Below are 72089 nucleotides of genomic sequence, written 5' to 3'. Positions count from 1 at the left end.
GTTTTCAGGGCGATTCTTAAAGCAAGTCCTTGCAAATAGTTTGATAGAAATTTGCCTTTTTTGTAGTAATTTTCAACAGTATGAGTATTTTTTCCTTAGCTAGCCTGATAAAGATTCTTAGTTAAGAATGCTGGATAGATCCCTGCCCACCTATGATTAGTAAACCTCTGACCTGAATGTGTATGAGGTAGTGACCACTACATGTAAACGATAAAGCGACAACTTGGTGACCTTTTGTTAGATGTCAAGTGTCACAAACATGCCTGTATCCGGATATGACTCCATCTTGAATGTCCAACATTCCACATGGGTTCACCCATATCGTATTTCCAATATTTGAAAACAGTGATAGTAAATATGCTGCTATAGGGGTTATATTGTTAAAGTTACTGCCTGAACACTGTTGAAGCAGAGATGGTAAATATTGTAAATTTTGATAACCAGTGTTTAATAACTTCATTTTGTAAATATCCTTCCCAGCCACACTCCTATGAATAGCAATTTAATATGAACACTTTGTAAAGTTCAAATGATAGGAGACTCATGAAGGTCCTTGTTAGAATATTTGCCTTCAATAATCCATGCTTGTCATAATGGTGGTGATTAATGAAATCAGGTGGTCAGACTCATTGACTTGGTTGACCCATGTCATCAGTTCCCAATTGTGCAGATCAATGCTCATGTTGTTGACCACTAGATTGTCTGGTGTGGACTCAATTTTTTACGGACTGCCACCATATAGCTGGAATATTGCTGAGTTCAGCAACTCAACTCACTCACTCACTCATTCTCTGTAATCTGAGCAAGAAATGTTATTCTGAAAGTCATGAAGCTGGCATCTGTGAAAAATGTTTTTAGATCCTTATATTCATCCTTACTGTAAATTGTTATTGTGATCATAGGAGATCATCTGTGGCTCATGGAAAGTAAGCTCACTCAAAATTTAGTCAAATGATAACCAGTGTATGAAAAAGTGTCTGCCCGGTGGCCTGCAGCTTGCCAGTTACATGGCGGGCTTACAACTTTATTATAGCCGGCCCTGTGCGTATTACATTTTCCAAGGGTATATGTTTGACCGTGTCATTGACTACGGGAAATATGTCCAAAATAATTTACAGTTGTGGTAACTAGATGATGTCTGTATAGTTCATGATCAATCAAACTTCCACAGATCAACCTACCCATTTATCTAATACTAAATGTGACTAGTCTAAAGAATGCTCTCAGCCATTGAATAATGTCATTCTTTTCTGATTGCAGTGACACTAAGTGAAATAACAGTGACCACCATGTCATGGTTTTATTAAATTTGCTTTTGCACATGTTTAAGTTTACCTCACTACACGTAATTCATTCATTACGTTCTTTTAACACCATGTCTCAATTTCCTTTATTTAATTCAGGGCTGGTTAAATGTTAACAGAGCCGGCAACATTTTTCAGTTATCAGCCCTGTGCACTTTCTGTCTTTTTGTAGGAGTTTCATACGCTGTGAGATGAATGAACATGCTTGCCGATTTAGTTGAATGAATCCTATTGCCTTGATTGATACCATGAAGATGTCAATAGCTGCAGTGCCCAGGTGTCACTGTTTACTTGTTGAGTATCTTCAGTATTCAAGGACCACAGCATAAAATTAAAAAGCCTAGTTTTCTTGCATGCAAATCTGTATTATCAAGGGACAAGCTTTTATTAGACAGATTTTTACACTTCAGACAGAAATAGGCAAATGCATACAGAGGTATAACATGACAGCTATGGGTAAAGAAACAACATTAACCGCACATTATTAATCCTAAACTGGTCTTCAACAACCCATCCTTGTTGAAAGAAGTTTAATCTATCCGTCAGACTTGGCTTCTTGGCTGTTACAATTCATTCTACCATGACTTCAGTAAAGACTGGATTGTGATTGGTTAATCAAAGTCATTTAGAGGTTATATAGCTCTGATTTTCCAACACATTATGTATTTGTTTAGAATCTGATTAATGCGGTTATGGTAGAATGGAGATAAACGTAATGTTCAGTTTTAAATCAAATTTAGAGCTATTATAATTTTGTTATATACCTCTGATTTTCCAACACAGTATGTTTATCTTTTAACTGCATCACAGTCCAGAGATCGATACTCATTGTGTCAGTCACTAGATTGCCTGGTTCTGGCTCAATTATTTATAGAGCTTTAAAATTACTGCTGAACAGTAAACTTGCCTTGTCAAAGTACAGCATAGAACCCAAGTATGTTGAAGCTTCAAGGGATCAGTGCATTGTTAGAATCACTGTTGGGTCAACAGTATAGGTCACAAAAGGAACTGTTACTACAACATGTGTGACATTATTTTATTGATACATTAATGGACAAATTAATAAATACAAGTAAAAATGTTTTTGCAAGAATAAGGCAGGGGGCATTCAGTGTGCCAGGAGAATGGAGATATACTGAGAATCAAACTTGTCTCTGAAAATCAGACTTGTCTGCAAGGTTATGGTAAATTAATTATCAGTGTGCAAATTATGTACACATGTTGAGGGTCCAGGTCAGGGACAACCTTAATAAGTTAATGTTCAAGATGTATATCGTGTCATAATATTCTGTTACCACTTGAATAGACATTAAGAATCCAAGGAGGGAAAGAAATGTGCAAATGAACATTCTACTGTACAGTTGTACCCCATTTTGGGGTTTGCATATGACCTAAAATATGTCAAAATGGGTGTTGAAATAAATTTATTTTCACAAGAAGACATGGTGCTTGTTTACCTTAAAGGAGACATTTGCTTATTGTGCCTATTTTGGCAACTTGTGAAACTTGTTTTAAAATACCACTGATGCAGTTACAAAATTGTAGTGGCATATTCATTCAGAATTGATACTACAAGTATACTTGTGAGAAGCAGTCAGTGTTAACGTTAAACAAAGAAGTAAATAAACTGATCACGAAAGGTCAACCACTCATTGTTAGTGTCACATCATGTGTAGCTTTGTATAGAAACCTGAAACAGGATATAACTTGGCTGGACAAATCTATATATAGCATACTAGTTTCCCTCAGCTGATACTAATGCAAATATCAGCAGTCAGAGGTCACTGTGGTATCGCTTGTCTATTTATGTCTTCCCATTTGAGTGGTGTGATCATCTGACCAGGTGCTTTTTCTTTCATTGATGTTTTGTAACACCTGACATTTTAAATACCTTTCATCATGATGATGGCAAAGATTTTACTTTAGGTCAGTATTATACTTTGTTTAACAGATTTACTTATTCAGTCAACAAGGGACAGGATTAAGTTCCAAGCATGTGAGTTGGGTTTGGGAAGTTTGACATAATGTCTCTGTCCAGGTTTATTCATGTCCAGCATTTTGTATATCAGGAGGTCTGAAGGCTGTGGAACATTGTTAGTATTTTCCCATTGCATTGCTGTATTTTTTCACCATATATTGCCTCTGGTCACCATTGTAACCATGGTAACAGAGAACTGTTATTGATTTCTGAATATGATTTTTAACTTAAAATAGTACCATGCAGTTAGCATTAATACAGTTGTTGCTTCTTTTGATTCTAGTAGTTACTTCAGTATATGTTAGCATCCTGTTAGCAACAGTAATAGGAAAAAGTAGCCATGTCTGAGACAACAGAATTTTAGACATTACATTTAGATTTTAGTCAAGGCTCTTATTCTAGAATAGGCCTTTAGCGACCCATGCTTGCCATAAAAAGCGACAATGCTTGTTGTAAGAGGCGACTAACGGGATCAGGTGGTCAGACTCGCTGACTTGGTTGACACATGTCATCAGTTCCCAATTGTGCAAATCGATGCTCATGTTGTTGGTCAACATTGGATTGTCTGGTCCCGACTTGATTATTTACAGACCGCCACCATATAGCTGGAATATTGCTGAGTGCAGCGTAAAACTAAACTCACTCACTCTTATTCTAATGTTACCTAATGTAACTTGTCTGATTGCATTACTTAGTGACTGATCACTCTGTGTAGGTTAAGTCGCCTCCTTCAAAGAGCCGGAGCAAGTCCCGCAGTAGAAGCCGAAGTCGTGGTAGATCCACAGGAAAGTCATCTCGGTCAGCATCCAAGTCCCCAGCCAGGACAAAGTCCAAGTCTCCATCAAGGACACAGTCCAAATCTCCTTCTAGAGCATCACGGACACGAGAAAGAACCACTGTTGTCAAGAAGGAAATAGTGGTTACTCCTACCAGGCAGTCAACACGGATTGCTGATCTTGTTGATCACGAGGTATGCTTAGTTACTCTATTGTGAGTGGCATTTGACATGCTGCTGTGGACAGGTTTTTAGTTGTATCACTGCATGTTATGTCAGTGTGGACGGAAAACATATTTGATGTAAGATGTTTTACATTTCAAGGATTAAAAGAAATTTGTCCTTGAGTCCATTTTAGGATTGTAATTTGATTTAAGCATGCTCATTCTTCAGATTGAAATATCTAGCATGACATTTGAACAAATAATCTAGTTGACAGTTGGAATTTTATCAGGACTTAGTTCAAGATTATATTTTGTCATGTTTTCAATGCATTTTTGATTACTAACACAAACGAGCAAATCTTCAACCTTGCTAATAGCCTCTCTGCTGTTCCCATTTGTTTGCTAATGCCGGTTTTGTTTCCCAGCTCCTTCACTGTGAAGACTTGCAGCTGGAGATTAAGAACATGTATTTCACTGTGTTTCTTCTAATCCAGAAAAAGGTATCCTTGCGGTCCGTTGAGCAGTTAAAGACAGAAGTCCGCAACAACATGGCTGACAAGAAGGAAAAGGGAAAGTCAGCACCCATGACAAGGGTGACTGAGTTTGGGGGTCCTATTGGGGCAGTGTTCATTACCCTATCTCTACCACTGGTCATGTACTACATCAACTTAGCATGCACAAAGGTAAGGGAAGATCTGGGTGAAAATGAGTAACCCATGCTTATCGTAAGGGATGACTAACAGGACTGGGTGGTCAGGCTCCCTGACTTGATTGACACACACATTCCAATTGTATAGATCAGTTCTTATGCTATTGGTCACTGGATTTTCTGGTCTAGACTTAATTGTTTACAGAGTGCCATAATATACCGGGAATGTTGCTGAATGCCACAAACACCAAGCAAACAAAATACCACTCAGTTCAAAGTACCCAACATTTGTTGGTTATAGTTGTGTATACTGAATTGAAATTTAAAGTTACCATATACTTGTAATTTGCTTTTATGGTATTTAAATCTTGGGACCATCTCAATCTCTGCTTTCAATATTAGATCATTGACAACAACCCTTTACCTTGCTTGATATCAAGCAATGGCTGACTTTGAAGCGGCTCAGGTTTCAGATTTCCATTATGTGTCTTGTAGGCCAAGTGCTCCATCCTAGAACTTCCCAAGATGCCAAAGAACCCTTGGATTCTGTTTGACATGGAGGCCACACTGTTGTTCTTTGGTTGGCTAGCATTCCAGGCTGTCCTAGCCTTGATTCCTATTGGTCAGGTTGTGGATGGACAGCCATTACAGTCTGGAAAACGTCTCAAGTACAGATGTAACGGTAGGTTCAATACATCAGGTGATGTTTCATGACAAAGGTTTAATATTTGTGAAAGGTGATATTCAAACTAAAGAGAAATATTTTGTATCAGTATTTTGTGTCTCATTGCCTGCTTTTTACATGAACAAATTTAGGAACAGATTGTGTAAGTACTGAGGTACATAGTGGGTAATGAGTAATGAAACTGAATGTCTGAAAGTCAGCTGCTGTCTGAAAGTCAGAATATGAATATGTTCGCATGGACTCAGCTGTGCGCACACGCATGCACACACACACACACACGCCACTGAGTCTTAACAAAACCTAGAAGGAGGTAACCTTTGAGCGACCAATGACTGTCCAATCAAACGCGAGACGGTTAAATAGATTTAACTAATCAGACAACAACTACTATTTAGGGATCGGAGGGACTTTCAAAATATCCAGGTCACTGACAGATCTCTCCACAAACAAAAATCCGCACAGAACACAGTTATTTGACCTACAGTATATACACTTTGGGGTTTCTGTTGACATGGTTACCATTAGCTAATATTTCGGCCAGATAGCATCCTTGAATATTGCCAAAAAAACTATTTTCAGCAACTGTTTACTCACCGTTGTTATGATTGTACGTATGCCGTGTGCTTTTGGTTTATTTAAATAATAACAGAATGTCTTCTTCAATAGCCAGGCAAGTTACTGAAAGCTATATTGTTGTGAAACAGTGCCAATGATAAATGATACTCTGCTGTAGGCGTTTATCTGAATGGTCTTGTCTTTCAGGTTTCTTTGCCTTTGTGGCAAGTGTGATTGCATTTGGTATCTGTGTGTACTTTGATGTGCCACTTGTAAAAATGGTTCATGCCAAGTTCTACCGCATCATGACGTCTGCCATCCTGTTCAGTTTCATCCTCAGCATCTTCCTGTACATCAAGGCGAGAACTGTTGCTGCAAGCCAGCTTGCACCAGGTGGAAATACCGGTATGTTCACACACCAGTCATGGTTGTGATGGTCCAACATGTTGCAATTCCAGTCCATAGAGCACCTATGATGAAATTATCTTGAACTAATTATGTCCAGCTGATACCAGAGATTCTGAAATCCCATTACCCAATGCCCAGGACAAGTCAGTTTTCATTTCAGACAATCAGATAATGGTATCTTACTTATCTGTGTGCTACTAAATAATTTCCACTAATGGTTTCAAACTGCAAATAAACTTGAATTTCATTCCACATCTGCTCATAATGTAACAGTTAAATTTCACAGTAATAATAAGTAGAGTTATTCTTTGAAATTTATCACTCTCACATAAATATACTCTTAAAAAATAAGTAGGGGATCTTCATTTTATTGGTTTTTTAACACTTAGAATATTTAGGAGACTTATCGGAAATTATTAGTCGGGGCCCCCGTTTCACAAAACTCTCGTAAGTCTAAGATCTCGTAACTTTTCTCGTAGCATTTGCACCTCCTATGTTACAGTATGCCAGGTACAAGAGCTACGAGAAAAGTTACGAGATCTTAGGCTTACGAGAGTTTTGTGAAACAGGCCCCAGGACAAGTTACTTTGCTCTGTGGCAAGTGGCTTTTAAAAAGATTTTGAATCCCTGTTAATCGATGTTCACAATGGAATTATGGAAACCTTGATCCATGGATTTTGGAAACTTGTCCCTACTTGATGCACAAATTATCAGGTACTATTCAGCTAAAAAGCTGCTTATAACAAGCTACAAGTTTCTCTATTCAGATGATTATGGAATGGTTGTTCCCTTTTCACAACAGCTGGAGAAGAGAAAAAATATGCGTCAACTTTTATTGAAATATTTTTGTTTCAAAACTTGCTTGTGTAGTCCAAAAGGTAATTTGGGTCCTGTGGACTTCATTTTTGGTGTAGATGGCAAGAGTCAACAAATGTGCTCATCATTTTTAAATAGTGCTCTTGTTTTGTTTTGGAAAGGCTGTACTTTTACTATTTATTTTATTCCAGGTTTTACTGAACTTCTGTTTTTCAGGAAATGTACTTTATGACTTCTTCATTGGACATGAACTGAACCCCAGGATTGGCAGCTTCGACCTGAAGTTCTTCTGTGAGCTGAGACCAGGCCTGATTGGCTGGGTGATTCTCAACTTTATCTTTGTGCTGAAGGCTTACCAGGACACTGGTGCTTTCCCCCCGGCACTGACACTAGTGGTGGCTTTCCAGACACTCTATGTTGCTGATGCTCTGTGGTTTGAGGTAAGGCACAGTCACTTTCTTCACACCAGGTTGGGATAGCTCCACAGTTCCTGATGCTTGCTGTAAGAATTGATGAAAATCATGATCATAAGATCTGTAATGTGTGAACTGGCTGATTACATTCTAGGCCAGGTGACTTAAGACTCGTAGTACTGTTGAACAAGGTGATGCGAACTACCGAGTATGAATCAGAGACTATTTTCAGGACTTTGATAAAGGTAGAATTTTGTTGACCTTCACTCATTTTGTCTCTTCATTAAATAAATAAATCAGTCAATTAATCAATCTATCAGATCACAAATTTTTGCAGTATCTAACCATGTTCTAAATCTGTAACCTTGAGTCAGTTTTTTTTCTGACAATGATCCATCTCTCATGTACAGGATGCCATCCTGACCACAATGGACATCATCCACGATGGGTTCGGCTTCATGTTGGTGTTCGGAGACCTGGCCTGGGTTCCCTTCCTCTACTGTCTCCAGCCCCGATTCCTCCTGGACAATGACCCCAAACTAGCCTGGTACTCACTAGCTGGGATTGCTCTTCTCAATGGTGAGAATTAAAGATATGTGTTAGGTTTGGTTCAGATTCCAGACATACCTGAAACAGGAAGATGTCATTAAAACTTCTATTTTATGTACATGATGTACCTATGAAAATCCCTACACACTTAATACTTTTGTGTAAATTTTGGAAAGTAACCATATCAAAGCTCAAGCTGTTAGAATGATTATCCAACAACTAAGAGATCTTACTTCCAGTGAAAGGTTCATGGATAAATGCAGATTGAATTAAGTATTTAAGCCAGCCTTAGTTAGAATTGTTCTCCTGCAACCCATGCTTGTTGTAAGCGATGACTAACTGAATTGGGTGGTTGGCAACTAACTGAATTGGACGTCATCCTGTCCCAACTGTGCAGATTGATGCTGTTCATAGACTAAACATGATTCAGACCACACCCATATACCATAGCTGGAGTATTGCAGAGTATGTTATAACCCGCAAACCACCCAAACAAAAAGCCTGCAATCTGTTCATTCTCTGTAGACCCATGAAGGTCCAGGGTAGCATAGGCCTTCAGCAAACCCATGCTTGCCATAACAGGCAACTGTCCTCGTAAGAAGTGACTAATGGGATTGGGTGGTCAGGCTCGCTGATTTGGTTGCCACATGTCATAGGTTCCCAACTGCACAGGTCAATGCTCCTGCTTTTGATCACTGGATTATCTGGTCCAGACTCAATTATTTACAGACCGCCACCTCAACTCACTCACTCTCTCACTCTTTGTAATCTGAGCAAGAAAGGTTTTTCTGAAAGTCATGAAGCTGGCGTTTTTAGATCCTTATATTCATCCTTACTGTAAATTGATCATAGGAGATCGTCTGTGGCTCATGGAATTTGCTTTTAAAAATATGTCTGCAATATTAGGTTTAAGGAGATAGATGTAAATGTGTTTTCTATTCACTTTTGTTTATCTCTTCTTACAGTGTTCGGCTACATGACCTTCAGGCGAGCTAACTCACAGAAGAATGAGTTTAGGAAAAATCCTTTCCACCCAAGTCTTGCAGGTTTGTTTAGCTACTCATCCACAAGTGAAAGAAGTAGGTCTTTCTTTCAGGTAACAGCTTTTATATCAACATTTGTCACTATAAGTACTTGTAAGTGAATTGTATTTAAGATATCTTGATTGCTATAGAGTCAAAAGTAAAGAAAACTCTGCTTATTCATTGTGCAACACATCTAAGGCAAATGAAGGTGATTGATAGACAGTTCCATCCTTGGAACATTTAATCATTTGCAGGTTTTAAAAACTTTGGACCAAAACTGATACCCTCAAAAGAGGGTATGGAGTTGTCAATGTATTCTTTAATCACATTCAAGATTTGACCCTGATAACAAATGTTTGCACTTCAGACTTGGAATCCATTCCCACGTCATCAGGGAAGCGTCTGCTGGTTGGAGGTCTGTGGGGGATGTGCAGAAAGCCTAACTACCTCGGAGACCTGATGATGGCCCTGGCCTGGTCCTTGCCTTGTGGTGAGTTCATTATTTAAGAAATGGTACTTATAGGCACACAGCCAGAAACTTGTTTCAAATCCTAGAACTTTATATCCTCATTTCTAATGCATCTTTGCTTAGACCATATTGGTCTGAACTAAAGGAATTGCTGTTGTGAAAGTTGTTAAGAAATGACATCACTGTACATTGTAGGTTAGATCATAGATGAATAACCACACTCACTTTCTAAGGTGTGAATTTCCTTGAACTTTATTCTCTTGAAATATATTTTCTTCCAGTGTGTATCTAACATTATGTTCATCAATCCCTACCAGGTCTGACTCTTCTCCCTTACTTCTACCCGGTGTACTTTGCAATCCTGTTAGTGCATCGTGAACGACGGGATGGGGCACAGTGCCAGAAGAAGTATGGCTCAAGCTGGAACCGCTACTGTGAACGTGTCCCCTACCGAATCATTCCATACGTTTACTGAGCTAGTGTTCACCAGCTGATAATGCTCATATTGTACTTCAAAGTGGTGTTGCATCCAGGCTTGAATGGCCTGCTAAATTAACATGTGAAAATAAAAACTTGAGTATTTGAGGAGGTAGATTTGGATAGAAAGTTTCATGGATATTAAGCAGGCTTGACATAGTTCTCCTTTTTTTTTTCATAGTGTCAACTCAAATACAAATATAATAGAGTTGTGACATGATACTTTAGTACATTAAATAAAACATAAGTCTCAGATTATTTGAAACAAAAAAAAGAAGAGCATATTGTTTTGATGGAAGTCTGCATTACATCAGATCGTTTGGTTAGAATTCTGATCAGTACTTATACTGGCAATTCCTGGATACAGCACTGTCATACTTAATGTTTCTTTTAACACTATTTGCAGCTTACCAGGGAGGAAAATCAAAGGACATGGGGATCATAATATCTTTAATGGCAGCACTATTTTAAATGTTTTAGATTTTTTAAAAGAAGATTCCATATACTGAACACTTGATTTTTACCATGAATCATATTAACTAACTTGAATATTGATTATTTAGAGAATATTTGCCATAATGAAATTTTATATTGAGCCAGTGAGTGCTAGTTCTTAATGGATTTTTCTGTCTTAATGTTAGATTTTAACATCCCTGCCATAATTGACATTTTGTCTGCAACTTCTCATCACATCATGAAACATCAATGACAATCCTGGTGATGTTGCAATAACTTATCATATCACTGCCAGTATGAAGTGTTGAATACTGTCATGGCATACGTTATTCACAGTTAGGGATCATATGAAATGCCTTATGTGAGGAATAACATCATTCACTTATTTTCTTTTTCAATGAAACATGAATATTGTTTCAGCTGCGTTTGCTCAACTGTTCATTTCAAGTATTAAATAGGAGTAATAACATTAAGATTGCTGATAATTTCATGACCATTTGCCCCTGCCCGATAATTCATGCTCTGTACCTCCATTGATGCAATTCATGTAAATAGTTATATTATTTGTACATATTTTATGTATTGTGTGCGTAATGTGTTTGTTCCTGGTTTTAAATATAAGTTCAGCTCTGGATGGCGTGGTTACTTAATTTATCTTTCGTCGTATCTGGGTATAATGTTTGAAACGCCTTTCTAATTGAATTTTTAGTTAAATTTCTGAATTGACCTTTTAGACTTGTCATTTGTGTTTGTTAACTCTCCATTTTGATGGAAGACAGCTACTTTCAAATGTATATATTTGATATTTAAAATATGGAATGTTTCATCAGTAGCTTTGTCCTAGAATCAGTGTTGTCCCCATGCCAAAATAGTGTTAGATTTTAACATCTCAATAGAAACATGAAATCTTGCCACAGTTTTATGGCAAAGAACAAATTTGTTATGATCATTCTGATATCACTGCAGACATTCGATACTGAAACACATGCTTCCGTCTGCTGAAAATGCTTTTTCAGCAACATATCATGGAAAAGAATAATGTTCTGTGTTATTGGTATGTTCACTGTTTTCAAAATTATCTGTGTACAGTGTTAAATTGGGGAAGTCAATGAGGCCGTTGTCACAATCTTCATGCAAAAACATCTAAATACTATGTCCTCATTGACCTCCCATCATTTCAGACTCTGCTTCATCTGCATTGTGTGTGGACGACACAAACCGTCCCAACTAGTGCCTTAAGCATTCCAATCCCAGAAATTCAAGCCAGATCTTCTCTGCCCCACAGGTTCCAAGCTATATCAAAACAACCTTTTGGTGGGAAATATAACCAATATTGATCATGAAATAATTATTTTTATGGCTATGTCTGTGGGGCAGGTGTTTGAGATCAGCTGTTTTTCCTGGAGGAATCATTCCTGCTGAAGAAACTATCTGCATGCCTTGCTCTTTTGCCGCTGCCATGTTATCCAGACCATGCTAACACTCAGCATTACCACCGCTACTATCATGTACATGTACATCAGTATTACGTCACCCACCATTGTTCACTGTCCAGATCAGTTGATGCTCCCTGGTATAGAAACAGACCCTGGTATCCAATTATTGTGGTTCATTGTTACACAGAAGTTCCTTGTTTAATTATTGTCACGGCAGGCATAAAATGTCTGAAGATCATCAGAAAGCTGCTAATGTAGTGTTAAAGTTAATCTGCTCATTTGGCAAGGAAGTATTTTCAGTGTGTCGGTATAATATGCATCTAGGACAGGTGGAACTTTTTCACATGGCCTAATATGTCCTATCATAACAATAAATATAGAGGAGTATATTCATCACTACTGGAAAGGATTTTACAGGTTCATTCTGACTTCAATTTGCAATAGGTGTGTACAGCGGACAGTGGACTTATACACCAGTAATCATGTTTACAGGTACTACTGTGTATCGTGGCATATTGTAATGTGTATGTTTTGCATACTGGATAATCATACATGTGTTATGAATGAAGTTATAAACATCTTTAGAAAATAAAAATAGATTTTTATTTAAAAAACATTTGTGTTTGTTTTATTATTGTTTATTTATTTATTAGTATGTCCAAATCAAAGATCACCACTTCAAACTTGCTCAGTTTTTTAGTTAAAAGATTATTTTAAGAAATATGGGATTTTTATAGGGCTGACTATTGATAGAAATTGTTAACCATTGAAATATTGGAGAAGTGACATGCAAAATTGCCAAACATGTTTGAAAGAAAGCAACACTTTGGAGAGTGGTTTCATATTTATGAAATTTATGACTGACAAAACAGCTAACTCAGTACTGAACGTAAGCTAGGGACAGCCAATGAATAAAGACCCATCTTTGTGTATCTTGTGAGTAAATTATGACCATTTCATCACAAAAGTTTATGCATGACATCATTGATGCCACAATTTTCAAAAAGAAAACCATTTGGAAAAAAACACATTTCTGATTATCTGTCGTATCTAAAACAACCAGTACTTTTCAACACGTCACTTTTCGTTTTTTAGGCAGTGGAATTACGTTTGGATTAATCATCCACATGTAGAATGGGCAAATTCAAGAATACTGAGAAATAAGTATGTGCACACAATGAAAAACGTAAGGAAATAATTTGGGATTATTTTAAGTGGTATGCAGTTCAAATACAGAGAGTTGCCTCCCATGGTTTCTAAGCACGCACTTGGACCGCACGTAATATGTAGATAGATTTAAGTTAGCAATTAACTGTTCAGTGATCAGAGACAGTTTCATCATGTAGTTCCTCCTAAATGGCAGACCTTTCATACCTGTTTGTACAACGTGATGCCGGAAGCAGCGTATACACAGCTGTGGCAAAATACCTGCAAACAAGGGAAGATAAATCATGGAAGAAAGTGCCGAGGGATTCGACCCGGTTCAACTTGATGCTGGGTGACAGGAACAAGTTACCCTACAGCAAACTTGGTAATCGTAATTTTCGTTTGAAGCACGAATGATGTTGTTTTTGTAGAAAATGGTTACGGCGGCAAGGACTGAGTTACTTTTCTTCTGTTTTCGTAAAACTCCAAACCAATTTCACACTAAAGTAAAGCAATTATCTCTGTAGAATCTTGTGACTTGTGTGTAGTAAGCATTCTTCGAAATTATTTATAATTACAGACCTTTTTCGAACAGTATATTGTATAAGGTTAACCAGGAAGCTAGGTCAAAGTAAATACGCAAAGAGTTTGACTCTTCAAGTCAGTTCTTAATGAGAAACATGCAGGTGCAACACGAATTGCGTCGCCTATTCTCGCGGTACTTACGAATATCAAAAATAATAAATATAAATACATAAAAATAATGAAAAAAATAATATAAACAGTTCTTTTCGTATGTATGCTTGTTCTTAAATGAAGAGATTCCCCCTTCTAACATCTGCATCTTCTAACATCTGCTTGATCCATCAAGAGCTCGATGAAAAACATGGCTGTCCGCCGCTGACATTGTTAGGTGTTTCCTATTCTCGCGATACAACTAGAAAGTAACGTTATTAGGTGTAAGGAAGGGGAATCTTATTGAGAAGGTCGGGGGAAAGTTACAATTTTTCCAAGTTGGTTAAAACTCACGAATATTCTTTACACTGCAAAATTTGGGCCACTTCCTAGTTAGTGGTAAATGATGTAAACAACCACTAAGTATCACGCATCGGCGACCTCGGCAGAAAATGTGTTTATCACGAGAATAGGAGACGGCCCTTTATATATCAATGGTTAGAATTTTAAAGATCACATGCAGCCAAAAAAGGAAACATAATTAAAACACAATTATCACTTATTCATGACATATGAAATACCTTTCTGATTGTGAAAAAGTAAATACACAATATTATAAGTGTAAAATTGCGATAAAAAGTGACGATTTGGCAAGGATTCATACACCGTTGTCAAGCAAGAGTGACATCGCTGTAAGAACCCATACTGAAAGGTCACAGGATATACAATAAGAAGCTGTTATTCATAAAGAATGTGTATCGAGATGTTGGGTTTTGTAAATACATGCTTTCTGCGTTTGCATTCGATCCAGTAAACAAATACTGAGATCGTGAACTGATGGAAACTGTCGTTCATCAAAGTAAAAAGCAGAACTTGAAACGGACAAGTCATGTGTCCAATCCAGTCATCCGAAAAAAATGGATGCAGTTTGTGAGCAGCCCACAGACAGACATGTATTGACATGTCATGTGTACAAGTACAATGTATCACACCTGCCTCTTTCACAGAGACAGAACTCTGGTGCACGAGCCATAAATGAATGTATTTTGTTTATGGTGTATAGCCTCATAGGTGTTTAGTTCATATTGCATGTGGTCAATGATTGAAGTTGTGTAGTGCATATTGTCACCAGCAGACAGGCATGCAGACACATAGGTGTCAATAAACAGACCTTGAGTTTTGTGTGGTACAGAGATTGCTTGTCACAAACAACATGTTTTTTTGTGTTTCCGAAGACATGTATCAAAACATTTGAGTTTTCAAACTGAGCAACTTTTAGCAATGATATTAGTATTTCTAATGCTACACTTGCTTGAAATCTTCAAAGTATTGGACCAGTGTATCTTTATTACTACAGGCCCAAGATGCTTATAATCACAAGAAACATCTCTTATTCTCAAACTTTGATCGCAGTGATAATTCTTGCAGGCATCACTTGCTGTGTCTTTACAATTGACCTTCCAGATTCAAACCATGCAAACCTAATCACAGTCAGAGCTGTTGGGTGTGCACTCAAGTGTAATGAAAGCATTTTCATTGACCACTGGTTCATTTGCCGATATGCTTAGCCAGCTCTTTGTTTATGGCTTACAAGCCTGATAGGTGTTAATTTCAAATTGCATGTGGTCAGTGATTGAAGTTGCGCATTGCTTATTGTCATTATCAGACAAGCAGGCAGACATATAGGGGTCAATAAACCAGACATTGAGTTTTCTCTGTGACAGAGTCTGTTAATCACAATCAGCATGTATTTTTTTTCATGTAATGAGTACATTATTTGCTTGTTTGTATACACAACCAAGATTAGACTACTACTCACAAACTCATACTTTTTCCCTCAGCGTTGGTGGAAAATTAGTGAATCGTTTGAACTCCAATTTTTCTGGCTTTTTTTTATCGCATTTTTGTTAACTTTATAGGTTGAATTGGCAATTTTGTTGATTTGTTTTGTGCAAAGTTGTGTTTTATGTTGCATGTGACCTTTAAAATTTGATGTCATTCTGTCATGTAGGTTTTTACCAGTTGGGTTAAGTGCAGGATAGATAAACTGAATGCGATGAAAATGAGTGACCAGATATTTTGGTTAACAACAGGTCAGATTCGAGGTTTGACTCAGGTGGTGAACTATTATCGAGGCTCTGATGTCATCTGCAGAAAGGCATCTTTGGTCAGGTAAAGTACAGAGCTTACATTATCATATTCACATAACAATGAAATTGTCATCATGATCATTCAATAACACAAAGCGTTGTTCGATATAAAAATCCCAATCTTTCTCGCTTCTGTTCATTTTGTAAGCATAGGTAAGGGATATTTGCTTGTTTAAAATGGACAGGTTTATTATCTGCATATAAGGTTGATAGTCACCAAATTTATTTTTAGAGTTGTGCCTGGTTTTCCATTGAAGACTGATGCCCTAAAATATTACTGTGATTTTAAAATGTTTATCATTAACATGTGTCTTTAAACATTAATCCCTACAGTAAATCTTTATTTTGACAACCTGCATTTGGTGTCCTGCATGGATTTAGGGTTGTGAGTTTAATTTGTCCAGTTGTTTGTAAATAATTGAATCCAGACCAGGCAATCCAGTGATCAACAGCCTGAGCATTGAACCGTGCAAATGGTAACTGTATTATTGTCACATGTGTCAACCAAGTCAGCAAGCCTGACCACCCGATCCCCTTGATCGCCTCTTACCACAAGCATAGGTTACTGAAGGCCAATGTATCTAGCCCAGACCTTCATGGGATGATTTAGCGATGTGGACACTATGAATAATTTATCATGTCCTCACTTGATAATTTCTGGTTTGATGTAATGTGGCTAGAATATTACTGATTAAGACATGTAACATCCTGCTATTTGTGTTAAGTGGCCCTTAATTGATTTACCAGAACACTGAAAGACTACTGTGAAGAGAAGAAACTGCACATGTTTGAGTGGATGCCGACATCATTTGTCATCTACCCTCCTTGTGATCAGGAAGTGGTGGTCATTGGTGAGGAGAAATTTGTACGCCAGAGACGATCACGGAGTGACGAGCGGGACCAACTGAAGAAATGTGCCGAGAGAGAGCCACATGTCATATGGATTGCAAAGAGCTCTAATGGAGCTAAAGGTTATGTTAAATCTTGTAGGCTTTTTATAGAGATCAAACTTAACATAGTAAGTTGTAAAATACCTACTTGTGTTTCAGGTAACTCATGTGGCCTATTGTGTAATTTTTTACAAAATGTTCTAAACAGTGTCATCATGGCGGAAAGCAGTTATCAAGATATTCATGTTTTTTAACACATGTAGATAAATCAGATGTTTCTTCTACCTGTATCGTTGCTGTCGCTGTCTTGACTTCCAAATTCAAGAGATATTGCAGCAATCTTGAGACCAAAATAAACCATCTATGCTAAACCATTAAACAATATGAAACAATACCAACCCAGACATCTGATTGGTTCAATTGCTTCTCGTGGCATAAATAGAGTAAACAAATGCTTATGACAAACAGACAGATATAACAAACTGTTTTCATCTTCTGTGCTCTTGCTGTATGCTATACTTTGTGGAAAGGTGTAAAACAGGTTGTGGTTCCTTTGCGTTTGTTATAACTGTACGTTCCTTGTGGACTCTACGCGTGAAGGTCCCGGGGTAGAAAAGGCCTTCAGCAACCCAAGCTTGCCATAAAAGGCGACTATGCTTGTCGTAAGAGGCGACTAACGGGATCGGGTGGTCAGGTTTGCTGACACGGTTGGCATATGTCATCGGTTCCCAATTCGATGCTCATGTTGTTGATCACTGGAGTGTCTGGTCCAGACTCTATTATTTACAGACTGCCGCCATATAGCTGTAATATTGCTTAGTGCAGCGTAAAACTAAACTCACTCACTCACTCCTTGTGGACTCGCACTCTTCCCATAGTTCCATGGCCAACCACACAATGCCTGTATGTATGGATTCCACCAAGGTGGACCTGCTTCATGTTGTTCTTTTTTTCCCTACTTAATTATGCTGTGAAGTAATTGAAATACTGCTCAAAACCGACTCTGTCATGCCTCAGTCTGTTCCAGGAGATGGTATCCAGATCTCCAGTGATGTTGGCAGCCTGGTCCAGATGGTGGATAGTCAGAGGAAAGCCTATGTTATACAACGGTACATTGACTCACCTCTACTGTTGTCTGGTGGACGCAAGTTTGACATCAGGTAGGCTGCTGCACTGGGTAATACTGCACTATGATGGCAGTGACTGCTGTTCATTATATCTGTCCTGAAACAGGGTACAATGACATACAAGGAACCATGTCACCAAACCCAACAACCAGATACATTGAGATGATAAAGATTAAAACTGGCAAAGAAAACTGGGGACCCACTGAATACTCTTGAATACCCTCAGATAAAGCTCTGAGGAGGTGTGGATCTGGTAACAGGGGTCGGGTGCCTTGATTGCCGTGCTCAAATTTGGTACTGCTAGCATGCTTTGCAGAATGTAATACTAGTATTTGTCAGAAATAGCATTACACCAAACCAACTCACATTTCACCCAACCAGATATGACAAATGGATTGGGAAAATTGGAAACTATACTGGGCAAAATGAATTAGGGATGTTGGTATTTTTATGACTGACATTTTATCAGTGTGTCAATGAATAGTACATCATTATTCATAATTTCAAAATTTAAAAGTATACATAACTATTTTGGTTCAGTATATTTGAGTTAGTTGGAATATGAGAGTTGGAATACTTCTTTGAGCATCATGAAGACCTTTTTTACAATGAATTATGAGGAGTGTTCTATGTATATAAAACTTCTTTTATTGTTACCATGAGAGCTGTTTTGGTGTAGCTTCCACTTGCTTGATAAGAGAGATAGTAGCTACTCTGAAATGTTGCTCATATTAATGATAAATGAAGTCCGCATACAAAAAAGATGATATCCATAGAACTCTCTCCATTGTTTTTCATAGAGAGAAACATGAACTGTATGAACATCAGAGCTTGGTGCCAAATCCGTATTCTAGAGTTTAAACTAAGAATGCTTGTTGCTGCAGATGCTGGGTGCTGATTGATGCTACATACACCATATACCTGTATAGGGAAGGTGTACTGCGCACAGCGTCAGAGGAGTATGAGCCTGACAGACTGGACCATCTCACGGCTCACCTCACTAATCATGCACTGCAGCAGGAGTTGTCTGAAAACTTCGGCAAATATGAAGTTGGCAATGAAATGTTTTATGATGAGTTTGACAGGTGTGTTGTGAGTGGGGAATAATGCTCCTGTGTGTTAAAATTATAATGCAGTTACGAGCACACTTATGAACAGTAAAGAACAACCACTTTGATAAAACCGACAACTGCAGCGTGCTTGAGGGGACTATCATGGGAACTGTTTTTGGATATAAACCCATCACTGATTGATCTTGGATGGCAAAGGACATAGCATGCACAAAAAAAACAACTTTTGTTAGTGTATAAAAGTATTGATCCATGGTGTTATATCTTGTGTGTTGTAGCTTCCTCCAGGACAAATATGGAGTTGGCCTTGCCGCTGCCATCTTACCACAGATCCGCTCCATCGTGAAGACCTGTCTGGGCATTGTTCAGAGTGTGAGTAATACATACATGAAACATTTACTATGTTAACTAAACCACTGTCAGAAATATGGGATGGAGGCTGTATTGACAGAAGACCTGGCTACAAGTGCAAGGCATCGTTGTGAAGTTTGGTGGTTGGGTAGCTTCGTGGTTAGAGGTTTCGCTTGTCATGCCAAAGACTCGGGATCAATACCTGAAATGGATACTATGTGTGATGCCCATTTCTGGTGGTAATATCAATATTGCTAAAAGCTAGATAAAATTATACTCACTCACTCATTATGAGGCATTCAGTGTCTCTCCTACTGTTTGATGGCATGAGCTGCCAGATTTCTGTAGGCTCCTGTCAACAGTCTTTGAATCATTTGCTCTAAATATTTATGAAACATATCTTTGTGTTGTTAATGAAAGATTTAATTATAGCTGAGTAGTTCAATTATCATTGATTCTTGAATAGACTTATTGTCATTATAAGCGCTGATTTCAACAGAATGTTTTTTAATGTTATATATTTTAAAGGGTTATCTCTTCATGGACGAGTAATAGTAGTTGTTTTGTTATTGATTCTTGAAGAGATTTACAGCAATTGTATGCATTGATTGATTATCCCCTGTATGGTATATACAGTCGAACACCATTGTCTCGATATTTATGGGACCAGGAAGAAATATTGACTTACCCAAATATCAACTAATCTGACTTGAGCATATCATCACATACCAACATGAAAGAAAACAAAAGAAAACAGTATATTATGTCTGCACAGAAACTGAACACCACAGGCCTGGACTTCTGGAGCTTCCAGTTGCTGGGGTTTGACTTCATGGTGGACAATGACCTCAAGGTGTGGCTGCTGGAAGTGAACGGGGCCCCTGCCTGTGCACAGTGAGTGACAAGACTGCCTGACTATTCAGGGGATTGGTTGCAAAGGCGATGTAGAGTGGGTATTTGGTCTGACTGTGTAGTCTGTTTGGTGAATTAGAAGAAGCACTCATTTTACACAATTTCTTTGTGAGTACACTGGAAGAAGTCTGACCTATTACAAGGTCAAGGACATATACATGATGGTATATTTCAGAAAGATGTCTGACCTTGAACAAGTCTAGGATATAAACATGATGGTATATTTCAGGAAGCTGTTGTCTGACTTTGTACAGGTCTGGTATAGATACATGGTGGTATATTTCAGGAAGACATCTGACCATGTACACATGTAGGATATAAACATGATGGTATATTTCAGGAAGACATCTGACCATGTACACATGTAGGATATAAGCATGATGGTATATTTCAGGAAGACATCTGACCATGTATACATGTAGGATATAAGCATGATGGTATATTTCAGGAAGAGGTCTGACCATGTACACATGTAGGATATAAGCATGATGGTATATTTCAGGAAGCCATCTGACCATGTACACATGAAGGATATAAACATGATGGTATATTTCAGGAAGACGTCTGACCATTTACACATGTAGGATATAAACATGATGGTATATTTCAGGAAGACGTCTGACCATGTACACATGTAGGATATAAACATGATGGTGTATTTCAGGAAGACGTCTGACCATGTACACATGTAGGATATAAACATGATGGTATATTTCAGGAAGACGTCTGACCATGTACACATGTAGGATATAAACATGATGGCATATTTCAGGAAGACATCTGACCATGTACACATGTAGGATATAAGCATGATGGCATATTTCATGAAGACATCTGACCATGTACACATGTAGGATATAAACATGATGGCATATTTCAGGAAGACATCTGACCATGTACACATGTAGGATATAAGCATGATGGTATATTTCAGGAAGACATCTGACCATGTACACATGTAGGATATAAACATGATGGTATATTTCAGGAAGACGTCTGACCATGTACACATGTAGGATATAAACATGGTGGTATATTTCAGGAAGACGTCTGACCATGTACACATGTAGGATATAAGCATGGTGGTATATTTCAGGAAGACGTCTGACCATGTACACATGTAGGATATAAGCATGATGGTATATTTCAGGAAGACATCTGACCATGTACACATGTAGGATATAAACATGGTGGTATATTTCAGGAAGACATCTGACCATGTACACATGTAGGATATAAACATGGTGGTATATTTCAGGAAGACGTCTGACCATGTACACATGTAGGATATAAACATGGTGGTATATTTCAGGAAGACATCTGACCATGTACACATGTAGGATATAAGCATGGTGGTATATTTCAGGAAGACATCTGACCATGTACACATGTAGGATATAAACATGGTGGTATATTTCAGGAAGACGTCTGACCATGTACACATGTAGGATATAAGCATGGTGGTATATTTCAGGAAGACATCTGACCATGTACACATGTAGGATATAAACATGATGGTATATTTCAGGAAGACATCTGACCATGTACACATGTAGGATATAAACATGGTGGTATACTTCAGGAAGACGTCTGACCATGTACACATGTAGGATATAAACATGATGGTATATTTCAGGAAGACATCTGACCATGTACACATGTAGGATATAAACATGATGGTATATTTCAGGAAGACATCTGACCATGTACACATGTAGGATATAAACATGGTGGTATATTTCAGGAAGACATCTGACCATGTACACATGTAGGATATAAACATGGTGGTCTATTTCAGGAAGACATCTGACCATGTACACATGTAGGATATAAGCATGATGGTGTATTTCAGGAAGACATCTGACCATGTACACATGTAGGATATAAACATGGTGGTATATTTCAGGAAGACATGTGACCATGTACACATGTAGGATATAAGCATGATGGTATATTTCAGGAAGACATCTGACCATGTACACATGTAGGATATAAACATGATGGTATATTTCAGGAAGACGTCTGACCATGTATACATGTAGGATATAAACATGGTGGTATATTTCAGGCAGATGCCTGACCTAGTTTCGTTTCACTCAAACTCAATGAATATTGCATCAGTTGTTTTACTGCAAGTTCTAACATTTTTGAAGTGCCTATTAAGCACACAAAAAGTTGCATTTACCTTTGAGTATATATGACCTCACCATATATAAGTTTATATACACCTGGAAATTAATCAAGCAACACCCCAATTTTTTCTATTGGAGCAACTTTGAAGTGTTCTGACAATCAAAATATGCCGGGTTGATATAGTTTGACACTTTTTTATTCAACAGACGATCTCTGACAAACAACTTAAAGGGAAAAAGTATCAAGACTTTGCTTTATTGCAACGAAATCCAAATTCTTAAAACTGTCTTAAATTCATGAAAAAATGGACACAATTTACTATTCATCCACAGACGTTGTTGTCAGGTGTATTAACACAAATGTCACATGGAAAGAAAGAACAGTCATCTGAGAGTCTGCACACCGACTTTCATCAATATCTAGTGTGTCCTCCCTGCGCACGCACCACCGATTCCAGACGCCTCCTCATTCCTTGGATGAGTCTCCGGATCTGATTCTGGGGGATCCTGTTCCACTCCTCATGCAGGGCAGCCGTCAATTCGTTGAGATTATGGACTGGTGGGTCTCTCTGCCTCACACGACGGCCAATAAAGTCCCACAAATGTTCAATGGGGTTGAGGTCAGGGCTCATGGCAGGCCATGGAATTCTGTCAATTGCATTTTGCCGCAAAAAATCATTTACAGCATGCGCCCTGTGAGGTCTAGCATTGTCGTCCATAAATATGGGTCTCGTTTCCAGAGGATGGTTCTCAAAATGAGGTACCACAGCCCTGTCAAGAACCTCCTGTTGGTAACGAACACCGTTAAGGTTGCCACGGATGGTAATGATATCCAACTTGCAGTTCATGGAAATGCACCCCCATACCATAACGGAACCTCCCCCAAAGGCCACAGTCTCCTGGATGTTCCGTGGAGCCATTGCTTTGTTCCTCTGCCTCCAGACCCGAGTACGACCGTCCACCATGTGCAGCAAGAACCGGCTCTCATCTGAGAAATGGACCTTCCTCCAAGAGGCAATGTTCCAGTGCAAACGGTCATTACACCAGGCCAGTCGGGCTGCCTTATGGGCTGGAGACAGTCTGGGTCGCTTGATTGGCCTCCTTGCCCGGTATCCTGCAGCTTTCAGACGATTCCGAACAGTCCTGTTCGAGATGGGTCTCCCTGGAAGCCACTCCTGTCTCAACCGAGAGCTCGAGTCGAAGGACCTGCGCCGTACAAGTCTCAGTAAAGCTCTGTCCTCCCGGACTGTGGTCTTCCTGGGTCTTCCTGGTCTAGGCAGGTCTTTAACTTCATTAGTGGCCCGGTATTTTTTCAAAAGTTTTGAAATTATGGAATGATGTCGTCCGATTTGAGTCCCGATTTGTCTTAGAGACATACCAGCATTCCTCATGCCGATTATTTGCCAACGAGTGGCCTCTGATAATTTCCTACGTGCCATGACATTAAAATGAATGAAAAACCGAATGCAATCGACAACCTGCGCTTGTAAACACCCCAGGGAAAAAGTGCATTTTTCGAAAGTTGAGGTTAAAGCAATGCACGTGCGCTGTGCAAGCTTCACGCGCGTCATATCAACCCATGAAAAGCTCATGCTGTATGTCAATACATCAAAATTGAATAATCAATCATCAAAATTACTTCGTTAAACTTTGTTAAGTTTTTATGTGTCTTTGAATTTGGTGTTGCTTAATTAATTTCCATATGTATATATGTCTATCAAAATGTAGGGTGTTCCTGTACTTTTTCTTTGAAGTATATATACATGATGATATATTTCAGGAAGCTGTTGTCCAGTCTAGTCCAGAGCCTAGTGGAAACTGCCATAGACCCACTGTTTGTTCCATATGGTCAGGTGCAGTATGGACCAAATCTCTTTGATCAGATCTGAGCAATTCCATTCTCTCGGAATCAAAGCCCAGGCTGTGGTATCAACATGTATGAATGCTGGTGAAATGCACAGCTGAAGCTATAATATCAGCTTTACAGATACCAGTGAATGGCTGCCCAGACACATTTGGGTCCTCAGGTGTATTTTTTAGCGTTACTCTCTGCAATATTACAGAAGCCTTGGCCAGACAAATCTGTGATTAATGTTACGAGCAACAGAGCGTATGATGACACATTTTAACATGTTGCTGAGCAACCACCTCATTCATTTAGTCTGTTTAGTGATTAGCATAGATTGTTTGGGAGGTCTCTGAAACCCAGTGAGGCCCTCACACTCAAAATAAATCCATCAAACACTGATAAGTTTATATTCATTGTTTTTATAAATCTTGTTAGACATGTGGTAGCTTCTATTAAATCTTATAAATCACTTCCAATTTTTCATCATGAACAAAAAGAATTTGAAGAAAACATACTGCTTTAGTATTTAATCCAGCATCCATATGTAGAACAAATCACGTTGGATCTCCTGTTCAGAAGCAGATGTTTTTTTGCCAAATATACAAGGTACATGGGTTTGTCAAATTTAATTATCACTGAAGTGGTCAAGAATTACCTGTTATCATCTCCACTGTTGCTTGTTATTCTTTTATTATAGCAAACATCCATTGATAAACATTTCTTTATATCTTTCCTTTAATGTAAGTACACATGGAATCTTTAAATAAAAATATTTTTTACCATTCCAGTTTTGAGGTGATTTATTTCATTAGAAGACGGCATGTTGACTAGAATTCTGTACTGTTTTGCCAGTATGATTTGCTTTGACACCCCATGCCAATAATGTGACAACGCAGTAGTTCAAACAAGTGTCTCTGTTCCAGCTGTGTGCAGGACATCTAAGTTGTGCTAGCACTCCCACACAAACCTTTTTGAGTGTTCTGTGCAGAGTTAAAGACTGACAAGGTATTCCCAGATCGTGTTAACATTAACATGCTTACAATCAAAACACTGAATCCCAGAATTATAGGACAAAATTAACTCACTGGGAATTGTGGAGATCCAGTAAATTCAAGAATAATCTTAGATGTAAGCATTATTTGGAAATTACCATGTATGATAATAATTCGCACATGGTTAAAAAACATTGAGATACTTTGTTATCCAGAGCCAATATTTAAGTGGGAAACTTGACAGGACTTTGTTGTCATTAGCATATCCTGACTGCTATAACATCATTTCTACGTGGCAAGCCACTTCCAAAGCCTACACAAGCATTACTATATCACAATGTCCCCAGGAAACTGTACTAATGAAGATAATGTTGCCAGGCTTGTGTGGAGCACAGTTGTGTAGTGTTTAGCATGCTGGCCTCTCATGCCAAATCCTAGGTTCGAATCCCGGTGGAGAAATCAAATATTTGTGACCTAGGTCTCATACTGTGTTGTGTTGGTGAGCAAGGCACTTCATCCACATTGCACTCAGTCCATCCGGCTGTTTAAAATAGGAACCTGAGAAGTGGATGTACGGACCTATACGGCCACACTAAGTAACAGCTTTGAAAGTACAATTCCGTAAGGGTAATAATGTAATGCATCCTCTTGAATTCTAGGTGCATAAAATGAGCATTATTATTATTATTATTTATTGTGTGTCTCATGATCTCAGCAAATGGTTTGTCTGGCCTCCGGTACATTTAAAGTGATACAACTAGATAGCTGACATCAACATTATTAATACCGAAAGGAAAACAGGGTTTCTTTCACAGATCAACAGAACATTGCTTTTGTTTGCATGGCATTTATTTATGTACATATTTCAACAATACTGTATATTTATTTATGAGCTGAAAACAGAATACTAATGCCTCAGCATCATATAAAACTATTTACATTTGTACAGGAACATTCAGTCTGTAATAGATGCATCATAACACTTACATCCCGACCAAATCTTATGGGTTCAATTGATGGCATGTTCACAGGGCATATAATACAGTCATTGTGAATCAAATACACACAACATGGCACTTTCACACATCTTGTTAAATAACAAGTCTACTGAAATCTCTATATCAACACCGAAATATTTTCCATACAAAGCTAATCTCCAAAATTCTGAATCTATTCTGTTCAGATGGGTTTTCTTTAATTTACTTGGTTAACAGATTCAGCAAGCATAAATTTCTTACTATTCATAATTTAATCATTATGTTTCTTGTTTTTTTCTTGCATAAACTACCATACAAAATGTCAATGTGGTCTAGAGGGGTACACTTTTCTTTGAAATTCTTCTTTATTTCTCATTGTAAATTTCACAAATACTGATGTTAATTATCAGACATGTCAAAAGGGGTGATGTTTCATGTTTTTAGGAAGCATTTGTAATTTTTGTATGAGCTTATTTTTTCATAATGAAAGACCACACAAAGTGAGAAAAATCATTTTGGTCATGGACTTGCTCATAGATGAAAATTCTGCCCTATTCACTTGTTTTAGTCAGACCTCTGACTGATCACAATAATAAATACAAAATATCGCAAGTACAAGAAACAAAAATGATAATTAAGTCTTTGAAGGGCATTTAGAAGTGAAATACATAAGAATGAAGATTTTTATGGATATCAACTTCTTTATATGAGAGCACAACATTTCGGTGTTAATGCTTACTCCGTCATCAATTGATGAAGGAGTAAGCGTTAACTCCGAAACGTTGTGCTCTCATATAAAGAAGTTGATATCCATAAAAATCTTCATTCAAAAATGATAATTGTCCGCAAAAACATGCCTGGTAATTTTTGTGCTGATATTTAAGATTCCAAAAAGGTATATTTTACATTTCCCATGAGCCCTCATCCATTCTAGGCCTTAACCCTTAAATGTTTTAAGTAGGCAAACAATCTGTAAACCAAGTAATTGACAGTATTTGTGAAAACAAAACACTGGTCACTGGTTTCAAGGAATTAAATTTGTAAGAAACATCTAATGAAGTATCAACAAAATAGCACTGTACTAGTGTTCCAAATGATTTCCTCATGTCTATTTCTACACCTTAAATTTGCTTTATCTTAACATATGTATTCCTCATGTAAAGAAATTATGAGAAAAAAAATCAATGCAAATAACTAACACTTACAAATACAAGTATACGAAAATGATATTAATGTCTTTTAACAAGTGACACACCTTATCATACATAAAACTTGTATAATTTCTGTTACAAAGTACATGATCCTTTCCCTTAACTACTCTCACCAGAACTCACTACTTATATAAAAACATTACGCAAAATCAACAAAATACAACAAATGTTCGAATAAAAAAATATTTTTCATCTTAAAAACACTTTCAACAATTCCAGTGAAGGTAGGGAAATCTTCACAAAAATGATCTGGAAAATGGACAATTGAACCCAACATTTATTTGCTCAAGCTTTTTGATTGTCATTTCTGAAAATGACCAGTTATTTACACAATAAAATGTACACATATACACAAACTACTATACACTTCAAATAAGGGAATTTATCACTGACAAGTTCTTGTCTGATCTGTAGACAATAAACAAAATCCATCTTTTAGGTTCTGATTCTGCTACTGTCTTATTTCCATCTGGGAAATAAGCGCATATTCACACGTTCCTGCACACTGTCAGTCAAGGAGGTTCTTCACTCTTCGTGGCAGCAGAAGCTTGTAATGTTACTCTCAATGCTGAGGCATGTTATAGATAACCATGAGGATGACGGTAGTCAAGCTTCTCTCATTTCACGAAAGCCATGGCTGGAATCCGTCCTTCACTCTGCAATATCAAGTCATCTTTTTATACAACCATCTGCGTCATGTCAAGAATGATTTCTTTAGGGTTCATACACAATAGAACTGAACGAGTTTAGTTTGACGCTGCACTCAGCAATATTCCAGCTATATGGCAGCGGTCTGTAAATAATCAAGCCTGGACAAGACTATTCGGTGATCAACAGCATGAGCATCAATCTGGACAATGGGGAACCAACGACTAGTGTCAAAAAGGTCAGCAAGCCTGACCACCCAATCCTGTTAATCGCCTCTTACAACAAGCATGGGTTACTGAAGGCCAGTATTCTAACCCAGACCTTCACAGGTCTCGTATCATTTGAACTTTAGATAGTGTTCATATTAAATTGTTATTCATAAGACTGTAGCTGGGAAGATACTTCACTAAATGATGTTAATACAATATTGGTTATCAAACTATACAATATGCAAATGGGATACGATGCCATGTCTCAATTCATTGAGTCTGTTGACCCGATTTTATCTGTAGCCTCTTACAACAAGCATGGGTTGCTGAAGACCTGGAACTTCATGGGTGACACACTTCAAAGGGTGAATCTGGGACTTGGACCCAGTGGTCAGTAAGTGCAATGGTGACAATGTGCAAGCAAGAATGTCCCACTATTTCTTTATAATCAAGCCTTCTGAAGTCTTCTGAACATGCCCTCTACAATTTGGCGCAGGATTCAGTGCCAACATTATGGCACTGCACAGTGAACTGCAGAGACAACGCCACAGTATGTATAATTTCATCTATACAATAATGGATCCTGCCTACATCACATCCCATAAAAACAAATGAAATCGTATCTATTCAGTATCTTTGAGTCTTAACTTGGATTTTGTCCACTGCAGCTGCCACACAAACACATGAATCTATGGGCTTTGCTGTATACATACATTGAGTTGAGTGAAGACAGCAGCTGACTTCTCATAGTCCCAGTTATTTTCCTCCAGACATCTACAAGAACAAAGATCACATGCATATATTGCCTACTGATAAGAAAACAGTGAAAAAAATGGTCTTTACTGTTTAAGGTCAATTTCATTTCTTATGATGTCTTCAGCAAAAGAAGAACCTAAAGTTTCACACTAATGGAAGATCACATCCTTATTATGGCAGAATGTGTTGACAATCTGTTGATTAAATGGGTGTTTGTTTAATGTTTAACAATGCATGTAGCAATATGACAGCTTTCTGTAAATAACCTGAAAATCCAGTGATCAAGATCATGAGTATCGATCTATGCAATTGGAGTCAGTGAGTCAGTTTAGTTTTACGCTACACTCAGCAATATTCCAGTTATATGGCGGCGGTCTGTAAACAAATGAGTCTGGACCAGACACTCCAGTGATCAACAGCATGAGCATCGATCTGCGCAATTGGGAAACTATGACATGTGTCAGCCAAGTCAGCGAGACTGACCACCCGATCCCGTTAGTTGCCTCTTACGACAAGCATAGTCGCCTTTTATGGCAAGCTTGGGTTGCTGCAGGCCTATTCTACCCTGGGACCTTCACTGGTCTCTATGCAATTGGATATAATTATAAGTGTCAACAGAGTCAGTATCTTACTCTCCAACTTTGTGCAAGAAGCATGGTTTGCTGACAGACTAACTGTTCTTCACAGCTCATTAAACAAGTGAGTCAATGAATTCTGTGTGATTCTTTTTTCATCCATATTACGATGAATTGGTGTTGAAGGGAACACCAAACTGATGCAGGTCTTTCATGATTATCACTTTCAACAAACCCAGTGCATGGGCATGTTGTTGAAAAACCTAGAAAAATAATCATGGCAAATCTGGAATCAACCCCCTAGTGTCCTTCAGGGTCTTCTACAGTAATTTGAAATTGGGGACACCCTAAATATTGAGCTTACAAAACTGGGGTTACAACAAAGACACCTTGACTTCCATACTTATGTTAGAACACTGTACATGCTTTGATTTCTTGCTGCACTGGTTGAGTTACATCCTCGATATCTCCAGGGTATATACTCTAACAAGTCACCACTATACCCAGGACGTATCTATGGGTTGGCAAAAATAAATTTATTACCTCCCTTGGCTGGCTTTACATCCAATCGGGTGTCTACGTTGGGAGTGTTGAGTGAACCAATCACAACTCATGTTTGCTTTTTGAATCATCTAACTGATTAATATTGGCAACATAAAACATGCAGAGATTCTCTGAAAGAGGTAGGAGGAGTTCTTGCATATATTTTAAGCATCAGATCTATTAATCTGTCTATATAATTTTACCAAAATCTGATTCACACTGCAGGCAAACCTCCATGGCTGTGAATGTTATCTTTGTTGACATTGGCAAGCTGTAATGGTGGCCTAGCTGATTGGCTAATGTGAGAATGTGGAGCCAGCAAAGGGAGATAATACAATTATCTGGCCGCCCCGTAGTGAGTAGGGTAATGAAGACACTTATCTGAACCTATACCCTGGAGATATCGATGATGGCTGAGTTAATTATAAACCCAAACAAGGGTAATCACAGCTGATGAAAGTACTTACTTTCCTGACCAATCAAGGTTCATTCCAGACTGTAGTGAAAACTTCTGGATCAAAGTTTGGTGGTCCAGCCCTCCAGAACTTGTGGACGGAAGTTCAGGGGGGACACCTGTCACTGGACTAGATGAAGGGGTGGGGCCAGCACTCTTGAAGGCATTCTACAACATATACAGTATTCTCTGTATTACAAACAAGAGTCTTCAGAAAATGACATCCCCCCAGCCCCCAAGATATGTGAAAACTATATACTGATGCAGTGACTTAAGAGAAGAGTCATGTTGAAAATAAAGTTGGGATCATATTTATTATAATGATGATAAATCCAATCAAGGGTGAATCTGAATCTAACAGACACTGAACAAGGCAGGCAAGTGAAAGATTAACATGTAAGCGAATGAGACAGTTAATGTTTGAAAATACTTGAGTTTGAGAAAAAATGGCATGATGGCAATCACATAAGACGAAAGCACTTTTGTGATCTAAACAAAACCTGTTTGGTGCAGACAAACCAAGGTTACAAACAGTGTGAATCTGAAATTTGAACCTTGTGTTTGCAGATCCTGGCATGTCTAAGAAAATCAACACTGATCAGTAAATCTAGGTACTTTAAGACAAACTAAGTTATACCAAAGTATCAGTAAATCTAGGTACTTTAAGACAAACTAAGTTATACCAAAGTAATAGGAAGTCCGGCATTGTCTTACCTGCATCTGTTCTGTTGTGGCATTGCTGATTGTTAACAGATCATTGGTTATCACCATCCTGCAGACAGACAATTACATATCACATACACCATAAACATGTAACAACCTTAACTTCAAGCAAAGTCCAAAACAATCTAAAGACAAGAAACATTTATTCATAGAATTAAAACAACTTATTCTGGAATAGATGTCAAAAACAGCTGAAACACCTTGAGACCTGCCTATATTCAGGTTATCAAAATCCAAAGACAATGAACTGGCCTCTGCAGTATTAAGATGCACCTACCCACTTCCTGCTGGCACTGTATAGAAGACTCTGTTGAAGGCTCTGATTGGAGGCTTGTCTGATTTGCTCTCACCTGTCAAACATAACAGTTTCTCAGCTTGTTTCTGACATAATGGCTGGTGGCATCATACCTAACATTTCTTTTGTTCAATAATATGGCATCGGCCTTTCTCAAAGTGACAACATTTAGGGGATTTGTAGGTTCTTGTTGGCAGGTTTGCCGATGTGCAAGTGCAGGAAATTACTGTTATTTGCAAAATATAAAGGGATACAAATGGGTAGGAGTGAAAAAAGAGGAAAACAGGATGGGCAACTCTGGAGTCACGTTAAAGGAAACAATGTAGCATATATTATGAATAACACCAGTGCTATCACATACACAGAATTCTGCGCATTCGCAGAAAACTTTTCATCCTTAAATATATCTTTGAAATTGACAACTTACTTTCTTTGAAAACACCAGACAGCGCAAATATGAGATGTGTGTTCTGCAATATAAGGAGAAATGGCATGACATTTTTTCTATATACATATACATCTGGAGATTCACATGCCAGAGACATGCTCACCAAACTGCCTCCTAACATTATTGCTGAACAGCTTTGAACATTTTCCTTCAGTGATGACCATTTCCTGGTGTAAGATGACAGCAAACTAGCAAATAGGTAGGCAGTGGAAGTATCATACAGCCCAATATTTGACAATATCTTAATTCTTGTAACCAAATGAAACTTTCAGTTCAAGTCATGAACTTAATGCAACCAGTTCAGAATGTAAATAATTAAGGCTGCACCATTTACTGCGAAAAAAACACCCATACTTACACTGGCATGACTGACGTCAACGATGAAGGAGTTAGGATCATGGGTTGTCTTTGCCATCAGACACAACTGCGACACAACTGACAGCTTCCCCTGCCGTAACAACTTATCTCTCCTTTCTGCAACAGTTAAAAAAGAAGGTAAGATACCAAGCCAGTACTGAGTGCAAACTATTATGCAAGTGACTCCAAGGTAGACAGTGTTGTAGATGTTTTCAGTATAATGTTGCCCTCAGAAAGTGTCATCTGAATGTGGGTGGGGCCACGAGCATGGGTACTGCCCTTACCAGCACATAAGCAAGGGTGCTGTCTTTACAAGCACATGAGCAAGGGTACTGTCCTTACAAGCACATGAGCATGGGTACTGTCCTTACAAGCACATGAGCATGGGTACTGTCTTTACAAGCACATGAGCAAGGGTGCTGCCCTTACAAGCACATGAGCATGGGTATTGTCCTTACAAGCACATGAGCATGGGTACTGTCCTTACAAGCACATGAGCATGGGTACTGTCCTTACCAGCACATAAGCAAGGGTGCTGTCTTTACAAGCACATGAGCAAGGGTGCTGTCTTTACAAGCACATGAGCATGGGTACTGCCCTTACAAGCACATGAGCATGGGTACTGTCCTTACAAGCACATGAGCATGGGTACTGTCCTTACAAGCACATGAGCATGGGTACTGTCTTTACAAGCACATGAGCATGGGTACTGCCCTTACAAGCACATGAGCATGGGTACTGTCCTTACAAGCACATGAGCATGGGTACTGTCCTTACAAGCACATGAGCATGGGTATTGTCCTTACAAGCACATGCTTGTATAGCAGGAGGAAGAAACCCTGAAATGTGGAAGAGCAACAGCAGCTCATGCAATCAGGGTATGACAGTATGTCATTTTTTCTCCACATATGCTCACAGTAGATTTCAACAAGTGACACTTCAAACTTTGTACAAACCTTGGTCTCTGCACTTTAAAAGGTTCCTGCTTTCAGGGATGTAGTCATTCAGTGATGCTTGCCTGAAAGAAAGCAAATACAAATTGATTACTTCATAAACTTCAAAGATGTTCACTGATGAAGAAATGGTAAAGGAATAATCTTTGGGATATCAACAAATGTTACGAATGGATGTCTTTTCTTTCTTTTACAAGTGGAAGAGGAGGGAGACAGAGAAATCAGACAAACAAGACTTACTGTGTGATGTATGACCCTTCCTGTTTATTCAATGTCAAAAATTAACACTCTTTAATCAGGTCATATGCATTTTGTTGATACAGACTATGGCACAACACATGTTCATAAATAGTGTAAAACGATTCATATAATACCGTATCAATGTGTCTCACTAATTGAGTATGTTGATACGGATTATGGCTCATCTGGACAAGTGTTATCAACGCTTTAGGCCCCATTAGCCAAATCCTACTCTTTATATGTGAGAGACCTGTTTTAGACAGAATCTGGCAAAGTGAGGACCTGCAAATTCTTTATTATTTACACACAACACTTCTAGGCTAACACTTGCCCTTTGATCTGATGAATGATGAAGGGTTGTTAAAGCCAAAACTGGATGTACTTTGAATTTACTTGATTCATGGGTTTGTCTGAAAATTGTTGTGGTTGACAGAAGCAATTGGACACTGGTTTATTGTTAATTTTAGTGGATCGTAGTAAGTGGTGTCAAAGGGGCAGTGATGACTTTTGATTGAGTATGTCCCCTGCTTGCCTCATGTTGTTTTATCAGGGAGCAGACTGTCTACAAACAGTATGGATTACTTTGACATTGCTTTTGCTTGTCAACAAACTAAAATATTGGTCATGTGTGTTGACTGTAACATTTTTCATCTCTGTTGGTGGTTAGAAACTTTGTCAGATGTGTATTTGTATTGTATGTGGAGTTGAACACTTTAATGTTTTGATGCTAGTAACATCACACTGAACTCTAGATTCCCTTATTTCTTTATTGCAGTCAATCTATAGCCAGTGAGAACACTTGTATGGAATTGACACAAATCTGCTCTGAATCTAACTAGAATACAGATACTGAATTTCCATATATGAACATGAGAGAAATAAATAATTGTGAGATGAGAAACTGCAAGTGTTGCTGTTTCAATGTGAACATGGGAGACTGAAACAGATTCTTTAAATTACATGGGTAGTACTGATGAAAGGCAAGTATCTGCACAGAGTGAGTGAGTTATAATTTAACGTTACCTCAGCAACATCTGCCCAGAAATGTCATGTGTAAATAATAAAGAAGTTGAACAACCATATCAATTGTCTTGTATTAATTAATCTTAAGCAGTCTGTAATGGTTACAGAGTTAACAAATGCTAAACTTACTTGTAGTCATTTGCAGGGTTGTACGAGGCTGTCATAGAGAATAACGCCTGAAAATGCACACAAAGTAGATATTTCTATACTGAATGAAGAGAACCAAAACAGTCTCAGCTGTATCAGCCCAAACCCCACCCTCAAAACAGGACATGGGGAAAAAGAAAAAGATTGTAAATGGTCATTCATGGCCCCACAACACTTCCACACTAAAAATTGTGGCTTTGAGAATATTTTAAAAATCTGCTCAGATGTATCACGGCAAAACTTTCACAGGTTTGACTTTCAAATGGTTCTTTGTTCACACTTATCCTAAAACCAAAATACAGTTGTGCCCCGTTTATCCGAACACTTGTGTTCTTATTGAAATTGTCCAGATAAGCGAATTTTCGGATATCTGAACCAAGGGTCATATGTACAAAGAAACGTACAAAGAAACAAACATAGTAAGCAGACATAATCTTTATTGATTACACATAAACAAATATCAGTGCATACATAAAATGTCTCATACCTATCCGTGCAGTTATGCTCACTTGAAGAAATCAGTTTTCTGGATATCTGAGGTTCGGATAAACGAGGCACAACTGTACCTATGAATTCTTACATCTTACAAATGTTACTTAGAAGAATGAAGAATGTAATTTTCTGAATAAATTAATATTTTCTACTTATCCTGACTAATGTTTATTTGAATGTCTCCATCTTCTATCCGAAGTTTCATTGGAAACTTAAATATCCCTTGAAGTTCCCTTCTTCAAAAGAGGATGTAAAATCATACTCACCCACACGTCCCTTTCCTCCATATTTTGGTGCCAATACTCGTCACATGACTAGCCATATTTGTCATTCTCTACATAACTTTTGCAGCCCAAACACCGGAATTTGCAGGGAAATCCAAGTGACATGAAAGAGGGGATGGGGGAAAAGAGAGGAAACCGGGCTGACCTCACAGGTCAGGATAAGTAGACAATATCAATTTTATTCTGAAAATTACATATTTTCATGCTAATGTGCTTGAAGTATCTGACGAATTGGTGGCGGATTGTGCCACTTCATGGATACTTCCTTGTCCCCTCCTTGTCTGTGTCCGTTTTAAATAAAGCTTGTGAGCTCTTACTGGACACAGATATAAATCCTGAGAATCATGTGGTTTGAGCACTGCGGATCATGTGAATTTGTGGATAAGATTGTCCTGGCAACTGATTTTTAGGAATGAAATCCTACTGTAATCCCTCGTGTACCAAGTAACGATTTGTGGAGTCGAACCAAGTTCCCAATCCAATGCATGAATCACTGGCATCTGAGCTGCCATGGCTAGGACAAGTAAAAATATTGTCTTTTGCGTCAAAAGAGCAAAGGATGCCCAATCTAATGGTTCGTATTCCTGTACAAAACAACATTAAGATCCCAAGCTAGGCATTTGAATTTCTGTAGTTGATCCTCCACTTTGAACGAGTGCAGTAATGCCAGTAATTCTGGTACTTTGGTCAGTTTGATGCCTGATTTTGTAGATATAACGGTACTAAGCACAGCTAGATAGGTCGACATAGTCAATCCTTTTAATTGCCTTGTTTGATGCAGATGACATTAGTAACTCGCTACTTGAGGATGAGATGTTTTTGATGCAGTAAATCCTCTGCGCTTTGCATCAGCTTCAAGTCATATCCATTTGTCATCACACAAAATGTGCGTGGACCTGCATAGTGCAAAAGTATCTGCTTTTGCAGCCTTTGCCAAATATCCTTGCTTTTTCAACGTTTTGAAACTATGCATACTGGAATGTTCCTGGATTCTTGTGCGCCTGTTTGGTGTGTGGATGTACTAACAGATTCCTCCAATCTAGTAGCTTTACTGTCGGATTTCAGAGTTCTTGAATGAGTACAGGAAACCACATTCTCGCTGGCCAATCAGGTGTCAGTTGTTGTTTGATTTTGCTAGTACTTGAGGTATTACTAATGGTAGTGGAAATGCGTATGCTGAAAGAAATGCGTATTCCTGAAAGAAGAGCTGAAGGTACTTGAGGGAAGTCGTCGATTGTACAAAAAACCTCCATGCATTGAAAGACAGGATGTATAGATGCTGATACTTCATCACAGTATAGAAGGTCTTAGATGTAGGCCAGCGACAAATATCCCTGTCTGATGAGTCATCTCTTTTCTTCTGAGAGTAAAGTCACAAGTTCTCCGAAAAGGTTTATTGAATATTGTTTCCTGCCCGAACATCGGAGATCTTCCTGTATTCGAATACAATCATAGATTCCTTTGACGGAAAATCTAAGTGTAACCCATTAGCTATCCACGAAGTTACTTCCTCGCTGGAGAAAATAACCTCTTCTTCTTCAGCCGAGAATCTATCTAAGGCGCCGTGACCACACGTATCGCTGCGTGATTGGCTGAATGGTGGTGAATAATCATAATTTACTTCCCTTTGCACAACTTCCATGTATTCGTTCACCTTCCATCCTCAAGCTGATTATTCCTGTGAGCACTTGGTGAAGTCCTATATCTGCGTAAAAACTGATCCAAGCATAAATCCTCAGCACGTAATTCCTAACGTTAATCCTTTAGATATATGTCCCTTCGTGCACTACCTTTCCTTTGATCCATTAAGGTCATCATGCATTTGCATGAACTGTTCCATGAAGAGCCTGGGATCACATTCCTGAACTGAACTTGTAGACCTTTGTGAAGGTGAGTATTCTTCTGAGACTGCAGATGCCTTTTCTGACCTATGATGTGGGTGCACATTACTGGCAGAGCTTCCATCCTTCGTTGAATATGTCTGCGCCAAAGGCAAATTATCTGGTGATTTATGTAGTGTAACAGTTGCATAGGAGTCCTTGCCTTTGTGACAGGTTTTGATCTGGTGATGAAAGATATTTCTGGCAGAGGTAAAGGAGGTTCATAAAAAATTTCCGCTTCACCTGGAGGCACAATATTCTGCGCGAAGGAACAAACCTTCACACTAGATGACTGGTGGATAATGTCTTGTCTTGTACCTTGCATGTCTAAATATAGCCAACAAATATTGATTAAATTCTTCAGACAATAACTGTTGACAAAGATCACAACAGACATCAGAAGCACAGACCACAGTACAAGACGGACATAATCAGTGTGAATCGGATGCTGAAAAAAGGTATCTACAACTCAAACAAGTTTTCATCAAAATATAAACAAAGTATGAACCATGGTTACAAGTAGCAAAAACGTATAAAATATGTAATTTCTACAGAAAGTTTTATCATAATACAATAAACCATATACAGCAAATTTGGATTAAAGAGTGAAAAAAACAAAATAAAGTTCCCCACACAACTTTCCTGTGAGAGAGAAGTGACAAATATGGCTGGTCATGTGGCCAATATTGGCACCAAAATATGAAGGAAAGGGAGGGTACTCATGGGTGAGTATGATTTTAGGTCCTTTTCTGAAGAGGGGAACTTCAAGGGATTTTAAGTTTCCACTAAAACTTCGGATAGGAGGAGTCAAGCAAATAAACATGATTTGGGATAAGGAAAAATAATACTCTTTTAGTTTATTTACTTCCAACGAACAACAATGATTTTTTCACAATCTCTAAAGCAAGCAATATAATAACATCTTGCTTTAAAGGTCACATGCAACGTAAAACACAACTTTGCAGATTCTGGTACTTTTGGGTATGCATTTACCGAAACAAATCATAAAAAATGCCAATTCAACCTATAAAGTTGAAAAAAAACGCGATGAAAAAAAAAGCCCGCGAAATCGGAGTTCAAACGTTTCACTAAATTCCCCCCAGCACTGGGGGGAAAACTGGTTTCAAAAGCTGTGCTGCGCTGCGCCGGTGACGCATGCGCAGTAAATAGATTCGCGGAGCTCGAAACAGTACGCATGCCTAGCGTCTGAGGTTGTGAGCAGTAGTCTAATCTTGGTTGTGTACACAAACAAGTAAATAATCTACTCGTTACGTAATAAAACTTGTTGATTGTGGTAAGCAGTCTCTGTCACAGAGAAAGCTCAGTGTCTGGTTTATTCACACCTATATGTCTGCCTGCCTGTCTGCTAAAGACAACGTGCAATACACAGCTTCAATCATTGACCACGTGCAATTTGAACTTAACACCTATCAGACTATACGACATAAAGAAAATAAGTTGATTCATGACGCGTGCACCCGAGTCCCGTGTCTGCCACATTATGTAATTAGGCACGTGTGATACACATGACAGGTTTTTACGTCTGTGGGTTGCAAACATACTACATCCATTTTTTTCGGATGACTGGATCTGACGGAAACTGGTGCAAACTCTTGTCAGTTTCAAGTCCTGCTTTGTACTTGGACGAATGACAGATTCCAGGCACGCAGTAATTGACCATCTCTACTGACATGATTTTTAATTGGATCGAGCGCAAATTCAGAGAACATGTATTTTCCAAACCCAACATCACTCTGTACATTCTTCATGGATAACGACTTCTTTTAGTGTATATGATTTTGTTTGACAACAGTATATGAATCCACACTGAAACGACGCATCAAGTACACAAAAAGAAGTTGTTATCCATACAGAATCTTACTGTCTTGGGACTCGCCATACTTCTAAAATGCCCATCAAACAGATCATCTTTCTGTACACACAATGAACCCTCAGCATATCAGCAATGAAACAGCCAATCGGAAACCGTCGTTACACTTGAGTGCATATCCACCCGGTATGACTGGGTTCGGTCTCCCGCAGGCTTCATTTCGGAGGAAGTAAGCTCAAGTACAAAATATTGCACTTATAATTTTGTTTATTTGTTTTTTTAAAAGCAGCAGTGTATATTATATGTCATGAACAAGTGATAAATGTGTTTTAATTATGTTTGATTTTTTGGTTGCATGTGACCTTTAACTAGACGACAACTGCAACTCACCTGTTCGTGGTAAGCATCTAGCAAAGGCTGTCTGTTGTCAGCATCATATATCGAGTAGAACTCCCTCAGGAATTTCACCACTATATTTTGGATATCTTCATTGACAAAGTAACTTTCCTGAAAACAAGGATCAGACAATTCTGTTACAATACAATTGACATCAATGTCCTATCTTCTTATCAAAAGCTATATGTGTCCATGAGTTGCATTAAACAGCATCTGAGTTACACACTGAACACTTTTTGAGTAATATGAAAACTACATGAACGGCCATATACCTTTGTTCTGGGCAACACTGTGCTTGTTTCCAACTCAAATGTAATTGGCGCCGGCAGCACGTGACCATCCTGCAACAGAAGTAACATGTCTCATTGTAAATGGTAAGACACGTAATGTATTTATTATCATGGCAATGGGGTGAAAAGTACAATATGGCAAAATCTAACCTAAGCCCATCCAAAACAAAATATATATAAATTTTGGATTAGAAAAGTTTCCAACTGAATTTTTTTCATCATCAAAATTTACAATATGTATGGAAAGGTCTATTTCAAAATTCAGATAACACTTGGTTTAAATATCGAAAAGAACAACTTTTACATTGGTAGCTCATGACATGGATCTGATAAAGATGGTTCAGTTTCTACAAAATGAAACTTATATAGGTTTATGCTTCAGGTTCTATGGGGGTGACAAAACAGAGGATGAAGAGAGAAGAGAAGACCAAAGTATTCACTCATTGGAATGATGTAAGAAAAAGTAAGTATCAAGTTCCATTCTTTTTCAATGCATCTCTACTCACCAGATTTATGACCTTAGGGAACCGCTTGCGTACAGCACTGCAAAATTTCATGTCACTTTTCTAAGTATACTGAAATATGCTTCACAGAGAAACAGTAATCATCAAAGTGATCAATGAACTAATGCGCTGTCATTAATTATGTAAAGTGACAAATACATAATATGTTCCTCATATCTTTCCTAAACAATTCTGAAATCTTTATTGCATTCATGATACATATCATCACTAGCAAAGACGTATTTCAGGCAAAGAATAAAATGATATTTCTATTTCAGATAAAAGCTTCTTGTCACAAATGGTTTGAATTTTCCAAATATACAGATAATAACTTTTCAACAAATGATTGCATGAGGACGGTCAATAATATATCATTGAGCATCCTCTGAACTGTGGTCCACAGACTGGGGAAAGCAAGGCAACTGGTAACTAAATAAAAGGGTTGCTTTATTCCAATATGATGGATATGGACACTGAAATTTATTGATTCATACAAGTGATACACTAAATTCATGGGGGAGGTGCCAGTGTTCTAAATGCTAGCACAAAACAGATTTACTGGCAAATTTTGCATATTACAAAGTCATTGATGCATTACAGGTACATCACAAGTCACTAACTGTACCTATTCAGATCTTAAGAAAAGACACATGCTTCCTTATGTGACAAGAACTCATTTTTTGCTACATCCCATGTACAAAATCTTCCCCGATGAACATGAACTGAAACTACTACCTCCAGAATGAAAAAGAACATTTTTTCCCTCAACATCTTGTCATAAGAAACAATTATCAATAAATGCTATCAAAATATTTTATTATGACAGAATTTAAACCTTTTGTTTAAACTTGAAAAGATTTCTTCTTTTAACTGGTGATTTGAGTTCTTGCATGAACATGTAATATTTGCTATGTTCCATGTTTCTCCAACATGTCCGTGGTTTGTGTCATAAGGTTGTCTGCGGGCAAATGACAACTCGAACATATCATCTGTTGGTGATATGAATTTACAAGCTTTCACACTGTAAAGACACCTCAAATCTGATAGTGTAGTGCAAGAATCTGTATATAGCAACCTTATGATGATGTGATGATGTTACAATGTTCACGCACATTTAATCCCAGATGTTGCATCATCTAGACTGTCATTTTCAGCAAATGGCGTCATCTCTATCCCGAGTCCCGACCACTCCTGTCTTAGGTTGTCTCCCCTTCTGAGAGATCTTACCCGTCATCAGAGCCAGTCGCATCACTCGAGTCACGCCACAGGCAGTCAGTACTGACTCATCTATTGGGATAATGCCATGTCAATTTCAGGGATTGTGATCAAACTTTTTCAGTCTGACCTCACTGAAACTGAGCAACATTATCTGTCTCACAGACACTTGTGATCTCATTTTGCAGTATTCCCTTTTTGGTCCATTTGTGGACATATTCACCATGCTTATTCAAGTATGTGACTTGGAAGTTGATGCAATGCATGAAGGACTTAATGAATACAGACTTTTTTTAACAAGCATGTTTGACAATCTTGAAATAGTACCACAAATATGTCTCTACAGGATGTCCTTGCTCACTTCACAAGGATGTAGGCATATTCATGGTAGTGTCATTACCAGATAAACCCAGCCCACTCTGCATACCAGAGTTTAATGAGGATACTCAAAGGTACTATTGCATCCAAGCATCACATTACAACCAGTGGCACCACAACACCAAACATTAGAAAGTAATGAGGGCACATAAATTTGGATAAATTTTCTCAAAATTTTCTGAATCTTCTTTACATAACAAATCTGATTTCAAATCTTAGCGCTTGGTATAAAATAGATTGTTTTTCCATCTCATTACTTATAAGGTACATATTGGATGGCTATTTGATCATTGACAAATCAGAAGGCTTTCACACCATCAAAGTTAACTCGGATTTTTAACAGCTGAGAAGATATAAGTTCCAAAGCAACTTCACTTTTTATATTAACTTATAAACAATTAATGGTTGTCATGGAAACAGATTCCATATATGTAGTAAAAATAAAGTACATTATTAGTTGTACAGACTTAACATTACAGCCAACATTGTAGTTTTATCAGTGTCAAGAGACTTGTAATGCAGCTGTTTATTAACAGTAAATTAAGCTTTGTCGCTAGACTTGTACAGATGGTCAATGTAAATGGTCAATTAATTTTCCTGTGAGTGTAAGGAGACTTGTATTGCAGGTTTAAGGCAGGACAGTATCACACATGCCACACTCATGCTGCCGACACCACCAACTGAGGGAGGCTGAGGGGGCACCGCTGCCACCAGTTGAGTTGTCTCACTTGTCACCTGTCCGTCGGCTGGATGGGTGGTGCAAGGAGTCATCCCGATCGATGGTGCAGCATCCCGTCAGACAACGGAGCAACCATACATTACCTAATGTACTGATTACGGTCTTTGAAGCGATCGCACAGATCATTGCCATCTAGCTGAATGTGATCCAGTTTCCATCCACTGATCTTGTCCAGTTCCTCGATGCTCCGTAGCTGAAACAGGAAAAAGAGAACAGGTCCCAAACAACCAGGTAGAAAGAAACCACCTAATGGATCAATGGCTTGGTTTGCTTGTTCCTTGATGCTGTATTCAGGGGCGGTGGAGTAGCCTGGTGGTTAAAGCGTTTGCTCGTCACGCCGAAGACCCAGGTTCAATTCCCCACATGGGTACAATGTGTGAAGCTAATTTTCTGGTGTCCGCCTCCATGATATTGCTGTAATATTGCTAAAAGCAGCTCAAAACTAAACACACTCACTCACTGATGCTGCATTCTACATCATCACAGGGACTTGTGAAAACATATCTATCTTACTGAACACCTCAATGTTAATTTTGAACTGTTTGGAAACAAGAGTATCGCATCCTACACTTCAGCAAACCTGCACAAATCAATTTCGAATCTTGCATCTTGCTGTTTTTCCTACAGCTATTGTCTTAGTAAAGTCACCTTGCTGGAATTCCCCTTCTATAATATTCACAGGGACAAAATTTGAATGCATTGTCAAAACATACTTATCGGAATATGAGGTAAATCTTTTCATCACTAAATTTTGAAGACAACACAAGAAAAACAAATTTAGAGTTTTCTCCCTTAGTTTGATTTGTACTCGCAAAATATCAGTAATTTCTGTGCATCATGTATGATTCAATAGTTTTCAAGATAAAGAAGTACTACCACGAAATACCGAATGAGCTGGCATTGGCAGCAGGGTACATCACAATGTATCTCGCTTGTAAGTGGGGTACTTATATTCCAGTATATCACAGAAGCCATTAGGAATTTAACACAAGAGTCATCAGGAGATGGCATATACCCCTGGCAGCCGGATATTTGAAGGAACAAACCATCTGACAGTTACTTTAAGTCCAGCTTGATGTTTTCTAATATGTTTTCCAAATTGTTTCCATGGAAATCATGAAATATATAAATGCCAAAAACCTGTAAATAGCAAAAAGTACCATTTTGGGATCTGCCTCACATATCTGACAAGTTTTGCTGAAAGATATTGAGAAGTTTTCGAGTTGTGCTCCAAAAACAAAGCCAACCCCTCGCATTTGAGACAAAGTCCAAATCGTTTCCTTGGAAACCAAGAAAACTAAAATGATAAAAATCTGTAAATAGCAAAGGCACCACCTTAGGTTTCGTTTGACATATCTAATAAATTTTGTGGGAATATATCAAAAGTTAAGCTCTTGAAACAAAATTATTACAGAAGGATGAGGTGACGAGGTCCCTGCATCACATGTCAAGGGATAACAAACATGTGTAAAGGTAACTTAAATTGTGTTGTAGGTAATGTCCAGATTCTGTCCTTACCTGGTTCTTGCCAAGGTCAAGTGAAGTAATGCCAGGTGCAGCTGAGACCATGTCCGCCACATGTGTTAAAGACAGCAGGCGATTGTTGTTCAAGTTTAGACTTGTAAGCTGGAACATGAAGCATTTAGTTTGTTCATTGTTCAGGAAGAAAGTAATCAAAGCAATAATCTCCACAAGTGGGATATGATGGCATCTGTCTACAAAGAGCTTCACCATCCGATCCTTTTGGTCGCCTCTTATGACAAGCTGAAAAAAATTCTAAACCGATCTTCAGAGATAAAATCCCTCACAAGGTCAAGCTAACCAAATCATGTCAAAATGAGTCCAGTCTAAGTAAACTTATCCCCAGTACTTTTCGTTACACTCCACCACTGTGTCTAACAAAACCTTATGGGAGGTCACGTCAGGTAACCTTTGAGACTGACCAATCAGAACACAGCTTACCAAATCATGAAAGTGCAACTTCGCACATCCCTTATGAACTTTTTATCTCGAAAAGGTTCGTACCTGAACAATTCCAAATGCTATTTAGCATACGATCACTTCTGGGTGATGCACATGGCGTACGTACAACCATGACAACGGTGAGTAAACAGTTGCTGAAAATAATGTTTTTTGACAATATTCAAGGATGTTATCTTGCGGAAATATTAGCTAATGGTAACCATGTCAACAGAAACCCCAAAGCGTATATACTGCAGGTCAAATAACTGTGTTATATGCAGATTTTTGTTTGTGGAGAGATCTGTGTTCGTGACCTGAATATTTTGAAAGTCCCTCCGATCCCTAAATAGTAGCCGTTGTCTGATTGGTTAAATCTATTTAACCGTCTCACATTTGATTGGACTGTCATTGGTTGCTCAAAGGTTACCTGACGAGACCTTCTACTAGGTTTTGTTAGACTCAGTGGTGGAGTGAAACGAAATACACTGAGAGTAAGTTTACTTAGACTGCAATGAGTCAGTAACCAAAACAACCATCCTGAAAAAGCCAGGTCACACAATTGACTAATTAAACCAAGTCAGACGACAGATCACAAAAAATCTAATCACGGTACACATAAGGTCTAAACGACACAGACAGGATATATATAGACTAACCAGGTCACACGTGGGGGCCACAGTTAAACCATGGTGACAAACATGTTCACTCAAACTTAACAAGGTCACATTAGGTCGCAATGACCCAAACAAGGTCATACCGACAAAACCATCTCCTGAATGAACAATCCATTTTTCATCAGATAACAAACACAAGTACATTTTCCTGTCAGTTACATTACCTCTGGAATGTTCTCCTTTATGACCTTGATGACATTGGACATAACATTGCTTCTGTTCAGAGCCAGGAACATACCAGCCGCTCGAAGTACTGCAAACACAGAGGTTCAAATGAATGACAGGACAAGAAACACTGAACAGGTTACTATATCACTGCTTCTGTTCAGAGCCAGGAACATACCAGCCCCTCATATTAATGCAAACACAGAGGTTCAAATGGACACCAGACAGAAAACACTTAACAGGTCACTATATCAAATTTGATATAGCCACCAATCAGAAATAAGGACTGCTGACTTGAATGTACAACATCAAACTCCATCTCTTGATCAGTGCATAAAGTCATAATTTTATTTTATCTTCGAAAAGCCTGTAACTTTGATATAGCTGTAGTTTGCTGGCTGCATGCTTTAGCCTATAGTCAATATACTTGGTCAATTTCAATGTGAGTAATATGATCTCTGTGTCAAATAAGCTAAATAAAGTATTTGGATGCTGAAATAACTTGTCTGCCTAAAGATTTACATGTTTTGTACTAACAAATTTACCTTCATCGCTATACATTGAGCTCAAATTGAGAGATCTTGTGGTTGGGTCATATCGGTCACTCATTCTTTCCTGAAATATAGAGAATTAAACTTAAAAATACAGACTTTGAAATCGTCAAAAATAGTTCAATCTTGAGTGGAATGCATTGGGATTTATTTGATTCATCTGTCAAACTATTTGCAGCCTGCAGATCACACATTGCAAACCCATTGTGGATGGAACCCATTACAGACAACAAATATTTCACTTCCTTTTCTCAAATATTATAAAATTTTAGAAAAATCTAAGTTGATATGTTTTGTCCAAGTTTGATGGTTAATACTGTGTATTAAAGTCTTAAATTATTTCATTCTAGCATGGTTTGTATTACGAATATATACAGATTCTGGTTCTACAAGGAGGCAATACAGATTCTGGTTCTATAAGGAGGCAATACAGATTATGGTTCTGTAAGGAGGCAATATAGATTTAGTTCTATAAGGAGGCAATAGAGAGTCTGGTTCTATAAGGAGGTAATACAAATTCTGGTTCTATAAGAATGCGATATAGATTCTGGTTCTATAAGAAGGCGATATAGATTCTGGTTCTATAAGGAGGCAATACAGATTCTGGTTCTAAAAGGAGGTGATATAGATTCTGGTTCTATAAGGAGGTCATGGCACTGGCAGTAAACATTATGTATTTCCAGTGTGCACAAGACAAGGTTTCGTTCGAAGCAATGCTAGAATTGCAAAACAGATTTCACACACCTGTAGTTTCTTGATAGCTGCCTCGTCCATGGGAATAATAGGTGGTTTGCTGTATGCAACATGGAGGACCATCTACAACAACAAAGTATCCCTACTGTCACCAGCAGTTTACAGAAAGAAGGGCAACAATACACTTGTAGTGATATTTACTAGGGCTGCAACAAATACACAATGTGCCAAATATGAAATGCATCATGAAAATTGGGTAACGAATATGAATAATTATTCATAAATACAACATTTCAGTTAAGTGAGTGATGCACCATATTTGACGTAGTTATAACCAGTAATCTGACTTGACACTCAAATTTGGCATGTAACAGTTTAATAGTTATAGTCCACAGTACCATGTGCAACTTTTGTCTATTAACACGACATCCACTACTGCAAGGCCAGCACATACTCCATTCTTGCATATCTCACTTTAATAAGGGCTAAGTAAAACATGCTAAGTTGAAAAACTGTAAATATTCATTCATAGCTGCTTCATGAAGGGCTACAGTTCGATTCACCAAATATGCATGTGTATCGTTACTGCCTTCATACATACTACCCACCAAAAAGTTTAGACTATTAAAAAGTAGTGAATATGTTATGTGCGTGTGTGTGTGTGCGTGCGTGCGTGCGTGCATGCGTGGGTCTTACAGTTACTAACATCGAAGATAAATTACTCCATTAACTTGGGGGAACCAACTGCAATCTGTGCACAGATGAAATGCACAAAGATCATGCATCAAAGTGCTGAAAACCATGTGCAAACATAGTGCTTGTGGACAGCAGAGTTTTAGTGTCAAGTTTTGTTAAGAATTTTCATTGAGTTTCACCTATTAATATTATTGAACTCATGACAATCTTTTCAACTTTACAAATTTGGCTTGCAATACATCAGTTCATGTGAAAACAGTACCTTTACAGATATTATTTCCCAAAATCTACTTTTACATCAGCTGAGACTGCATTTACACTACATTCTAAACTTGTGATGAGTAGACCATGGTATACAGAGCCTAGTTTTGGAACGGGAAAACCTGGTATATTTAACAGTGAAACTTACATCTACATCACAAAACCGACCTTCAAATTCATGATGGAGTAAAGAATATGAATGACAACGTTTCCTTAAAGAAACTTCAAACCTCCTAAACTATGAAATTCTTGTTGAAAGGAATATGTAACACGAGGGTCACTTCCACTATCAGCATATGTGAAGCAACTGGTTTGATTTGCTGGACAATTCATCCGTGTTTTCATAAGTGGGATGTACTTTGAATATTCCATATCTCACAATGTTTTGCCTACCTTATATCCATTTGGCATTGTCATCCTGTTGGAGAGTTTCTTGATGGCACTGCCTACATCTGGATCTTTCACATAGAATACAGCATTCTTCCCTTCGTGATGGAACTATAACAAAGGATCTGCCTTAGTCAGGTGGGTCAGTTAGGCTTATCATGTTTATATATAAATCTTACGTACTGTAAAGAATGCAACTTTTCACACATGCATGCATTTATGGTTGTCAAAGGGCTTATAGGAAGTTGCATCTGTACTTTTAAGAATACTCTGAAAGTAAAACATGCACTTACACTTCAATAAATGCTAAATTTTACAAGGAAAAGAACTACTTTCTAATTGATCATACAACCCAATTCTTTCCATCCATAAACAGACTAGTGTTTAGAGGGTGCATTAGGATTGACAACAGTTCAGCTGACCAAAAAATCAATAAGCCTATGATGTAGTAAAATCTAAATGTAAAGGGTAACAAACAAGATATTAAACACTGGATTATGACTTCAGATTTGCACTGGATTTCGGTATCTTGTAAGGATCTTATGTATTTATGATCATGTGGTGATGTGAGCTAAACTAGAACTTCTGCCATTATCCATGCAGACATGACATATTTCAAGTGCCTTCACACAAGTAAACCAGTCACACTTTGTAAAAGCTGTGTAGTATACGTGGTAAGTTCTCCAAAGTAATGCAGGTGTTGGTGCAGTGTGACATATCCAGCAAATTCGCCAGTGGCCAGATAGAAGTCACCCACTCGCCAGCCCCTGTGTCTGACTGAATATTTCACAAAGACTTTGCTATTTGTGGTATGTGACAGTTGTTACTGTTTTTAAATCTTACGTTTGTTATTACATAATGTTAATAATTTCAGTGCTAAGTACAAGGAATTTTAAATCTGAAATGTGTGTTTAATTTTCTATGGGTCTTGTGAATTTTCAGTGGGTCAAACAGACATCTGAAACATACAGGACACAATGTCCTGTTTTGTAGTGTTACTTTGAAATACCATTCTTGAACACTGCAGGGACCTACAAACAACCACCTCAACACATGTGCATAATGAAAAAAACATTAATTAAATTACTTCAAGTAGCTATTGTGGTCATTGGAAATGAAAACCATCTTAAAGTGAAGACAGTCATTAATGCATACAATCGAAGAAGAATGAAAAGAATTATGGAGCTGACATGACTGAAAAAACAAAGATGCGTATACTCACATAAATTGGTTCAAAGGGTACAGAGAGTTGACCATTGATTGTTTTCAACAAGAAATCTTTCTCACATTTTTTGCCATGTGGTACCTGTAATATTAAAAGATTACATTCAACATTTTCATCTCTTTCAAAGAAAGAATGATATAAAAATTAGTTCTATTGACTATAGAGTAAATACGCTGTTGTAAATACAATGCTGCAGCCAGCAGAAGACTGAGAAAAGTGAAATCCTGTTTGGTCCAGAATGTGCTTTAAAATGGTATTGCAGGAAAGCTCACCTAATGATATTTGATTTTTCATTTAGTAATGTTATTTCAAAGGTTGCAAATCCAATCAAGTGTGAATTGGACTTCCTACTCTTTTAGGGAGATATGTGTGCTCACAAGTTCATGTGAATTCATACAAACACTTCCACATGGTATTTTTTATTAAGAAACTCTCACATATGTTAAAGAAAACGTTAAAGGTCACATGCAACCAAAAAATCAAACATAATTATCATTTATTCATGACATATAATATACATTGCTGCTTGTAAAAAAAACAAGTACACAAAATTACAAGTGTACCACGGTGATTCAAAAGTACAATATTTTGTACTTGGGCTTACTTCCCTTGAAACGAAGCCCTCAGGAGACCGAACCCAGTCATAGACGTTGTTATCCATAAAGAATGTATGTAGAGATGTTGGGTTTTATAAATACATGTTCTCTGAATTTGCGTTCGATCCAATCAAAAATCATCTCAGTAGAGATGGTGAACTACTGCGTGGCTGGAAAATGTCATTCGTCCAAGTACAAAGCAGGACATGAAACTGACAAGAGTTTGTACCAGTTTCCGTCAGATCCTGTCATCTGAGAAAAATGGATGTAGTTTGTTTGCAACCCATAGACATAAAAACATGTCATGTGTACAAGTATCACACCTGCTTAATTACATAATGTGGCCGAGATAGGACTCGGGTGCACGAGTCATAAATCAATTTCTCTTGTTTACGGCGTGTAGCCTGATAGGTGTTAAGTTCAAATTGCATGTTAAGTTCAAATTGCATGTGGTCAATGATTGAAGCTGTGCATTACATATTGTCTTTAGCAGACAGGCAGGCAGACATATACAGGCTTTTTTCCATCGCATTTTTTTTCCAATTTTATAGGTTGAATTGGTATTTTTGATGATTTGTTTTGGTAAGTGCATACCACAAGGTATCAGAAATGGCAAAGTTGTGTTTTACGTAGCAAGTGACCTTTAAAAGATGTTTAAAATTCAGTTTTGTATGAAACTTGGTTTGTAATTGAAGGGGTGAGAATAATAACAGGGTTAACTACATTTATTGCATTTCTTCATAATGGAGTTTTTAATAATATTTTCAAACTGTTAGTTTATGTTATGCAAATAAAATCATTTCATCTTCCTTGTGTTTGACATTTCAAAGACTGCTTGGCAAACATTTACATACATTTTCTTCCCCCGATTCAAATCCTAAAACAATAAAAAAAAATATTTAAAAAAAATTGGACTTAACCTCCTTTTCAGTCTAACCCCTTCCATTGTAAAGTCGTTCTTGTGACTTACTGTAACTTTGGTCCACCTTGACTCATTGGAAATAGGCAGTCCTAATCTCTGCAGTGTATTACCATCCCCTGAAAAACAGCAGCAATGACAGCAATGTGCCAAGAGACAGAGACCCTGGTATAGTTGTCAACATGTTCTAGAGAGGTTCCATGATCATAGCCCTGAACCAATTTATATCAAAATTAGTACATCACTGTGTCTTTCTTGCACTGTTACAGGGATTTGAAACTCAATGGATTATGACAAAAGGTGTGAGTGAGTGAGTTTAGTTTTACACTGCATGCAGCAATATTCCAGCTATATGGCGGTGGTCTGTAAATAATCAAGTCTGGACCAGACAATCCAGTGATCAACAACATGATCATCGATCTGCGGAATTGGGACAATGATGACATGTTTACCAAGTCAGCGAGACTGACCACGGGATCCCACTATGATTAGTTGCCTCTTACGACAAGCTTTTTACGGCAAGCATGGCTTGCCTAAGGCCTACTCTACCCCGGGACCTTCACAGGTCTATGACAAAACGAACAAAAAAGGTGAAGGATGCTTTAATAATCAAAATGAATTACAACATTCACTCAAGGCAAATCACCCATGAAATGTTCAAACTTCAACAAAGTTTCAGTTGCAAAATTCATGTAACATTTATCAATGAAAGTGGGATATACTATAGTGTATAGGCCAGAACACTGAAAAAGTTCATTGTTCCTACGTTCAAGTTGATAAAAGATACAGCTAGCAATATCACAGCTACAGTGGAAGATGTCAAAACTGGCATTCAATAGGACTGAAGAAATAATCTGGACAATGTGCCGGATTGTAGAGCTGATGATAAATGTACAAGCCACGGATGGGACTGAGATTTTGTGCTGGTGTTGACAACTTGCCGGATTGGACAGATGCCGGTTTAACAGCTTCCACTGTATATCACGACAGCATGTGAATTACAAAGACAGGGTAAGACAAACCAGAACTGCACGAGCAGTGTTCCATGCCATGTTAATGACACACAACTTGCTAAGGACTCAAATACGCATTCACAATAAGATCACTTTGAGCATTACTTAAATATCTTCTTTTGAGCTGTGTTAGTCCAAAGAAAAATATTTCTAAAGCTGTGATCTTCAAGGGACATTAAACATGGTTCCACTCACGGTCTCTCGCTCTGTTAAACCTTCCTCTGCTGCTGCTGCTGCTGCCACCTCCTCTACTATAGGGAGTGCTGAAACAATCATTGCACATCATCAGTAACATTCCAAGCTATCAACTGGCATATACATAAGCCAGGCCCCAGATAACTTTCAACATCAGGAGCATGTACTCCTGATTTTTCGATATTGGGAGTACTGGCAAAACTAAGAATACATTTAGAGCACTGGACCTATATTTTTTAAGCTCTTTTAGTGCTAGGAGAGTTGTAAGTTAATGTTTGGCACTTATGGCTGTCTTAGAGCTAAGACAGCTTTGAAAATCTAGCATACAATGGCATACAAGTAATCTTGTGTTTTGCTTCATGTATGCAACAAAACATTGCTACGCTTGTGTAAACAGGTCAATACACAACAAGAAGACAAAGTCATCAATATCCCCACCAATGGCAAAATTATCTTCATGAAAACGTCTACTAGTTATGATGATGTCAAATGTTTTAACAAAGTGAAAGGAGGGTATGGAAAATATTTTATTCAGAATTCCAAAACTATCCCAAGGCACCTGTGCACCATCAGACCAATATATGTGCCAAGTTTGGTGAAGAAATATTGAAAGGTTTCACAGTTCTGTTCTGGAAAAGAACACTCTCACCAAATTTGAAGTCAAACTTGTTGCCATGGAAACACAGAAATATATTTCATGTAGATATCCAAAACTACCAAAAGGCAGTACACCATCAGATCTATCTATGTGTCAAGTTGGGTGAAGAAATAGTTTGTGGTTTTGATATTTCGGTCCGGAAAAGAACACATCCTCCAAATTCAGTCGCACTTGTTGCCAGGGAAACGCAAAAAAATATTTTATTCAGAATTCAAAAAACACCAAAAGGGACCAGTACACCACCAGATCTATCTATGTGTGAAGTCTGGTGAAGAAATACTGAATGGTTTGAAAGTTTTGCTCCAGAAAAGATAAATGTGCACAACGGACCATCACCAAGACGACTGGACTGAATAAACCAGACATTAAGCTTTCCCTGTGACAGAGGCTGCTTACCACAATCAACAAGTTTTTCTATGTAACGAGTAGATTATTTTCTTGTTTATGTACACAACAAAGATTAGACTACTGCTCACAACCTCACACTCCGGGCATAAGTACTACTTCAAGCTCTGTGAACCTATTCACTGTGCATGCATTATGGGCGCAGTGCAGCAGAGCTGTTGAAAACATGTTTTTCCCCAGTGCTGGGGGAAATTTAGTGAATTGTTTGAACTCCTATTTCACAGGCTTTTTTCATCGTGTTTTTTACAACTTTATAAGCTGAATTGGCATTTTTGATGATTTGTTTCGGTAAGTGCATACCGCAAGGTATCAAAATCGGCAAAGTTGTGTTTTATGTTGCATGTGACCTTTAACATGCTGAAATCTTCAAAGTGTCACCATAACCTTGAAAATAAAGTGTAGGTCACCAAAATTGTCTGGGCCCTGTGCCTTCCCAAATTGAAGCTTGGTTTTAAATATGAAGAACATCTGGTGAATGGTTCTTGAGATGTCTCGCTGACAAGGGTAAAACGTTAAAGTCCCCTTGTGACCTTGAAATGAAGGTAAAGGTCACAAACTTGACTGGGACCTGTTTTACTCTGACGAACCTAAGTACCAAATATGAAAAGAATCTAGTCAGTAGTTCCTATGATATTCCAATTCGTTTGTACGTACATATGCAGTCTTACACTATATCCCCACTTCCCGTTAATCATGTAGTGGGGAATAATGATCAAAGCTTCGCCATTACTTACAATCTGGGTTTACTTCCACCAGAATCCATGTTGACGTCGCCATCTTCATCTTCAAACCTGGAACGTGGGTTGGGGTGACCTGCCATACCTCTCCCTCGACTGTACCCACCATAGCCTCGACCTGTGTACAGTAGATATTACAATATGACAATTCTGAACACCACAAAGTAATGATGCGACCATTTCTACTATTTACTAACAGGATATTTTTCGTGAGTTGTTGACATTTAAACTCATATCTCAACAAGGAAAACTGAATGCACACATCAAAGCTATCCGGTATGCAACACAGCAAGTCAAGAACCTGACTCGGTATTGATCTATTGTCAGTGTGCAAAATTTATGCAGGTCCTGTGGTCCCTGGCTAGCAAAAATTCATTAGGACTACTAAAAGGTTGGAGTAGTCCTGATGGCCAGTGAATTTTGCATTGTTTGTATTGCTGGTTTAGTAAATCTACAAATGTTCCTTTGGATCTGTGAAGTACAGACAAGACCACTAAGCATTGTCCACTCCTGTGATCTTGTGGGAAATTTGGAAAGGTTTCTATCCCGGTACTAAGGTCATCAGGAACTACTGACATCCATGATATCAAACACTGCATTCTTTAGAATACAAGTGCTTATGGTCTTGCAATAATCCAGCAAAACAAACACAGGGGGGTGAAAGTGAAAATTAGCTTTTTCCACATACAGTGTACCACAGGCTGTGTCTTTCTCCTCGTTAAATACTGCAGGTTATCAATTACGACTGTTAACAACAAGTGTGTTGGCCATTTATCCAGTTCATTATATTGACCAGAAAGCAATCTCACCTTTTCCATACTTTTTTTTGTACTTGTTACCACCGCCATACCTGGGGCCTGAATATCTGTCATCATGACCTAATTGGAAAAACAACATAAATTATGTTCTGAAAACCAATGGCACATCAATATAATTGTGTGGACAATCAATTTAAGTGTTCATCATAAATATGTAAAGACTATTTACTGTTACTCCAGAATTGATTGACTTACGCATTAACTGTTTCAGAAAGATATGATGAAGAGGTGTTGTAAGTCTATGTTCAAGTACCAGAGTTAAGACTTTTCTTGTGAAACAGGGCACTACTGACCAAGCAGTCATGAACTATCTTCATTATTCCAAATACCCTGGGCCGTATGTCAAAAGGTGATCCTACCCCTCTGCTCACTATGTCAGATGGGGTCCCCCTAATTAGGATTAATCATACCAGTAAAGTCATCTATTTAGCACTCTTAAAAGACTCATGTTACATAAAAGTATGACTTCAATTCATCTGTTACCGTGTACCCGATACAGAAACATATGACATTGACAATACTGCCTATCATCGTAAACTAAAAGAAGTCTGAAACATATTGCAGAGAACTATGTTTCACTGGGTTTCCTTTATTGTCCATCTTTACGTCCTGCCTCACAAAAGATATCATTCCAGTCATAATATTGTTCTCTCATGAAAGGTGTATTTTTAGACAATATTCACCCTGTTGTTGAGTTGATCGCCTGGATCAGTTTATCACATCAGACGACTGAAATTGAAATCTGGTCTTTTTTCTTTTTAGCTCACAGAATGGCTTTATTTACTGTGATCCATAATTTCGCAAGTGTTGGATTCAAACTAGAAAAAAATTACTATCGATTTACCATGTTATCGTGAGTATGTTGTGATTGATATCTTTGGTTGGTGTACCCAGGGTCTTTTAAGACTTCAAGTATGTTATTCGTTGTTGGCAGTTGTGTATTTGCGTCCAAGTCATTGTTAGAATCATATCGTAGCTAATCTCGGACGTTTGACTGAAAAATTGTGGAGATGAAAGTGTCGTAAAGCGTTCACTCAAACCATACGGAGAAATACGATTGCAAATGGCGGCAGGTAATCCACACACACGACCCATGTGTTTAGTCACAAATATAGCGTAAAGAAAATAATATATTACCCCCAAATGAGCGAGACCCATCTCTGCCTGCAGTAACTGTGAATTTATCGGGGTCCTGTCTGTATGCACACATTATCCTTCTTTCAGATTCCTTCACTCCGACTGTCTTGTCGAAGTCGTTCTTACGTCCCTCACAGCGTAAGGAAAATTCGCACACAAATTGATGACGTCACGATAATGTATTTTTCTAAAAATAGCACGATGACTCTAACAGAACCAATGAGGATACCTCATTTCTTGAGGGAAAAACCCTAACATTTCGATGATGAGGATCAATATAGAGAGGTACACTGCCTTTCCCACTTTGATTTTTTCTTCGCTCTCCTTGTTACTTGATCTGTTATATCGGTATATCAAACGTTTAAGAAATAATCTGTACACAAGCAAAATGTTTCTACTTTCAAACAAGTGGAAATAGATGATTAAGAAAAGACCGTACATAATTCATGGTTGATGGGTGGGTGGATTGTGGTGATGAAGCTTTAATGGCAAGGGGTTAGGGGAATTGATTGTCATCCATTTTGTTCTGGGAGGTAGGGCTCAGCAATCTTGTACTTACTTTATACATACATTTTAAGGTAAAGTCGCCGTGACTGAGCAGGCTATGTGGCTGACTTTAGATACTGGCGATTAGGTGCCCGACTTATGGGTTCGAATCCTGGATGGGATATGTTGCTCCATTATATGCGCTGGAATATAAGCTATAGTGTTTGCAGTGAAAACGTACCAATGAAATTTCACTTTAAACAGAAGAGTATATCGAAAAACGTGAAATTAACATTGCGAATCCTGATGATGTTACCTTGCCAGATGATGTTACCTTGCCAATTGAACATTTAAATCTCAGAATTGTATTCAACTTATGATAAAAGTTGTTTAACGAACGAGCATAGTTTTTCAAATCGTTAATACTGGTTTGTATTACAAGGGGGCAAGTGCAGTAGTTGGAACATTAACACAAATGCACGTGCAGTACGTGATGAGCGTTAACTTAAGACCAACCCAGCTTGTTCTTGGTGTTTCATGTAATGTGCATACCCCATGTCATACAAAGGCCGAGCTCTTATTCAAGGATTTACGGTATTATACAGAAAATAACAGGGCGAATTACGGGCATGAGAGCTCCCGACGTTTAATCGAGGAATACAGGACCCTTCCTTGTTGTGGAATATGTGTAAATACCCCATCAGCTGAGGTCCTAATCACAAGTATTCCCCTCTAGTCAGTGGTTCAAAACTGATACCACCTGCTTTCACATGCCTTCAGACAGCCAAACACTGAACGGACATTTAGAACTATGTGTGATGATTTGGTATCAGACGAGCGAAAGCGAAACCTTTCACGAGCTTTAGTATTTACATCTGTTCTAAATAACAGATTCGCCAAATAGTCAAGTATGACAGATAAACTTCAGAAATTTCAGACGGGGTTTAGAAAGAAATATTCAACTACTGATCATAACGTTACACTATTTGCATTAGTCCAGAAATGCCTATCTCGTCGTAAGCGTAAACTTTTGTTGATTTCCATAAAGCATTTGATTCTGTCAGTCGTTCTAAAATGTGTTACTCTTTACTAATGCTGGCCTGAGAGGTAGAATGTATTTGAGTTAAAAGCAATGTATGCTAACGTCAAAGCTTGTGTGGATTCCAGCGATATGAATGAATAGACAAAAATACATCTGATGGCGTGTACAAAAGTTTTAAATGTTGGACCGTCTACACCGAATTGTGTGGTGAATGTGGGAGGTATCCCCTGTATAAATATGCTCAAAATCGGTGTATAAAATTCTGGTTTAAAATATTGAGTATGCAAGAACATAAGCATGTTATAGGCTAATAACATGTGTGTTCAGTTGGACAACATTGGTAAAGTGACGCGAGCATCTTATGAAAGACATCCTCTGTTTACACATGGTTATGGTTTTGCATGGTTAAGTCAGTCAGTTGGTGATGCAAGCTTTTTTTGTAAATCATTTTCGAGAAAGAAGTCTTGTCGAATGACTACTCCAGCCGGAGAAATATCTGTCGTTTTTGACATCGAAGAAATTAAGATTTATATTTATACGTTTTAGGTGGAGGTTTGATCAACATAACGCTTAAAGAAGGAAGACGTTTTTTATACTGAACCATGTAAGGGAATGTGCCCTCTGTGAAATTTTGACGCGGAAAATGAAATCCATTTTTTACTTGTGTGTCCTCTTTATACAGATTTGCGTACGAGATAGATAGCTGAATCTTATCTATGTAAGCCATCCCCATTAGCTTTTAAACTACTTCTTTCATTAACTGACCAGCATGTAATAATAGAGTAGTCCTACTATATCAATTATGCTCTTATTAAACGTAACAGTCTGCCATAAAGTTTTTAGATCCATCGTATTTCAGTACTGGTACACGATTTAATACTTCTATCAAGATTTGCTGTTTAAATTACTAATTACTACATATTGCACCATATGTATAATGCTTCATATGTTTAACTTCAATGTATATGGACCGGAGGCGTCTTGTGCGATAAACATCTGACTTTGACTCGACATAATTATGCGTAAAAGAAGTACAGGTGCACAGGCTTCACCTTTACTCGTTAAACTCCCTACTCCCATTTTCAGTGGAGTAAAACAGCTGGCTTCATATCCAGTCTTAATCCCACGTATGGACTGAATGGTAGACATTGTTCTATTAGTTGCATTGGTTTGTAAACAAAGCATTATAAACGACAAGACACTTCCCAACACGTGTGTATCTATGTACCCTGACCTTAATGAATACTCGCTCACTGCTCCACCAATCCCGTTCAATTTAGGTCTTAAGGGAACCATCTGTGTATACCTTATATAAATCGATAAATGTCGATGTTAATGATTACTGTAAACAGAGGACGAAATCATGTATCATGTTTCAAAGCATACCATCATTCTGAAAGTAGGTAAACGATAGTAATGGCAAATATGGTTGCCCCTGACGCACATAACCCCGTAATTATGAAATTAACTTCGAAATGATCATAAAGCGACAACAATATTTGTTGGTTACCATGGCAACACGTGTTTATCCTTATCATCAACCCATTAGTGAGGGGGAGATAGATACTGACGAGCTAGTTCGATGGATCCTTTGTTATTTTCTCTACAACAGGGGTTTGGGCTTCGATTTCCCTGCTGTACAGTCAGAATACACGTGTCTATGTAGCTGAGAACACGGTTTATACATTTCAGTGATTATGTTTAATGAGGCGGGCCAGGTTCTTGTGATCTATGGACACAACAATATAATGTAATTATACCTATTTTCCCAACATATAATACAGTAGTTACGGATTCTTAAACGTTCCTGTAAGCTACAGTTTGATCAACACGAGGAAGATAGTTTCTTCTAACTTCATTGCTATAAACTATTCCAGATTGAGGTCAAAACGACACGCAAGTGGTAGGTGAATATCGACTTTCTTTGCAAATATCGAATTATGAGGGTAATTTTCCTTGCTGGAACCACGAAATTATCTCGAGATCTCCGAAATATCGAGACATCCGTATCGAGTCATCAGAGTTTGAATAATATTAATTTATGAAGGATTTTGCCGGGACCTAGATGTTCTATCGAGACAACCGAGATATCGAGTTATCAGTGTTCGACACAACGTTGCTCGACTGTTTATGCCATCAAAATTGTCTTTCAGGAATATTCCTCAAAGTATGTTGCTAAATGTGTAATTCGAGGAAATAGCCATTACAAACCCTAACGAAGCCTACATTTATTTCCCGGTCAAAACATTTGCTTCAAATAACTGAGCCAAATATAGGGATATCGGAACACATGCGCCGTATATTTACCACACATACGTATTTTGTGACCATTCCGTGACAGCAGTTATTGAACTTGACGCTGCGTCTTGTTTTTCATGGGGACGGTTGGGTAGCACAGAGGTTACAGCGTTGGCTCGACACACCGAAGTTGAGTTGGGCTTTACGTCACATCGGCATTATTCAAGCGATATAGTGACGAGATCAAGTTTGCATCCATTACCGTTCTCGGTTATTGTCCAAAAAAGTTTTGTTTCAAAAGCAAATATTTTCATTTCACTACCATTATAAAAACAGAAACTGTCATAGTATCAAATATGAAAGCAAGCAATTCCTTTACAAAGTATATTTTATGATACAGGTCAACTTCCCTCATCTAATTACGATCACATGCCCCTCACACGGGAAAACAGATCTTTCTCGCAACATAGTTGGAGTTCATTGCAGTCGAAAAGTCGAAAATCACTTCCTCGCAAGAGACACACATGGGAGGTCCATACAACCCGGGTTCGAGTCCCCATATGGATACAATGTGTGAAGGGCATTTCTGATGTCCCCCGCCGCGATACTGCTGGAATATTGACACAAGAAGCGTAAAACCAAACTCACTCACTCACATGTTTGTCATGACAAACTTCATAGACCAATAGGCCCGTAGTTCGACATGGTTCCAAGGTATATATACGATCTTTGCTCAAACTGCATATGATGTATTTGCAATGAATAACTAGCAGTTTAGTAATTTTAACACTTCCACGCCCCAATCCTAATGTACATAGAAGGCCTGGGAGTAATGAGTGGTTCGGATATTAGTTGCCGCTTTGTTTCATTGCTTGAGTGATTTGCGTTTCTATATTGGGATTGAAGTTATTGGCTTTTTCTGCGTATGGAAGAGTCTTTAGTATTGAACAAGAATTCACACATCGCTTTCTGAAAGCAAAAATATGTATACTGTCACAAATGAAACGCGCAGTCAACCTTTGAGAAAGAACTACTGTTCAGCTTAAAGCACATGCTTTACTTAATTTGACTTTGCGATATGATAATCTCACGTTCTGTAGACAAAATGACGATATTGATTAAACAACAATGACAAACCTGTGCATCCTCGAGATGGGCCTCAGTATCTGGTGTGACCATCACGTCTTGTTATCACAATTCTGCGGGGCGGTTGGGTAGCCTAATGGTTAAAGCGTTCGTTCGTCACGCCGGAGACGCGGGTTTCATTCCCTACATATCTGGTGTCCCCACTGTCCCATTTCTGAAGCCCATTTACGTCCAGGAATAGTGCTAAAAACCATTCTCCTTTCTCTCTATTTGCAACTTATTGGCAGTTGTGATAGTGTCTGTGGCGTGTGTCGACGTTGACGTTGGCCTCTGTCGGCTTCAGATCTGGAGGTCTGAAGGACCGTGACAGCATGATGACCTCAGAATTCTTAGGAAGTCAGCCGAGTCCCGAGCTATTTGTGACGGGTCGTTATCACACCGAAACAGATCCCCGTCGGCTGATAATCGGAAAAAGGTGACGTTAAAGAATTTGGCTGATGAAGCGACGTGCTGTCAGATTTCCTTAACCACCACTATCATTCCAGATCTCTATGTGTAAGATTATATCTCCCACACAATCACGTTCCCGCTAAAAAATCTGTCGACCGCAGCTCGGTACAAACTGAACGTTCATTACGACGTCGGTGCATGGACACGCTGTCTTCCATCTTAGAAGGCAAATCGCTTTTTACCCCCTGGGCCCGGTTGTTCAAAACTCGGATATCTTTTAACCACTGGTTAAATCCTCTTAACCAGCCGTTAAAGTTAACTAAGTGTTAAAAGCGGTTCTCCAAACCCTGTTACCTTGGCGTTACAGTTAACACACCTAGGGACCGCCGCTAAATAGTTAATAGTTGTATACATCGGCAAGATGGCGTTGGTCATTCAACCGAATGTTGCGTTCATGGTGCCGTTAAGAATCAAAGACAAGAGAAAGTTAATAGAGCTTACGATTTAAACATTTTAGGCTATTCGGATAGTGAACTGCGTATGCGTTACAGGTTTGGACGCAGGTCCCTCGAGTATTTGGTGGACACTTTAAGACTTTCAGAGACATAGTAACATTCAGTTAGCACCAAAAGAACACGCGCGCGCACACGTCCTTTCCCTTCAACCCTCATTTTAAAGGCCAATGAAATTCTAAATATATCACGCACACAAATATGCTTCATGGTTTTGAATTCTTCGGGATTTCCCCCGCGTCTTGATACTCAAAGTTAAAGTGCTTAGAAAACCTTTCAAAATAGGCTCCAGTGTTGCCATTTTTGACACAATACACAATCGTTAGGGTTTCACAGCTTTATTTGCTGTGTGTTTTGAAATGTGAAAATCGGATTATTAATGGGAGTATTGAATTAAAAAGTATATTAATGATCACCGATGTCAAGTTTTCATGAAATTACGAATGATAATTCTGAAACCCAGAATAGGTTGGAATGTTTTCGGAAATACACTTAAATCAGGGAGACTATATACAGATTATCCCTGCTTAAATAAACGCCGAGGTGCGCTTGTAGATAGCGTTTATGTTTTGAGCAGGCCGGTATTGAGGCGCAAATTACATTATGTTTATAGATCATATTCAGTTGTGACAAATACACTGGCCCAAAAAAGAAACGCATAGGTGAAAATCCAATGTTATGAGAGATGATTTATTAACTTAAATTGCACAAAAAGTAATGGAACTTGAGCAATGATAATTCACACGGGTATTAACAAATGTGTGTCAAGACAATCATATACAATCATTCACAGTGGTATTAAGCGTCTCTATTTTCCATGGCATAGTGAGAAAGTCAGTATCTGGTGTGACCACCACGGGCATCAACTGTAGACGTGTCTGTGGCTGCGGCTGTCGACGTCGTAACCGTTTACCCAATTGGTCCCATAAATGTTCAATTGGGTTCAAATCCGGCGATTTTAAGGGCCATGGAAGAACTGTAATGTTGTTGTTGGCAACTGAACTGTAATGTTGTTGTTGGCAACTGAAATCCGTGGTAATGCGTGCTGTATGCGGTCTTGCATTGTCGTGCTGGAAAATTTCCCTTCTAGCGTCAATTGTAGGAACAACATGACGGTTCAGAATTTCATCCCGGTAGCGTACAGCATTGAGATTCCCTTGCACATGCACCAACTGTGTCCTGCCGTTCATAGATATGCCTCCCCACATCATTACACCTCCACCACCGTGTCTGTTGACCTCACGAACGCACTGTCGAGCATATCTCTCATTTCGACGTCTGTAAACACGCATCCTTCCATCATGTCTGTACAGCAGAAAACGTGACTCATCGCTGAACCAGATCCTCCTCCAATTCAAGAGGTTCCATGCCCGAACGTTCCTGCACCACTGAAGACGTGCACGACGGTGATGGGGATGCAGAACAGGTCCTGCATGAGATCGCATAGGTCGAATTCCATGCTCTCTTAGGCGATTCCTGATGGTTTGTGGAGAGACTCTACGCAGCCCAGGAACGTGATCAGCGGTATACGTAGCAGTGACGGCCCGATTACGCAGATGAAGCACCCGGATGTAGCGGTCTTGTGCTGGAGTTGTCACCCTTGGTCTCCCACTCCTTGGACGGTCTCTGGTCGAGTTGTGTTGCGTGTATCGTTGCCAGAGACGGGAAATCGTGCTCTGCCTCACATTCAGACGTCTGGCAACTGATGACTGACTTTCCCCAGCTTCCAGACGTCCAATGGCTCTATTTCTGTTTTCTTCATTTAACCTTGGCATTTTTCGCGTCGCATAGAAAGAAATTCGAAGAATGAATCGCAACAGGACCTGTCCCCTTTTATAGCCTTCATAATCAAGATTGAGATCCTGCATTTGCACGTGCATAATGCTTTCAGATTTTCCCACGTGCAGATTATACAAAGCGTTTTCAAGGTGCTGTGGTGTGGCGAATAATCACCAGAGGTTGTGTTTGTTTGTCTGTTTTGGTTGTATTGACTATAAAAACACTTAATATTTACATTAATTGTCATTCCATTCCATATTTTCCGAAAAAATCTACTTTAAAAATGAGATTTCAGCTATGCGTTTCCTTTTTGGGTCAGTGTAGATAAATTCCCCACATTTTTCAGAATCTAATTACTTTGGTCTTTGTCACCAATGCCAACTGTCTAGATAAAATGAAACTAAAGATATTGGTTGTGAAAACGAACCCTGTGCTCGAAAGGCTGCGTTTGTTTCAAATGTAAACAAAGAAAAAATCCGATTTTATAGCTTATTGCATTTTCTGAACCTTTCCGACATCCAGCCGTCTATTCAAAATAAATACAATGCAATGATTTGATAATACATATGAAATTGACAGATGTTGCATCAGTTCTTAGTAATATTCTCATGGAGAAGGATGTTATATTCCAAGAGGAATAATATAGTTCCATGCATCCATAGTTCACCCCCTGGATGCCGAGTTTTTTTTCAGGCGCACTTGTCCAAAAGGTTTGAAAAGTGAACTCTGTGCGAGAATTGCGCTCGCATGGTCCTGGATCTGCGTATGGCTAGAAAATTACACAGAAATGTAGAATATATAGATCTAATTCCCTATCCGTTGGTATATATATACTAGTATATAACTGCGACTACCTCAGGGGTTTGAGAAATAGACACTGTTAAATGTTGTCCAAAACCTTTGTATGCGTTAAAAACAGTATACGTCTCCGTCATTTATTGTGCACTTTAAAAGCACTGCTACGATTTTGTTAATCTGTCATCTTTAGAAAAAGTGTGAGCGAAGAAAATACAGCCTGATGTCTGAATGACATAAGTGTATATGAAATGGATTCATGTGCAAATGCACAACGTGCTAATGACCCGCAATAAATGTCAAAAATGGATTTTCTTCGATGGCGTCAAACGTCGACAGGGAGGTCATGTACGGATAAAAATAAGGGGGCATAACTCCGCTATATGCTTTACATTAGGTCAGTGATCACATGGAGAGAATTTGCTGTAGATACGGACAGTATATTTTAGTTATGTTTTGTTCACAGTGAACCAAACTATTCCAATACAAAGTTCCCAAACGTGAGCGGATACCTTTTGGTAGTTTTACAATTAGAAGAGATGCCAATGTACTGCACGAGAAAGCACGTGATAGTGATTTGAATGGCCCTATCGGATGCAATACGTTAGTTCTTCGATTCTCATGTTCTCCTGTTTTGGCAGATGTGTTTTGGCTAATTTTGCATCATTTTTAACGGAGTAATAGACAAAAGTATTAAAATTACCGAAAACAATAAAACATTTCAGCTGACGTCATGGCATATTTTGTGCATTTTGCGACGTCGGAAAAAGACGACACTGGTTTTCTGATTAGTATATATCTCAGCTATTTTCCACTGACTGTGTAAAAGGTCTCGTCTCGGCTTTCTCTGTCAAAATTCAACATTCTTTAGACAAAATGAATGGTTTTACCATTGAAATAAGGTCCTGAATATATCAATAATTCAACGTTTTTTCTACGTATCGTATTGTCAGCAACACGCGCCTGTGTGGCATCAATTCAGTGTAGATGAAAAATAATAATTTCACAACACCTGAATATTCCGATTTTCCTTTTTTCACATTTCAAAACATAAGATAATAGTGGATGGTATCAATGATTTCACGAGGAATTCAAAATTGTGAATTATACTTGTGTGCGTGATATATTCAGAATTTTATTTGATCCCGGGTTAAGCTGATTGTGTATACCGATCCCATATGTGGCGTTGAAACGACGTGCAATTGCAGATAGAGGACTTACTCGCGCGGTTCGTGCTGTTTTATACAAATTGTTGTATTAAGCTACAAACGTTGTGTGTGTGTACATTACACAGTTAACGGACACCATGCCTTGAAAAATAATGCATCCATATACAAAGTCATCATTGTAATTATCTCACATGCGGTTTTTCAGTGTGGCATTCTTCCACATTGCCCATGTAAAACACAAAAGTTCGAGTCCCGTTTGGGCCGGTTGGATGCATGAAAATGAACCTTTTCTTTTCGCTTCCCTGATCATGACACTAAAAATTGCATCAAAATTTGATAGTATAAACTTTTGTGGTGTTTTTGCAGGACTGACATCAAAACTTTCTTACCTTTAGCAGATGTCTGTTGAAGTCAGAGACAGTGTTCCGTGCATTTATGATACCATCTCTCTCATTCTGATGACTTCTGAACCATTTAGAAACACAACTCAAGATATAGTTAGTCCGCAACCAGTTTCTAAAATGTTGACATAACGTTGAAAATCAATTACCGAATCAAAGAAGTTCTGAAAGTAAATGATACTGGTAGTAGATCTGAATGAAACTATTTGCCATTTTTCAAGTTTGCGAACTTTCAGAACACCAACATTTAGGAATAAAATGAACAAACGGCCGTGTTATTATTGGATCTAGCCCTGGCATTTCGTATACTACCCATCAAGACTCAATGGAAGCACTGCGTCATGTCACAGATATATGGTTACATCGAAGATGACTTTCTGGTCATCCATATACACTTATTCTGTATGACTTTCTCCCTGCAAAACGTAGGCCTTACTCAGATGAATTGCACGAGTTTCATGCATCAAATTTTTGGAAAGCATGTGCAAATATGGTGCACGTGAACAGCTACATGGTGGTGTAGATATTTCTTAAGAATTCCCCAATTTCCGTTGAGTTTTATCATATACTGAACTCCTAACAATGAGCTTTTCAACGTTATGAATTGGTTTTATAATACATCAGTTCGTGTAAAAAATGTACCTTTAAGCAGTATGGAATATTCAGCTAATTCTAGTTCGGAACAGTTATCTGAAGTGATTGGCTACATTTACACCAGTGAGTCTAAACGCCTGGTACCAACTTTCCATCACTTATTGTATTTTAGACGGTCAATATTATTACTTCCCCAAAAAGGTGGACATAAATGAACGTAAGGATTCACATAGTCATCCTAGGTTAAAGGTCTGTATGTCGGAATGTTGTTTCAGTTGTATCGCAACAGATAAATGTCTGTAATGAAAGAACATTATTTCAATGAAGAACAAGCGTCACTTTGTGTATGTACAAGTTTGGCATTTATTACGTGTATCAATCTAGAAATTACCGTCACCCAAATTACACAAAGTTCCACACAGGACAGTATTGCCCCAGCCACTAGACCTTGACTCGGCCAGAACATCCTGCGACTGACATCTAGTCATCGAACTGAGCATTGATGGGATGAAAGGTCTCTGAATAAGTTATATTTATTTATGACTCTTATTTCACTGTTAATTTCATTATGATCACAAGCGATTTGCTTCTTCAGTCTCTAATACAACTGAGTACTTGTGATGGCAGGACATTCCTCACTTTGAACTTTCCTCCTCTCTTGAACCCAAGAAAATGGGTCCAGGGTATTGAATAAAACAGGACGCTACACCGTGTTGCATTGTACATCGAGGTCAAGTTAACAAGGTGTATGTGTTTGCTAGAAGCTGAAATGTTCCGATGTGTAAAGTAGGACGATGAAAATACGATTTAAATCGAACTCCTGAGCTAAGCTGGCAACTCAAGTATTTTCATAACCAGATACAACTTCTCACTTTCACACAAGGCACTAAAACACGGGGACCCCGTTAATCCGAAAACCCTTCTCTCCGAACAGCTTCTGTAAGGAACATTAAATAATATGCAAAGGACATCTCCGTTATGAAAGTTTCGTTAACATTGGCTATGCGATTACATTGGGAACGACCGTTCGGTTGAAAGATGTTTCCGCCGAACACTCCTGCGCTCCTTTGCCTATAAGGTCCCTGCTGAAGAGTCACAATCTGATGTTTCAAGCTCATTCCTCATGTCCAGAGATAGATCAACATCTTTGAAACTGAGAGGGGAATCAGCAAAGACATCATCAGCCAATAGCTGATCCTCGGAAGGTGGCCATTTAACAACACTTCCGGGAGAATGGGGGTCCTTGAAAACAACATAGCACGTCTCCTTCTCCACTGGACTTGTGACCTCTTCAGGGTCAGACAGGCTCTGGTACAAGTGAGACGGACTGAATGGTTTCTGTATGTCAGAGTCGATTGTTAGGTCATCAAGACTGATGTTAAGGGGAGAATGTATGTCAAAGCTAGGTACCGCTAAAAGGTTTCCAGTGCTGTGTTTGACTTCGTTTTTCTGTGTCTCTACCCCAACGAGAAACATACCTCCTGTAGTAACATCTGGAGTTGGAGATGGTACGGGTGTGTCCATTTTATAAAGGTTTCCTTCAATTTTCCTTTTTATTTCGTTAAAGGACTGAGTCTGATTAATGGGATCCCAAACGGTAGCATCACGGTAGCCATTGATTAGTAAGAGAACAATGTCACAGGAATCGCGGTGGACGAGTGGGTGTTTTCCATGGGAGCTGACCACGTGGGCAGTTGATGGGCGAGGGTTTGGTAAGGAGCTTCCTTGTCTTTGGTCCACCCTTACAAATCTCCCCAGAGATGGCGTGACACTGTGTGATAACTTATCACCATGTCTCCGTCTGTTTGATTTGACTTGGCTTTCAAGTGGATACAAGACCACTGAATCAGGCAGAGGATTTGGTAGTGTGAACCCGGGTGGCTTCACGAACACTGTCGGAACGTCCATTGTCCAGGCTGCGGAAAGATCGCGGTAGCTAGCCGGATTAGAAACACTCTCTTGGCTCATTAAAAACATGAATATTTCACAGTCTGACAACGATTCACAAATCTTGTGTGCGGAATAGTTGCTGGGCACTTCTGCTTGAATATTGTACGTCTCCTTCAGTTGAGATGTCAGTTGATAAAATGGTGACTTCAGGAAGTCGGACTGAGGCTGTCCACTGATATACACCTTCGTTTTTCTTTGATTAAAATCAGAATCTTTTATCAGGTCATCAGTATAATCATCAAGGTCGTTTGTAACAGAAATGATCGGAATAGCTGGAGGTTTGACTTTGGCTGTAGTCTGACCCCTACTGGACTTTCGGTCATCTATTTTGTCGAGAGACACTTTCTTGAGTTTTTTGGTGTCGTCTGATACAACGTAGGGTTTAAGGAACTCCCAGAACACGTCCATGCAACTATCCTGTATGAGACTGGGATAGATGTCGAGGAGGCTGATAGCCGTGTTGAGTGTCTCCTGGTTCTTTCGCATCCATGCAAGAGCTCCACGAAAGGTGGGCCAGAAGGTGTGCAGGTGCTGGGGCTTATGCCTCTGTACATAAGGCAGCCTTCGCCGACGCCGGTCTTGCATGTGTTTGTAGAAGTTCATTCTGTTTTCTAAACTTTGCATAAATTCAGACGTCATTCAAATATGTTGGTATTCACTTCACATTTAAATATATCCTGATTGCAATAACCTCGGTATCCGCGCAGGAGGTATATACATGGAAGTTCGTGAATGTTGGAGTCCTGAAACAGACGATAACATGCATGGAGTGAATAAATTAATTAGGATGAACAAATCCGAGCCGTCTTGTGGGAGGTAAGTCTGAAATGATGCACATCTTAGTGAGTGAGGGCATTGTTTAACCCTCTTTTAGCAATATTCCAGCAATATGATCGCGGAGGGCACCAGTATTGGGCTTCATACATTGTACCCATGTGGGCAATCCAACCCGGGCCTTCGGCATGACAAGCCAACGCTTTCACCACTTGGATACCTCATCGTCCCTGCACATCTCAGACGACTCCCTATGGATGGGGATAGAAGAAGCCTTCGAGCCAACGGGCATGGGTTTCTGGCACGCCTGGCGAAGTGTCATGATCATTCATGATTACACACTCCTTCCCGTCAGTCAAACAGTTCACATTACATATTCATGTTCACACATGCTTCCCATCATGATCAGATATGGAACATATTTATGATCACATACTCTTCTCCCCGCGATCACACAAGGTACATATTCATGATCACACACCACCCCCATCAGTATCACGAGTTACATATTCATGATAACACATCTCTTCCCGTCACGCCCTTCCCGTCACAATCACACAAGGTACATATTCATGATCACACACCACCCCCATCAGTATCACGAGTTACATATTCATGATAACACATCTCTTCCCGTCACGCCCTTCCCGTCACAATCACACAAGGTACATATTCATGATCACACACCACCCCCATCAGTATCACGAGTTACATATTCATGATAACACATCTCTTCCCTTCACGCCTTTCCCGTCACAATCACACAAGGTACATATTCATGATCACACACCACCCCCATCAGTATCACGAGTTACATATTCATGATAACACATCTCTTCCCTTCACGCCTTCCCCGTCACAATCACACAAAGGACATATTCATGATCAAACACCCGAGTCTGGACCAGACAATCCAGTGATCAACGACATGAGCATCCATCTGCACAATTAGGAACCGATGACGTGTCAACCAAGTCAGTGCGTCTGACCACCCGATCCCATTAGTCGCCTCTTACGACAAGCATGGTCGCCTTTTATGGCAAGCATGGGTTGCTGAAGGCCTATTCTACCCCGGGACCTTCACGGGTCCCCTCCCCATCACGATCACACAAGGTACATATTCATGATCACCCCCACACCACCCATCACAATCACACAAGGTACAAAATCATAAGCAAACACTCTTCCCATCGAAATCAGACAGGTACATATTCATGATCACCCTCATCCTCCCCATCACGGTCATACAAGGCACATATTCATGATCACACACCTTCCCCATCACAATCACACAAGGTACAAATTCATGATCAAACACTCTCTCCATCACGATCAGACAAGTACATATTGATGATCACCCACACCCCTTCCGTGATCAACTGTTGTCGGTCAGCGCCTATCGATCGATATCAGCCTGCATTTAAGGCCGTATAGAAACCAAATCAGAATCACCCATTCAGAAGCCTTTGTTATGGCTGTTTGGGATGCGGTCGATGGTTCAGTCAGTTTATGAAACGCATGGAAAAACATATAGTCCTTCTTCGTTCTACATGACTTGTTCCGATGACGGGTGTGTGGAGTGCATGAACACACCAGCACAGCAAACATGCACAGGGAAACAGTTGTCCAAGCTCTACAGCATAATTAGTTCAGTAGCGGTAACAATCAACTCTGCATCTTCATTACAAACAACTCCATACAGGGTTGTCGATGTCTTTGCTCGTTTTTTGCAAATTACCTAATAAAAATAATATCAGACAAAAACCACACACCATGTTTCAAACGAGTGATATCATTATCCACAGAAGTAGTTATTTGGATCGATCGCCTCGACAGTGGGATTTATCCATATCGTTTTTATCATACAAGCCATCATGTTGTTTGACCGTTGACCAATCGACTGACACTGACAGGTAAATAGGAAAACAGTTCCCATCAGGAGCTATCAGACCCATGGGAAGGCCATTCATTTCTTCACGCAACATAAACTCTCGCTACATTCTGGTTACCAAATCGTAAATATATACGCACCTGATCTCACCTCCAACACAGATCTCGTTTGCCTTCACCAGCACCAGGATGCAGGAGCGAATGCCCTCTTAACTCTTCAACAATGAAACCTAGGCGAGGTCTGTGAACAACATCATATCGTCATTGCATGGATAGTTACCAACGCGAGTTATTACTCATCGTTGATAGTCTCCAGTCAAATTCGTGTGTAATAACTGTTCCCAAATCTCGATCTAAGCACGCACACAGTTCAACATTCCACGATGACTAAAAGAGGAGCTGACCGCTCCCGTCACACAACCATATTCCTGTCGGCCTCGATGACAATCTGCTTCGAATCCGCTGGTTTTGTGTGTAACTACAACTGTGTTACTATGGCAATACAATCGATTTGTCGGCCATATAGGTAGGGTGGTCTCAGTAAAAGAACAATAGATATCTAATTAACAATAGTACCTGCAAATGATTATCTCACTCCTACGAATACGCGCTGATGATGTGACCTTATCACCACTTACTTGGTGGTTTTCAGATACAGTTATTGAGGTAATTGGTCGGACGGTCGAAAAACGAAAAAAAACACATTAATGCATGCTTTTTATTTACGGGATTTATATTTTGTCGTAAATGTCATATGTAGCAGGATCATCTGGTGGATATAAAAACGGCTGGCTTTTCTTGCTCTGGCCTT

General features: G+C 38.7%; 4 protein-coding genes across 6 annotated transcripts in view; 2 read left to right on the top strand and 2 right to left on the bottom strand.

Moving 5' to 3' along the window:
• LOC137293597 (delta(14)-sterol reductase TM7SF2-like) overlaps positions 1-12775 on the top strand; it is a 20320-nt gene extending 7545 nt beyond the window's left edge. For both annotated transcript variants that reach the window (XM_067824234.1, XM_067824233.1), the window contains exons 3-11: positions 3998-4252; positions 4716-4904; positions 5366-5552; positions 6318-6515; positions 7551-7774; positions 8158-8326; positions 9262-9342; positions 9689-9811; positions 10108-12775. In XM_067824234.1, the coding sequence (XP_067680335.1) occupies positions 3998-4252; positions 4716-4904; positions 5366-5552; positions 6318-6515; positions 7551-7774; positions 8158-8326; positions 9262-9342; positions 9689-9811; positions 10108-10265 (1584 nt within the window). In that variant the 3' untranslated portion in view covers positions 10266-12775. The remainder of the gene's footprint in view (positions 1-3997; positions 4253-4715; positions 4905-5365; positions 5553-6317; positions 6516-7550; positions 7775-8157; positions 8327-9261; positions 9343-9688; positions 9812-10107) is intronic.
• Positions 12776-13388: 613 nt separating this feature from the next.
• On the top strand, positions 13389-25248 carry LOC137293896 (tubulin--tyrosine ligase-like). 2 transcript variants are annotated; one of them, XM_067824689.1, is made up of 8 exons: positions 13389-13690; positions 16074-16152; positions 16878-17101; positions 18048-18180; positions 19032-19232; positions 19496-19589; positions 20344-20462; positions 24393-25248. In XM_067824689.1, exons 1-8 carry the CDS (start codon positions 13516-13518, stop codon positions 24499-24501), a joined length of 1134 nt encoding a protein of 377 aa, XP_067680790.1. In that variant the 5' UTR covers positions 13389-13515; the 3' UTR covers positions 24502-25248. The 2 variants fall into 2 exon arrangements, with proteins under 2 accessions (XP_067680790.1, XP_067680791.1); XM_067824690.1 differs by lacking the exon at positions 19032-19232 and having other exon boundaries at positions 13392-13690; positions 24393-25244.
• A 1036-nt stretch (positions 25249-26284) lies between these two features.
• On the bottom strand, positions 26285-56263 carry LOC137293987 (nuclear RNA export factor 1-like). Its single transcript, XM_067824894.1, has 24 exons — positions 56113-56263; positions 54967-55035; positions 54155-54275; positions 52358-52425; positions 51201-51268; positions 49632-49715; positions 48416-48520; positions 47117-47188; positions 46367-46436; positions 45821-45909; positions 44539-44646; positions 43104-43213; positions 40692-40728; positions 40168-40236; positions 39890-40006; positions 34995-35041; positions 33606-33667; positions 32651-32766; positions 32272-32314; positions 31827-31899; positions 31541-31598; positions 30840-30994; positions 29212-29272; positions 26285-28297 (listed from the first exon to the last, which is right to left on the bottom strand). Exons 1-24 carry the CDS (start codon positions 56183-56185, stop codon positions 28259-28261), a joined length of 1914 nt encoding a protein of 637 aa, XP_067680995.1. The 5' UTR covers positions 56186-56263; the 3' UTR covers positions 26285-28258.
• A 10748-nt stretch (positions 56264-67011) lies between these two features.
• On the bottom strand, positions 67012-71501 carry LOC137294853 (uncharacterized). Its single transcript, XM_067825989.1, has 2 exons — positions 71420-71501; positions 67012-69357 (listed from the first exon to the last, which is right to left on the bottom strand). The coding sequence occupies exon 2, from the start codon at positions 69251-69253 to the stop codon at positions 67736-67738; it is 1518 nt and encodes a 505-aa protein (XP_067682090.1). The 5' UTR covers positions 69254-69357; positions 71420-71501; the 3' UTR covers positions 67012-67735.
• Between the last annotated feature and the right edge of the window lie 588 nt (positions 71502-72089).

The sequence above is a fragment of the Haliotis asinina genome, chromosome 8 (genome assembly GCF_037392515.1).
Source record: "Haliotis asinina isolate JCU_RB_2024 chromosome 8, JCU_Hal_asi_v2, whole genome shotgun sequence".
NCBI classification, from domain to species: Eukaryota; Metazoa; Mollusca; class Gastropoda; order Lepetellida; family Haliotidae; genus Haliotis; species Haliotis asinina.
Note: the sequence above shows the minus strand (reverse complement) of the source record. Positions and strands in the feature narration are given on the sequence as shown.

Bases quoted from the DNA above. Each gene is read 5' to 3' on its own strand.
- LOC137294853 (XM_067825989.1), bottom strand. From the start codon at position 69,253: ATGACGTCTGAATTTATGCAAAGTTTAGAAAACAGAATGAACTTCTAC.
- LOC137293987 (XM_067824894.1), bottom strand. From the start codon at position 56,185: ATGTGTGCATACAGACAGGACCCCGATAAATTCACAGTTACTGCAGGC. The intron at 48,521-49,631 runs GTGAGTATACGC...CCTTTGTTATAG, and splicing joins TACCCTTTGAACCAATTTAT to TTCCATCACGAAGGGAAGAA. The intron at 46,437-47,116 runs GTGTGTGAAATC...TCTATATTTCAG, and splicing joins CAGCTATCAAGAAACTACAG to GAAAGAATGAGTGACCGATA.
- LOC137293896 (XM_067824689.1), top strand. From the start codon at position 13,516: ATGGCAGACCTTTCATACCTGTTTGTACAACGTGATGCCGGAAGCAGC. The intron at 13,691-16,073 runs GTAATCGTAATT...GGTTAACAACAG, and splicing joins GTTACCCTACAGCAAACTTG to GTCAGATTCGAGGTTTGACT. The intron at 20,463-24,392 runs GTGAGTGACAAG...GATATATTTCAG, and splicing joins GGGGCCCCTGCCTGTGCACA to GAAGCTGTTGTCCAGTCTAG.